The 72,089-nt window shown below is 34.9% G+C and overlaps 2 protein-coding genes across 5 annotated transcripts; both read left to right on the top strand.

Moving 5' to 3' along the window:
- Window positions 1–12,727: 12,727 nt before the first annotated feature.
- Window positions 12,728–56,459, top strand: LOC110664492 (probable magnesium transporter NIPA6). 4 transcript variants are annotated; one of them, XR_002496682.2, is made up of 11 exons: window positions 12,728–13,136; window positions 13,234–13,290; window positions 13,500–13,590; window positions 18,286–18,446; window positions 18,562–18,689; window positions 18,841–18,978; window positions 21,968–22,060; window positions 22,152–22,269; window positions 33,733–33,798; window positions 33,992–34,176; window positions 34,279–34,642. XR_002496682.2 is itself a non-coding variant. In XM_021824210.2 (10 exons), the coding sequence occupies exons 1-10, from the start codon at window positions 13,016–13,018 to the stop codon at window positions 34,012–34,014; spliced, it is 996 nt and encodes a 331-aa protein (XP_021679902.1). In that variant the 5' UTR covers window positions 12,728–13,015; the 3' UTR covers window positions 34,015–34,642. The 4 variants fall into 4 exon arrangements, 3 of the variants coding, with proteins under 3 accessions (XP_021679902.1, XP_021679903.1, XP_021679901.2); XM_021824210.2 differs by having other exon boundaries at window positions 33,992–34,642; XM_021824211.2 differs by lacking the exon at window positions 33,733–33,798 and having other exon boundaries at window positions 12,729–13,136; window positions 33,992–34,642.
- On the top strand, window positions 35,323–39,934 carry LOC131169874 (uncharacterized). Its single transcript, XM_058129262.1, has 3 exons — window positions 35,323–36,560; window positions 37,007–37,257; window positions 37,481–39,934. The coding sequence occupies exons 2-3, from the start codon at window positions 37,007–37,009 to the stop codon at window positions 37,779–37,781; spliced, it is 552 nt and encodes a 183-aa protein (XP_057985245.1). The 5' UTR covers window positions 35,323–36,560; the 3' UTR covers window positions 37,782–39,934.
- Window positions 56,460–72,089: the final 15,630 nt, after the last annotated feature.

Genomic DNA, 72,089 nt, shown 5'->3' with positions numbered 1-72,089 from the left:
TTTGAATTATGTTTTATTTCTATATTTATTTGTATATTATTTCCTTGTTATATTATTTGCACCACTAAGCTTTGTGCTTAGCGCGTCGCTTTTGCAACGCGTAGGTACTGAAGATTCGGATAGAGGGCCCAGTAGACCACAAATTGGGTAAGTAGTTCACGATGCATAGTGTCCGTGTCACCTCAGGACTCTGATTGCATTGGTAGGACACTAGGTCCCATTTTGTATTTTGAGATTTTTGTAAATTTGGTAATTAAACTCTTATTTTATCATATGTATTTGAACAAATGTAATATAATTTTGTATTAATGTAAGTACTTGTAATTTGTGATTATAAATCACATGTGAGAATTTATTTATGATTTGAGTCTAATGATGATGTGAAATGACAAATAGAGGAATCGTTAAGAAATTGCTGTGACTTGATGTGATACAAAATGTGAATTGTATATGAGTACCATGAGATGAATGATTGAGAAATAAATGAAATTGCTGAAATTTTTCTGAGACTTTGTTGATAATTGGAGTTGGGATTGATTGAATATGATCATAGGAAGTGTTTTTCACGAGTTAGAAGAAGCTTTTCTCCATTTTTAGCGGTACTCATGGGATTTTCTATAAAATTTTCGGAACCTCAAATAAATTACAATTTCAATAAATGAATTATATTTCACAAGCTATTTTCAAAACTATGATAAAAACGAATTAAGATAAAATAGAGTGCTCCGGCACACTGAGTGGCATAACTTGCTCGGCTACACTGTAGTCGGGTAAGAGGTGTCACAGAGTCTCTTTTTGGCCTTGACTCGATCCCTCGGATTTTTCCCGGTATTCTTTTCCACTGAAACACACAGTTTCACAGTGTTTCAGTATCATAACTCATTATAAATCCAAAAATAAATTCAAATTCACTTATACCTAGCTTTAATATGCTAAACTTGGCGTTCTTTAAATTTTATATTTCGGGGTTACTATTCACGATACTATTCAAGTCAATTTGTTGACTTTCTAAGGCTTAATAGGTATGAGAATTCCAACTTCACCCACATACCACATTTTGATTATTTAATTTATTGGTTTTGGTTGTTTTCTCAAAACTTAAGTCTTTTAGGCAAAATTTCAAATTTTCAGTTTTGGTGTCTAATGTTGCACTGTTCCATTGTTCATGTTGCTGTTAGAATTTGGCTAAGTTTTCTTCATAGAAATTGTTTCTTATTGTCTTAACTTTATTATACCTTTTGAATCACTTCATTTGGAGTTTTTTAGCTTAAGTTATAGCCATTTGAATCATGGCTGCCGGATTGGACTTAACCCAGATTTTCTGGGCAAATTCTAGTTCTGGCAGTTTTAGGTCACCAATTTTGGGTGGCTAAATGATTTTGTTAAGGGCATAATTTGGGTTTGTGTTCTTCATGAGAGTTTTAGATCTATATCTCAGCTTTTCACTGGTAAAATTTCAGGTCATTTAGACCTGCTTAGCCCCAGTTATGGCTAAATGAACAAACACTGTTCATTTGGTTATTTTTGGTACAGGTTAGATTGCCTAATCTGGATTTGATCAATTTGTTCACTAGGTTTTAGTCACTTTTTGAGCATGATTCCTAAATAAAAATGTGTCATTTTGTGTCTAATATCATTCCCAATTGGCCTCACACCAATTGGGCTTGTAAATTTTCAGTTTTTGTCCCTGAAAGGGACCTTGGTCATGCTACCTGCATACTGCCCACATCCAATCCGAATCTAAACCTAATTCTAACACTTCCAACATACCTCAATTGGTCACAAATGACCATTTCTCAACTCCAACAAGGTCAAACACATCATTTAACAAATTTTTACATTTTTGTCTTCCAAACCCTAGGTGCCAAAACCCTAACTACACTAATTGTTACATTTAATTAATTCTAAGTATACTAACATCACTCCATCACTCAAGTAAGCTTCCTAACATAATCAATTCAATCAAAACACAAGCATTTCCATCACAAACTCTAGCTGGCTGAATTTACTTATAGTCCTCCAATAATTATTTTCATTTCATTTTAAGTAAAAATATAAGTTAATTAGACTAAACATAAACACTAGGCTACAAATTCCAAGTTTAAATGACTAACCTCAATCTTTGATGTCCAATTCTTCAATTCTCTTCTTTTTTCTTTTTCTTTACTTCTTCAATCTTCTTCTCAAAGCCCAAACACAAGGTCTTATGAAGTGGTTATGGGAGAAATTAAGGTTTAGTAGAGGTTTAAAAGCTTGAAGCAAGCTTTAATGGAGTTTTGTGGAGAGGGAGAGTTGAGAGAGGGAGGACGGCAAGTTAGGGAAGATAAAGACTTTTTTGTTTTTTTTTTTTCTTTCTTTTCCTTTATGTTTTTAGTCTTATGGAAGACCATAAAATTAAATTAATTAAATTTATTAATTATATATTTATTGCATCATGCATGATGTCATGCATGATGTTATCACCTTTTACTTTTCCTTTTTTCTTTTTTTTTTAATTTATTTTTCCATTAGTTCTTTAATTTAATTCCCGATTTCAAAATTTTCTTTTCTCCTATTTTATTTGACAGTTAGGTTAGGAGTCAGCTCTAGGGGTCAATTGACTAAATTGCCCCTCGCCGGTTCAACCCGGTTTGCAATAATTTAATATTTCTTTCGGATCTCTGACCCAATTATTTGACTGGCTTAACAATTCTTTTTTATGATTTTCTCTTTTTCACTGTGTTCGCAATAGTCCTAAGGACCATAGTGTCACATTTTACGGTTTGAAATTTGAGTTTAAATCGACCTCGCAGTCGTTCCCAAGAAAGTCACCCATTGCTATGACTCTCGGCTTATTTAACTTCTTATGTTCTGTTTTTCTTATTTATACTTAACTAATTGACAATTATTAATTATTTATGTTTAGGGCTTCTCTAGCTGTCTTAGATGTGGTTCTAATCTCCTTAATTATCCGGATCGACACCAAACACTGGAATAGTGAAATATACCAGGCTACACAAATAGGGGTGTTACAGAACATGCAATGAAACTTAACAAAGTAGGCCAAGTTTTCTAAGAGTTGAATTAAGTTCTAAGAGGAACTAAGATTATAAGAATATTTACAAAATTCTCCAATGAGAGAAAGTTGTATTGTGATTTTCCAAATCTGTTCAAAATAAAGGAGGAATCTCCTTTTAAAGAAGATAGTTTAGCAAACATGGTATAGCAAGCATGGTAATGACCAATGTGTTTTCCTATGCTTGGATATTTATTACACTTTTCTTAAGTAAAAATAGAAAATAAGTTCAAAAATAAATAATATGGGTACAATCAGATATAATCAGATTGAAAAGGCCTTGATTGACATAATTTAGCTTTGAAAAGTGTACAAAATAGGTGTCAGGTTTGGGCTGCTAGTATATCCCAAAAATAGAGTTGATGCTTTTTCCTTATTTGGCATATGGATGGATAAAGTTTTCTCCAACAATTAGGCAACAATGGAACAACATTGGGGTAGATTAAGACACACATTTGGAGCAAGTAGAGTGTGAAATGATGTATGAATGGGCAGCCTAGACCTTGGTCCCAAGTAGTTGAACTGATTTCTTTCCATGGTGCACTAAAGGTTCGGCTAGCATATCAATGAAATTAGTGTTCTTCAGTGCTCCCTCTTCTGAACTGAATTCTTCTATCATGTTGAGCTTATTAATGTGTTTGGACATTATGCCTTGAAATTTCTTTACTATAGACCTTGTAATTAGACCTTGGTGCGGCAATGGTGCAACCGGCTCCTCATCAGATCCTTAATGTGACACCCCTTACCCGACTACAGTGTAGCCGAGCAAGTTATGCCACTCAGTGTGCCGGAGCACTCTATTTTATCTTAATTCATTTTTATCGTAGTTTTGAATATAACTTGGGAAATATAATTCATTTATTGAAATTGTAATTTATTTGAGGTTCCGAAAATTTTAAAGAAAATCCGTCGGAGTACCGGTTAAAAATGGAGAAAACAGTTCTTCGGAACCTGTGAAAAACACTTCTAATAATCATATTCATCCATTCACAAACTCCAATATCAAAATCTCAATATTTTTCAACCATTCGTTTCTCAATCATTCATCTCATTTATTAATCATGTACAAGTCATAAATAGACATTCACTCTTCCATTCACAAATACAATTTTCATTATTTACATGAATATCAAAATTCATTACAAAAGTTCAAATACATATGAGAAAATAGAAATTAGTTACAAAATATCAAAATGAAATCTAGTGTCCTACCAATGCACTGTGGAAGGTGAGGTGACACGGACACTATGCGTAATCGTGAACCGCCTTACCGAACTGTGGGTCTATCGGGCCCTCTGTCCAAATCTTCGCACTCACAGCGTTGCAAAGCGACGCGCTAAGCATAAAGCTTAGTGGTGCCAATAATACAAAAAAATATAATATGCAAATAAAAATAATAATTTCCTTGCTATTGTGTTCATGAGAAATGAGTAATTACTAACTTATTGTTTAGTCGAGAGCTAATCATGTTTTATGATATTAACTTCTTCATGCATTTCGTTATTTTTTTTTTTTCATGATCTTGAGCTTCTTTGTATTTTTGTAATCATTCCTGATACTTAATTTTCGTATTTTCTTTAATAATCAGTTCACAGTTATACTTTTTCATGCCCAGGTAACCTATACTGGACGACTGGACTGGATAACGGGTCGTTGGCACTGGACACCGCGGTGCCTCGAGCCGTCATACCATGGGACGCAGAATGTCAACCATGTATGCAGTCAGTATGGCTAAAAAGCCATGATATCACATAATCGGGCATAAAAACCATGAATACGGGCATAACAGCCATGAATATGGGCATAAAGCCATGAATACAGGCACAAAGCCTTTCACAGTACTGCTAACATAATACCCTATTGGCATGCCAAACTATCCAAAACAATCTAGTTAGGTATACTAGGGCATTTGATACTTTTAAATTCTTCAAATTTTGAATTTCAAATTTTGGTATCACTATTCACCTCATTGGTCAACAAAAATGTTGACTTTTGGATAGAAAATATGTACATTGACTTTGGCACTCCCAATATACCACATTTGGCATTAAAAACTTGTTGGCATTAAGCATTTATACCATTTCAAAGTTTAAACCAAGGGAAGCAGAATTTTCAGTTTTTGTAACTCAATTTTACTGTTCCATTGGACACTGTTGCAGTGGGAATTTGAAGAAATTGTAAACATGAAAGTTGTTCCTTATTTTGTCTAGTTGAATTTCCTTTTTTGAATTACTCCATTTGGAGTTTTGTAGCTCCAGATATGGTCCAAAAACCACAGCTGGCCGGATTTCCATTCTGCAGAAATTACCAAATCTACAGTAATATGAACAGTGACTGTGAGTGCATGTTTGAATAGGTTCTGGCCATAATTTGGGGTACGTTTCTTCATGAAAGTTGTTTGCCTATGTCTTAACTTGTTGCTGTAAAAATTTCAGGTCAATTGACCATATCTACAATAAGTTATGGCCAAATGAACAGTTACTGTTCATTTGGTCATTCTCGCAGTGCCGTTGCAGGTGTCCGGATTGGGGCCAATTTTTGGTCCTCTTGCTTTGGTCTTTTGGGCATGGTTTCTTCAGCAAAAATGTGCCATTATAAGCCTAGTTTGATGTCCAATTGGCCAAACACCAATTGGACCTACACAGCCAAAGTTATGGCTGTCTAAGTGGACTGAAATCTCAGTCACCTTGCTGCTGTCTTTAGGCAGCCTACACATTCACTTTGCCAAGCTATATTTCAGTCCAAATTGTGGTCAACATACCTAAAATGGTCACTAATTGACCAATAGAGTGTTCTTTAACAATTTCATAAGCCAAGTCAAGTTTTCTCTCCTAAACCCTAGCTCAAATTTATAGTTTTGTACAAACTACCCTAGTTAACTAACTAAATCAATATCCTTATGTTTATATACTTTAAACTTGGTTTGTAGTTCATTCCAAGTCAATCAAAAACACCCAATTCTATTCCTTCCCTAGGGCAACTGAAATCCATGGGGTGTATACACTTAAATTTTATTCATTCAAGTTACAAAATCTCACTTATTTCAAGTCACCATCATGGATTAAAAGAGGTTTATATACAAATATGCACTAACCTTGAATGAAGCCACTTCTAAGACTTCAAAACTTCACTTTCTTCCTTTCTTTTTGCTGTCCTAAGCTTGTTCTAGGTGTGAGAACCAAGTTTTATGAAGGCATATAAGGGTTTTATGGTGTAATTGGCTAGGTTTTGGAGCTTGGGTGAGTGCATCAATGGAGGTCTCTCTTTCTTTCTCTCTCTCTTTCTTTTGGTGCGGCTGTTATGGAAGAAGATGGCTGTTTGTTTTCTTTAATTCTTTAGCTTCAATTATCTCTTTTATTACTTAAGTAAAGGGTGGTTTAAATGTGATTGGTGGAGACTTTTTAAATGACATCATCATATGTCATAAATTGCTTTATTTTGATTTTTCTTTTCTTTTCATCACTACTCAATTTCAATTTAATTTTTAGTAATGTTTCTTCATATTTTATGTCATATTAATTATTTACTTAACTGGACAAGTCGGCCAAAAATCACCTCTGAAGGCGAAATGACCAAAATGCCCTCCGCTTGGCTTAACGGGTCAAAATTGTCTGTACCGATTGAAAAATTTTTCTAGGTATTTTCTTGGCATTCTAATGCCATGGGAACCTCAATAACCCTTCTCTGGAGTCCCAAAAATTATTTTTTAATTTTTCCCCCGGGTCTAGGGCTCCTCGTTGCGAGAACCGCAACTTTCCTCTGGTTACCCATCGCTTGGGCACCGGTTCATTTGACTTGGTTGTATTTTATTTCTAAAATTTTTACTAAATTTTTCTTATTAATATTTGAGTTAATTATGGTTCCTGACTTTAGTTTAAATATTTTTCTGGACGTTCTAGCTGTCCGGACCGACACCGTCAGGGCAGTAGAATGTACGGAGTTGCTCTGGGGAGGTGTTACAACTCTTCCTCTTATTTAAATTTCATCCTTGAAATTTACGACTTAAATGTCGGGGAGTTGCTACCTTCTTGTTTCTTCACTTTCTTGTATCGCCTCATCGATTATGCAGGTTTGGCTCTTCCCGAGCTTCCATAGCATATACTTGTGGTGCCACCACGGCCGGGCTTTTCAACCGTCTCGAAACAATCTTACGTAATGTCACCATTTACGCTCTATCCGATCTTTTACCCCTTTGAACTATAGGGGAAGGTCTATCAACTTGTACCGGAGCTATTGAACCACTCCTCTTAGGGCAATCTCTTATGAAATGATCCATAGCCCCACACTTGAAACACTCTCCAGTTAACAGTCGACACTCCCCTCTGTGTCTTCTACCACAATGCATACATTCAGGCATTGGAGTTGATCCCCTTGTTATTGTGCCCGGGGAACTAGCTATAGATATTCCAATCTGGCCTCTGTGGCCACGTGTGCGATCTTGTGAACTAGAACCCTTAAACTTCTTACTATCGGTTGGTATACTGTATCTGGTCCAAATTCCCTCTTCTGTTTGTCTTTCCTATTTTGTTCATTTATTCTCACTTTCTCCACTTTTAATGCAGCTTCCACTAACTTGGTAAATTCTGTGATTCCCAGGGCAGTGAGCTGGATCTTGATGTTGTCATTTAGTCCCTCTTCAAATCTCTTACATCTTTCAGCTTCATTAGGGACTATCTCCCTTCCATAGCGGCTTAATCGAACAAATTCCTTCTCATATTCGACCCATCGACACTGTCTCGCCTCGAGTTAATAAACTCTCTTCTTCTCTCTTCGGTATACAAGACTCACATATTTCTTCTTGAATTCGGAGAGAAAGAAGTCCCAAATTCTGACTTTTGGCTGCACTTCATGACACCGTGTCCCACCATTCGTAGGCATCATCTTGCAACAAAGATATGGCAGCTTCCAGGTTTTGCTCTGGAGTGCAGTGGAGTTGTTTTAGAACTCTGCCCGTTCTGTTCAACCAATTCTCTGCTCCAACAGAGTCATCTTCTCTCTTGCCATAGAAGTCCACAGCTCCAAACTTTCTTAGCCTTTCCAGGTGTGATTTCTGTTGTGGAGCTGGTGGTGGTGGTGGTGGTGCTGGCATTACTCCAGCCATTTGTCTAAAGAAATCGGCCATTTGCTGGAACATGGCACGTGGAGGCTGGCGAGGCTCTACTTGAGCTGGTGGAGTAGGTTCTCCCTACCCCAGTCTCACTGCACAGTGGAGCATGACTCTCCACTTCCTCCTCGACTGCTCTCTGTGATGAAGGGTCCATATCCTATTCAAAATAAGAAAGATAAACAGATCTGCATTAGTGTCACCTCGACTCTTACAAATGCAATGCATGGTATGGACTCAATCTAGGCCCAGAAACGCCTAAACCGTGCTCTGATACCACTAAATGTGACACCCCTTACCCGACTACGTGTAGTAGAGCAAGTTATGCCACTCGGTGTCTTTGGAGCACTCTATTTTATCTTAATTCATTTTTATCGTAGTTTTGAATATAACTTGTGAAATATAATTCATTTATTGAAATTGTAATTTATTTGAGGTTACGAAAATTTTAAATAAAATACGTCGGAGTACAGGCTAAAAATGGAGAAAACAGTTCTTCGGAACCTGTGAAAAACACTTCTAATAATCATATTCATCCATTCACAAACTCCAATATCAAAATCTCAATATTTTTCAACCATTCGTTTCTCAATCATTCATCTCATTTATTAATCATGTACAAGTCATAAATAGACATTCACTCTTCCATTCACAAATACAATTTTCATTATTTACATGAATATCAAAATTCATTACATAAGTTCAAATACATATGAGAAAATAGAAATTAGTTACAAAATATCAAAATGAAATCTAGTGTCCTACCAATGCCTTTGTGGAAGGTGAGGTGACACGGACACTATCTGTGAACTGCCTTACCGAATCTATGGTCTACTGGGCCCTCTGTCCAAATCTTCAGTACCTACGCGTTGCAAAAGCGACGCGATAAGCATAAAGCTTAGTGGTGCCAATAATACAAGAAAATATAATATGCAAATAAAAATAATAATTTCCTTGCTATTGTGTTCATGAGAAATGAGTAATTACTAACTTATTGTTTAGTCGAGAGCTAATCATGTTTTATGATATTAACTTCTTCATGCATTTCGTTAATTTTTTTTTTTTCATGATCTTGAGCTTCTTTGTATTTTTGTAATCATTCCTGATACTTAATTTTTGTATTTTCTTTAATAATCAGTTCACAGTTATACTTTTTCATGCCCAAGTAACCTATCTTTGGACGATCGATGGATAACGGTCGTTGGCTTTGGACCATGATGCCTCGGGCCGTCATACCATGGGACGCAGAACGTCAACCATGTATGCAGTCAGTATGGCTAAAAAGCCATGATATCACATAATCGGGCATAAAAGCCATGAATACGAGCATAACAGCCATGAATACGGGCATAAAGCCATGAATACAGGCACAAAGCCTTTCGCAGTACTGCTAACACAATACCCTATTGGCATGCCAAACTATCTAAACCAATCTAGTTAGGTATACTAGGGCATTTGATACTTTTAAATTCTTCAAATTTTGAATTTCAAATTTTGGTGTCACTATTCACCTCATTGGTCAACAAAAATGTTGACTTTTGGATAGAAAATATGTACATTGACTTTGGCACTCTCAATATACCACATTTTGCATTCAAAACTTGTTGGCATTAAGCATTTATACCATTTCAAAGTTTAAACCAAGGGAAGCAGAATTTTCAGTTTTTGTAACTCAATTTTACTGTTCCACTAGACACTGTTGCAGTGGGAATTTGAAGAAATGGTAAACATGAAAGTTGTTCCTTATTTTGTCTAGTTGAATTTCCTTTTTTGAATCACTCCATTTGGAGTTTTGTAGCTCCAAATATGGTTCAAAAACCACAGCTGGCCGGATTTCCATTCTGCAGAAATTACCATATCTACAGTAATATGAACAGTGACTGTGAGTGTATGTTTGAATAGGTTCTGGCCATAATTTGGGGTATGTTTCTTCATGAAAGTTGTTTGTCTATGTCTTAACTTGTTGCTGTAAAAATTTCAGGTCAATTGACCATATCTACAGTAAGTTATGGCCAACTGTTCATTTGGTCATTTCTGCAGGTGCTGTTGCAGGGTGTCCGGATTGGGGCCAACTTTTGGTCCTCTTGCTTTGGTCTTTTGGGCATGGTTTCTTCAGCAAAAATGTGCCATTATAAGCCTAGTTTGATGTCCAATTGGCCAAACACCAATTGGACTTACACAGCCAAAGTTATGGCTGTCTAAGTGGACTGAAATCTCAGTCACCTTGCTACTGTCTTTAGGCAGCCTACACATTCACTTTGCCAAGCTATATTTCAGTCCAAATTGTGGTCAACTTACCTAAAATGGTCACTAATTGACCATTATAGTGTTCTTTAACAATTTCATAAGCCAAGTCAAGTTTTCTCTCCTAAACCCTAGCTCAAATTTATAGTTTTGTACAAACTACCCTAGTTAACTAACTAAATCAATATCCTTATGTTTATATACTTTAAACTTGATTTGTAGTTCATTCCAAGTCAATCAAAAACACCCAATTCTATTCCTTCCCTAGGGCAGCCGAAATCCATGGGGTGCATACACTCAAATTTTATTCATTCAAGTTACAAAATCTCACTTATTTCAAGTCACCATCATGGATTAAAAGAGGTTTATATACAAATATGCACTAACCTTGAATGAAGCCACTTCTAAGACTTCAAAACTTCACTTTCTTCCTTTCTTTTTGCTGTCCTAAGCTTGCTCTAGGTGTGAGGACCAAGTTTTATGAAGGCATATAAGGGTTTTATGGTGTAATTGGCTAGGTTTTGGAGCTTGGGTGAGTGCATCAATGGAGGTCTCTCTTTCTTTCTCTCTCTCTTTCTTTTGGTGCGGCTGTTATGGAAGAAGATGGCTGTTTGTTTTCTTTAATTCTTTAGCTTCAATTATCTCTTTTATTACTTAAGTAAAGGGTGGTTTAAATGTGATTGGTGGAGACTTTTTAAATGACATCATCATATGTCATAAATTGCTTTATTTTGATTTTTCTTTTCTTTTCATCACTACTCAATTTCAATTTAATTTTTAGTAATGTTTCTTCATATTTTATGTCATATTAATTATTTACTTAACTGGACAAGTCGGCCAAAAATCACCTTTGAAGGCGAAATGACCAAAATGCCCTCCGTTTGGCTTAACGGGTCAAAATTGTCTGTACCGATTGAAAAATTTTTCTAGGTATTTTCTTGGCATTCTAATGCCATGGGAACCTCAATAACCCTTCTCTGGAGTCCCAAAAATTATTTTTTTAATTTTTCCCCCGGGTCTAGGGCTCCTCGTTGCGAGAACCGCAACTTTCCTCTAGTTACCCATCGCTTGGGCACCGGCTCATTTGACTTGGTTGTATTTTATTTCTAAAATTTTTACTAAATTTTTCTTATTAATATTTGAGTTAATTATGGTTCCTGACTTTAGTTTAAATATTTTTCCGGACGTTCTAGGTATCGGACCGACCACCGATCAAGACGATGGGAATGTACGGAGTTGCTACCGGGAGGGTGTTACACTTAACCTGTGATTTATGTGACATATCACGTAGTCAATTATAAAATTGATCAATGTAAAATTAATTATATAAGTCTTCACCTCTGATCTATGTTATATGTTACATTGTCAATTATTAAATTGATCAATATAAAGTTAACTATATAAGCATTCACCTCTATTCTATGTTACATGCCACATAGTTAATTATTAAATTGATCATGTACAATTAACTATATAAGACTTCACCTATAATTTATATTACATGCCACATAGTCAATTATTAAATTAATTAACGTACAATTAACCATATGAGCCTTCACCTCTGATCTATGTGACATAACACATAATTAGTTATTTAATTGATTAATGTAAAATTAACTATGTGAGCCTTAACTTGTGATTTATGTGACATGTCATATAGTAAATTATAAAATTGATCAATGTAAAATTAAATATGTAAGTCTTCACCTCTTATATACTTTACATGCCACTTAGTTAATTATTAAATTAATTAATGTATAATTAACTATGTGAACCTTCACATATGATCTATGTTGTATGTCACATAGCTAATTATAAATTGATCAAGGTATAATTAACTCTATTTAATATATCTATGATTATATTTATGTAATATAAATTAATAAAAAAATTAATTAATATTATAACTCATAAATTATACTTATTAGCCTTAATTTATAATATATAGTAAAAAAATCACAATTTTTATCATCATCATGTATACTATTTGATAGTTTCAATAAAAAATATAATTTTTTTGAAAATAAAAATATAATTTATTATTATTTACTTAAAAAAAGAAAATATAGATAGGGAGAAATTATTGAAAGAAGGAAAAATAAAAGATAGGGGAAAATTTTATCTCTAAAAGTATTAAGGGTAAATAAAATATTTTATATTACTGTAAATTTTTCATTTTATATTAAATATGAACCAACTTGTTGCTTTAATCATAGTGCTACAAAAATATTAAATTATAAGTAAAACGTGATATGCATATTTTAAACAAAAATTAGTAATTGGCTAAATGTGATAACAATGATGATAATAAAATAAAGACAGCAGAGCAGCAGAGAACAGCGTGGAAGAGGAATGGCAGGTGGGAAATTACGCTCTCATGAGGAGCTTCTTTCTTTCTCCTCCACAGTTGTACTTTGTCCATCTTAAAATAGCTAATTAAGACTCAGAGAGAGAACACATACGCTTGTACAACAGAAGTCGTCTAGGGTTCTTTAGATCAAAATCCCTTAAAAATCCCCAATTCACCACATTCACACAATCCTATAAATCAACGGCATTGTTACCATTCTTATTGTCGATCGATTCATTTCTAAGTTCAATCTAATGTGTAGATGTACTCGAGCAATTTGAAAGGGTTTATACTGGCTGTGGTTTCCAGTGCCTTTATAGGCTCCAGCTTCATCATCAAGAAGAAAGGTCTCAGGAAGGCCGGCGTCAACGGCCCTCGTGCTAGTAATCTTTCCTATATCTCTTGTTTTTTTCCAAAATTTTTTTGCTTTTTTTTTTAAAAAATTAAATTAAAATTAATTTTTTTCTTCTACTTGAAAAGGCGTTGGAGGATATGGTTATCTGTTGGAGCCACTCTGGTGGGTGGGCATGGTTACCAGTAAGCTAAGCTTAATTCTTCTTCTTTTGTTACAATCACTTTATGTTAATTTTCTTTGCTAAGGAGTTATTTTTAGCTAATGTTTAGAAGCTATAACCCAGTTTAGATCTATTTAATTGAATTGAATTGAATTGAATTATATCTCTAACTTTCTGTTTAGCTGTATTCTGTATCCGCAAGATTTGACCTTTACTTGGCAAAACTGGCAGTGATTGTTGGAGAGATTTCCAATTTTGTAGCCTACATTTATGCTCCTGCCGTTCTTGTGACGCCTCTTGGTGCTTTGAGTATCATTGTTAGGTAAAGTTTTTTAATTTTCGTATTTTTCAAATGTTCAAGAGCATTGCCACTGCTGTTTTTTTTGACAATTATAAGTGTCTTACTGATACCTCCATGAGTATTTGACTACCAAACCATTTTGTTTAATGCTGTCACAATCTGCTTGTGTCGCATGTACATAGAGGCAGAGCTGATATAGATTAAAATACTTATTCTGCTGCTAAGTACTCATGGATTTATGCCAAGATACTGATACTGAAGTGGGGAGCGCCATATATTACCTTATTGATGGAGTCAATGTGATGGAAATGTTAGACAATCAACCTTTTCCCTCATCCTTACTGGTAGACAGTCTGATTATCTTCTTAAGGGTAACCACCCTTGGAATAGGGTAGCTACCTAATGCCAACCTCAAGCTCAAATCACCATCATTCTTGCAATTAAATAATGGTGATTACACCATTGCCTTATCACCCTCATGTTACAACACTCACCATTTGCACTAATTCTAACAAGAATCTAATGCTTTAAAGGGTGGTTCAAGCTTTTTCTCTAGGTCCTGGAAAGATGATTTCATCTTGGCATTACCTTGCAAGCACTTGGTCCAAGGTGCTAGAGCCTTGAGATGCTCTCACCCATTCACTTGATGGTATATGTTTAATTTACTTTCTTCTCACATTTAAATTCGCTTCTAAATCATTGGCATGGGCAGAGCATGTGGCAAAGTATGAGTGAACAATTGTAAAATGTAAAAGTACGGCACCTAGCGCCATTCTTAGCATTTCTTATGGCAAATGCATCCAACATTCAAATACAAGTACAAAAAGGAAACTGTAGAGGTCGTGAAGAGCAAGAAGAAAATTTAACACATCTTTGAATTTTTAATGCTAGAAGCACAAGTAGAGTAGCCATACAATTGTGTTTAGTTCGTTAGTTGCAATATTGATATAGCCTAACATTCTGTTGCATATTGATATAGCCTAACATTCTGTTGCATATTGATATAGCCTAACATTTCTGTGGTTTTTTTCACCTTTGTATAAAAATTGACCAAAATACCTTTATTTGAAAATAAAATTTATTTAATTTAATCCCACTGCTTATATGAACAAAAAATGAATAAATTAAAGATGTCACTTGTCTAGTAGTCAAATTTAAGGCAGTAAAATTATACTGAAAATCTGATTGTCATATCACAACCCAAAGGATTGTCAAGATTCAGGAAATTTTTTTTAGAAGGCTAAAAATGAAGTACTTTTCAATTTAGATTTTGCAAAGGAAAGCCGAGGAACACTTGAATGTAGCCCTTTAAACTAGATTTTAGCTTTGGCTGGCATAATGAAGTTGGATTTTGAAGTAGTAAGATTTTATTTTACATAAATCAATGAGTGAAAAAAAAATAGAACTTATGCATTTCTCTTGGAAATCTTTTGGAGGGCCTTTATGTACTGACCTTAATGATAATGGCCCTTACCATTGCCGCCATTTCATCTACCTTTATGTACTGACCTTAATGATAATGGCCTCACCATTGCCGCCGTTGCATCTGCAAAGTTGGAAACCTAGTTAAATAATGAAGGCGACAACAATTTGAAAGGCTAAAAGCCTAAAACCCATTAAGAGTCATTATGTTATTTAATTGCTGTTCTGTGATTCCATGACCCCAACCACTAAAAGTGTGCGCATGAATTAGAAAATTGATGAAATAAGGAAAAACTAGATTCTTACATTGTCAGGGGTTGTGCAAGCATAGCTTTTGCCATAGTTATTAAAGGCGTGCCTTTGAGGCGCAAGGCAATCCAGGTGAGGGGGGTCCATAAGGCAGGCGACCTGTTTAAGGCGCACTTAGGCAAGTGCACCAAGGCGCTAGGGCAGCCAAGAGAGGCCAACCCATTCATGGTAGACGGCAGTGAAAGAAAGAAGAATAAGAAAAGAAGAAGAAGATGAAGAAGAACCAAGAAGCCATCGTAGATGGCCATAAGGGAAAAAAAGAAGAAAAGGAAAAGAAGAAAAACCTCTGCTACTGCATGTGATAATAAAGAATAAAAAATACTGTGTAATGTGGTGTGTTGTGGCTGTGTAATAACTAATAATCCTAATATCATTCAAATGGGCTATAGGTTATTGGGCCTAGACTTAGTTTAGACAGACTAATAACCCTAATATTATTTCAAATTTGCATAGACTTAGTTTCTTGCTTCTTTTTTTTTTCTTTTTTCTTTTTTTTTCTTAATGTTTTTTGTATAAGTTAAAAAATAAATGTAAGTTATTTTTATATTATTTGTAATGTAAGTTATTTTTATATTTTTTTGTGATAAGTTTATAAAATTCAAGTTAAAGATAAATGTAAGTTATTTTTATATTATTCGTGAAAAGTTTATAAAATTCAAGTTAAAAATAAATGTAAGTTATTTTTCTATTATTTGTGATAAGTTTATAAAATTCAAGTTAAAAATCATGTAAGTTATTTTTATATTATCTGTGGTAAGTTTATAAAATTCAAGTTAAAAATAAATTTAAGTTATTTTTATATTATTTGTGATAAGTTTATAAAATTCAAGTTAAAAATAAATGTAAGTTATTTTTATATTATTTGTAATAAGTTTATAAATTCAATTTAAATTATTTTAAATTACATTTAATAATGTATTATTAAATTAATATGTAGTGAAAACTAAAATTATATTGCAATAAAAAATTAAAATTATTATTTAATATTATATTTGTTGAAAAATAAAACTAATATAATGCATTTTAACGATAATTTTCACTCATATATATAAATTTAATTAACAGTGGTGATGGTGCAATGAAGTAAAAATAAGTAATGAAATAAATATCATATTACATATATTTTTATGTGTAATTAATATTATATTTATTAAATTTATGGTGTTTATATAATTTATTTTTGTTGAGATTATAAATCCCACATCGGGAAAATATAAACATGAAAGAGTAAATATAAGTAGTTAGATTGCAACATTGACTTGAATAGTCATTTTGATGTGTAAAGTAATTTAATTACTTATATAATTCCGAATTAAAATGAATTAAATTGTAATTTGACCGGTGCTCTCTCCAAATTTAATATGGTATCAGAGTTTGGATTGGCTTATGGGTTTCAGCCACCTATAAGGCTATATAATTGAGTCCGTATTGGGTTAAAAATACAAATTAATTGGCATTAATTCTGTTAGTGGGAGGAAGAAGAAGGGCAAAACTTTGGAGAAACCCACAATTAGCAAAAGGCATGACATTGATGATTTTGCTAGCGATGATGATGTTGATTTTGACATAGGGAAGAAGAACAAGAACAGAACTTTGGAGAAACCCATGAAAAGCGGAAGTGACAGTGATGATTCTACTACTGATGATGATATTGATTATGACAATGAGAAGTTGAACAAGAATGTAACTTCAAAGAAGTACAAGAGAATTAGAAGGCATGGCATCAGAGCCCGGACTGGGATGTGAGTTTCAGCTGCCCATAAGGCTGTATAATTGAGCCCTTATTGAGTTAAAAATACAAATTAATTATCGACTGATAACCCTGTTGTTGCACTTGAGGGGAGAGTGTTGAGATTGTAAATCCCACATTGGGAAAATATAAACATAAAAGGGTAAATATAAGTAGTTAGATTGCGACATTGGCTTGACTAATTATTTTGATGTGTAAAACAATCTTATTACTTATGTAAATTCAAATTAAATTGAATTAAATTGTTATTTGACGGGCACTCTCTTCAAATTTAATAATTTTTATGAATTTTTTTTTTAATTTTTGTGCCATGTCTTACTCAGGCACGTGCTTTGCGCCTAGGCTTTAGACCTTTGTCACCTTGGTGCACCTTGAACCTTCAATAACTATGGCTGTTGACATACCTTTACTATTTTTTTAGCCATTCCTTGAATGATCTGACACGTTCAGCAGCTGCGCAAGCTTAATTGTCACTTTACCTTTTACCTATTCATTGTTGTCTTGTCACTGAGAAGCTCCACCATTGCAGATCTGGGATCTGATTCATTCCTCTCTTCTAATTTGTCACATCCAAAGGCCAGTAGCTTCCAAATAACACAGACTATTTTCCTTTTTTGTTTTTAATAATGACTTTATTGCTTTGGAATATAACTTAATGTATGTGAGACTTGCCAGTAACGATGGAGAAGGTGAAAGTTGTAATAAGTTTATCTTGAATGATTGTGTGTTTTGATGGCAGACTTGGCAATTTGATGGACGATAAAGTTGCATTGTTTGTTCTCACGTGTTCTGTTGCTTGGATTGAACTTTGTAGTAGATTTGTGATGAAGCTTCTTGGGTTGTGGGATGGAGAGGTGGTGCAGCTCTGACTTACAGAAAAGAGTGGGAAGAGAAAAATATTTATAATGTATTTATAATTTTTTTATAATTAATATTTTAACTGGCTTGGTTATGGGATATATATAGAAGAGCAGAATAAGTATTTTATTTCAAAATAACTCCATATTTGCAGCACATAAGCAGAAATGAATGGCATTACATGAATCAATACTGAAGTGCTAACACGGATTTATATGGTACAAGAAAGTCTATTACTGTCCTATAAGTGTTGGTGTGCTAACCACGGGCCATGATTTTGGGCTTTTCCAGTAATTTTTTATTTGTTTTGAACTACCAACCATTGACAACTGCTTAGTGTAGTGTTTCTTACAAAGTGTGCATGAAAAATTGTGTAGTGCTGTATTAGCCCATTTCTTGTTGAAGGAGAAACTGCAAAAGATGGGAATGTTGGGTTGTCTTCTATGCATAGTGGGTTCCACGGTGATTGTATTACATGCACCTGAAGAACAGTCCATTAATTCGGTTGAAGAAATCTGGGAATTAGCTATCCAACCAGGTATTCTACTGGTACTTGAGAAGAAGAAAGATTAAAAAAAAGAAAAAGGGAAACTTGTTGAATTGTATCTTTTTTCTTTTGGCATCTAATCAGTTTGATGCTCTTTCTTGTCCAGCATTTCTTTTGTATACAGCCTCTGTTGTAGCTGTAGCATTTGTATTGATCTTGTATTGTGCTCCCCGCTATGGCCAGACCAACATCATCATCTATATAGGAATATGCTCCATAATTGGATCATTGACGGTGAGCTATTTGTAAATCTGTAGCTATTTACATAATAAGCTAAAATGAATCTGTTGTTTTCCGTTTTAGCAAATGTGATTTTAACAGTATAATCCTGATTGGACATTTGTTTTTTATTTTTATAAAAGGAACAAAATTTTTCCATTTGCAGGTTATGAGCATAAAAGCTATTGGTATTGCAATAGAACTAACATTGGAGGGCATAAACCAGGCGAAATATTTCCAGACATGGGTTTTTGCAATGGTTGCAATTACCTGTATCATCACTCAATTAAATTATCTAAACATGGTTGGTATCATAATAAGCTGTTCTCTCTCATAGTGATTTTTTTATGGTTACATTTCAAATAAACTATTTTGAAGTTTTTGGTGGTACTTGTACTGCATGCTTTTTTTTTTTACACAAATTTTTATCGCAATTATAAACGTTTATTATGTATCATTTATTTATTTATTTATTTATTTTTTACACTTGAACTGCTTTTAATTTAATTAATAGCTCTAGATTGTTTTAACTTGAACCTGTCAATTCCCTAAATCTCTGGTGGACTGCTTTTTTTTATTTTTTTATTTTTTTTATTTTAATATTCTGGCAATGTGCATGTGGGTTTGCTTTTTTTAACTGCTGTGCAATAGTACATAATATTCCATCTCTTTTCAAAAACATGGGGTTTTGCAATGGTTGCAATTTCCTTTATCATCAATACAATAACAACAACTAATCCTTTATCTCAAACTAGTTGGGGTTAACTACATGGATTCTTTTCAACTCTATTAGACACCAGTTTTGTCTCAATATCTAAAACTTGTAAATCCTGTAATACCACTTCCCTCCGTGTCATCTTAAAGCTTCCTCTTTCCCTCCTCACTCTTTCTCCTACTAACTTATCGCAATTTCCTCTATCATCACTCAATCTATCAATTCCTTTAATCTCTGGTGGTTTCAATATTCTTGCAATGTGCATGTGGTTTGCTCTTTTCAACTGCACTTTGTTGCACTATCGCTGCTTTGTATTAATGAAGAGAAAAGAATTACTTTGGTTTCTTGTTAGTAACTTATTAGAGTTAATAATAATATTTGAGAATCAATATTCATTCTTCTGTCATATGTATTCTAAATACCTTCAATGTTCATTGCATAATGATGTAAATAAATGAACTTTTAACTATATATATTATCAACTGTTTAATTCATTCTTGCTAATAAGGCTCAGTCACCCTTTTCTTTAGTCAAGCCAATAAAAAGAGTATGATTAAATGAACACAAAGGGGAAAAGAGAGGGGGGGTGGGGGGGGGGGTTGACAATCATAGTTAGTAAAGGCGCGTGTCAGGCACGCCTCAGGCTCAAAGCTCAATAGGCTTCAACCCTAGTGCCTTATGCACCTAGGCGTACGCCTTTGTTTTAGGCAGAAGGCTCTAGAAAGGCATCTCTTCTTTATTTTCACCTTTAGTGAGCACTTCCATTGGCAAAAAGAGCACTACTACTTAAACTTGATAGTCGATCTATAAGAATCTTATATTGACACTAGGATGTTTTTGGAATTAGTATCGCTGGTGATAATTAGTCATTAAAATTTCATCAAACTAACACACCCAAGATCGCAAACTTCCCATATTTCCATTTTCAATAGTATCACTCTATTATTCTCTCTCTCTCTCTCTCTCTCTCTCTCTCTCTCTCTCTCTTTTAAATGTTACATCTACATCTATTTCAAGATATATAAACTCAACTCAACTCAACTCAACTTAATTAAGCCTTTATCCTAAAATTTTATTTGGGATCAACTATATGGATTCTCTTTCTTCACTCTAAACGATTTTGGGTTAAATCCTCGGAAATGTGTATTGCTTTTAGGTCATGTTGTACTACTCTCCTCCAAGTCAGTATAGGTCTATCCCTTCTTTTCTTTTTATTTTTTAACCCAATGTGCTCTACTTGTCTAACTGGAGCCTCCGTATGTCTACGCTTCACATGATCAAACCACCTCAATCTCCCTCTTCTCAACTTCTCTTCAATTGGCACCACTCCTACTTTTTCTCGAATACTCTCATTACGGACTTTATCTAGTCTAGTATGGCCACTCATCCACCTTAATATTCTTATCTTCGCAACTCTCATCTTAGACATACACGGTTTTTTCATTCCCCAATACTCATTACCATATAACATAGCCGGTCGTATAACTGTACAGTAAAATTTTCCTTTCAACTTATTGGAAATCTTGCGGTCACATAAAACTTTCGTGAAATGTCTTCACTTTAACCATCCAGCTTTAATTCTATGACTAACATCCTCCTCACATTCCCCATCTACTTGAAGGATCGAGTCAAGATATTTAAAGTGATTGTTTTGGGGTAATACCACTCCATCCAAACAAACTCCTTATCTATCACCACTTCGGCTTTAACTGAACTTGTAATGCATGTATTTTGCTTCGTTCTACTTAATTTAAAGCCCTTTGACTCTAGATTACTTCTCCAAATCTCTAGTTTTCTATTGACTCCTTCTCTCGTCTCATCTATCAGAACTATATCAGTTGCAAACATCATGCATCAAGGAATACTCTCTTGTATATGTTTCATCAATTCATTTAGAACTAATCTCTAGTCGATTTTCCATTCGGGCTAGATTGACAAGCAGAGTAACAACCCATAAGGAACTCGGCAGAATCTGATGCCTGCACCTTGCTTTAGTCTTGCAGGCCGTCGATTGACACATTCCTGTTGATGGATTGCTCATCCAACCATTCACGAGTCCAAACCTGCTAGGTCAGGTCTGACCCGCTCAAAGTCCAATTAAGCTCACACTGTTGTTTTGTGCCTGCATGCACTAGATTCTGCTTCTGCCATGTCATTAGCCACTTCAACCGCTACACCACCAGCTATTGTACTGCCATGTCAGTGCCACTCTGCTACATTAGCAATTTTGCAAAATCCTTCCTCCCTAATTTCAGCTCGCTGATTCCATTTTTTACATCCATTTTGGACAAAAACAATTATTGGAGGCACAGTAAAAATTTCAACTTTCAAATTGTGTTTACAGTGAGATAAACTTCTTTTAATAAGTTAATTAATGTTATCGAAAAGCTGATGGTTATTTGGAGACGACTATTCTATCCTTTCTTTATTGGTGTAGTTCAATAGCGACATGCATGTCAGATTTATTGTGCCTCGCATGCAGTTTGAACACTTCCCCACCCAATATGTAGTTTTATGATGCACTGAATACGGAAATTCCAATGTGAGCTATTACCTAATGATGTTGGCATGGTTGCAGGCATTGGATACTTTCAACACAGCAATTGTTTCTCCAATATATTATGCCATGTTCACATCTTTTACAATACTTGCTAGCGCTATAATGTTCAAGGTATGCACAGTGCTCAAGAGAACACATAGAGAGAGAGAGAGAGAAAGCGAGTCTGCAGGGCATAAAATATTTGCATGCATGTTTTCTGTAGGATTATTCTGGCCAAAGTGCAAGCAGTATAGCATCTGAGCTTTGTGGGTTTATCACTGTATTATCCGGGACTGCTGTGTTACATAGTACGAGAGACCCTGATCCACCTTTTGTAACAGGTACATCTCATGCATACAAGTTTGCAAACGTGATGTTGAAATTATCACTTGAAAATATGTCTGCTCAAATGCTACACATAATAAATGAGTTCATCATGTTCATTTAAAGTGTAAAATATGATACATACACAATTTCTTTGAATGCTCATTATCAACAACTATATGAAAAAAAAAATCAAATATCATGATCTTTTTTTTAGAGAGACGAAACTATTCAAGGAAATTGGTTTTTAGTCATAACTTTGGATATGGCCAAAATTGGTTGAAAATTTTAAGAGATGACTGTTCTGCAAAATTGAAATTTATGGTTGAATTATTCAAACTCATGTTTGTCTTCATTGTGGAGTTGTTGCTATTGCTACCTGTTAATATTGGGTTGTCTCATATGATGAACTTTAATATGATATTTATTTTGCATAATTTTGTTTTAGATTGGCTGGGAATATATTATGGGTGTAAAACTTGTAACTAAACATTGTGAGCCTTGTAGTTTAGTTCTGTCAAATTCAAAGTTGATATTAGCATTTAAATTAATCTGATTGAGAGATTCACTTGAGGTTAGCTTCAAAATTATATGCAAGTTGCAAATTTTGAAATGCAAGGAAATAATCAATAGAGAAATCTGTGCTGGTTTGTTAATGTAAGCTGAACTTATTGGTATCTTTGGGATTTCCCCCCAAGATGATACATGGGGTTTGATTCAGAATCTAATAAATCCTAAACTATCTATACAATTGGGTAAAATGAAGTAAATACATTTTTGGTCCAGTTTCTCAAATGCTAAAGAATGGGTCAATGACTTGAGCATGCATTCCTTTGAAAGAATGTTTATGATATTCTTGAAGATGAAGATGTGATAATCTTATTCTATGCTGAATTCTTAAGCCTTATCTTGTGCGTGATCATGGACAACTTTCACCTAATTTTAGCATGAGTACCTGTCATGTATGTTGGGCAAAAGATTCAGCTGGTTGAGGCAAACAATATTAGGGAAGAGGGATACAAGACAAGCTGATAATCATGAATAATCTCAAAGGAAATTTTGCCAGTTGAATGATATATAGGATTTTTTCATTGTGGGAAATATTAAATACCAATTAATTGGACACAAAATCAAATTACCTAAACTTGATTAATGACTTTGTATGTTCCAGGCATGTTTGTGGATGGAAGAAATTTTCTAACTAGTAAATTGACTAGTGTTAATTCAATTTTTAGTTTGTGCTGCCTTTTCATTCGAGTTAAGTCGGTTTTTATTCAAGATATTTATTTACGAGCTAAAATTTTTGTTCTCAATCATAATTCAACTTGTGTTTGTTATGTGTTCAAAATTATTTACTTTACCATTTATGATATGTTGTTGGGCTTTAAGCCTATAAGTAGATTTGTGATCTTTTCGACAGTGAACAGATAGAATAATATTACACCCTTCGCCATTTTCTCCATCTCTTTTTGCCTCTTTGTTCTTCTCTTTCCAGTATTTGTGCCTACTATTGCGCATCAAATTTTAATGATTCCCATTTCCTATTCTCAAACTCTAATTCACCACTTTATATGATCACGTAGAACTCCTTCACCCTTCACTCGTAGAACTAAGATTAGCCTTTGGGTGATCTTTTTGCTATTGAGACAAAATCATTTTTACAATTTAGAGAACATGGATTTCAATTAGAAAAAAAGGGAAATGTATTCTTTCATTTGCCAAGAAATCTCTCCCCCTATTTTATAAGAAGAGATTTTATTGAGAAAGATTGAAAGTGTACTCACCCATGGAGGAGGGGGGATCCTTCTAAAAAACTAAGAAAATAGCATGAAAAATTAAGTAAAAAGTAATATCCTCCAATCTAGTGGGATTATTCTAAAAGAAACCCCCTTAAAAGCTTTAGCAGTGTATGCCTGCACAAAAGCACAAAAACATCACCTTGTCTCCCTACAAGTTAAAAGACAAGCTTTGATTTTTGAAGATGCATGTGTTTCTTTCCATCAAATACTCCATAATTAAACAATAACAAAAAAGAAAAGAAAAACTTTGGCATCTTTCTTGCAATCAAAACCTCTAAGGACTTTGGACATATCTAGTGCTCTTCAAAATTGCTAAAAAGATGATTTTTGAAGTAATGGATGAGAGCAAAAGAAGAGAAGAAAGATTGAGGTAATATATGTGAGTGTGTGTGTGGGTTTTTTTTTTTTTTTTTTTTTTTTTTTTTTGTGAAAAAGAATCTTGATAATTCCTCAAGCTATTAGGGGTACATATGCTATAACAGATTTACTGAAAAGGAAGAATACACATTCACATGCACTATTATAGCACACAATCATTGCAGACTAATCTAAGGCATAATTACAATCTAAGGCACAATTATAGCAACTATCTTAACACTCTTACCTCAAGATAGGGGCTGAAGCATAGATATCATAAGCTCCTAGCTTGTTATAAATGTAATGGATACGAGGCCCTCTGAGAGATTAATTAAGGGTGTCTACTAATTGGTCATTTGAAGTGATAAAACTAGTGGCAATATACCCTGACTCAATTTTTTGCTTAATAAAGTGACAAGCTACTTTACATGTTTTACTTTTCCATGAAAAATTGGATTTGAGGCAATATACAGTGCTGCTTGATTGTCCAAAATAAATTTCATTTGTTTTACATATCCACATCTCAACTCTTGAAGAATTTTAACCAAACAAGTTCCCATGTTGCTAATGCCTTTAGGACACAATACCTTGAAATAGATCATTTGTCTGAATCTGTCTAGTTTGCATCAGAACATCCAACAATCTATTTGTCCCTTGTCTTCACATAACATTCTTTGCCTTGGCTGGAGCTCTCTTGATATATCTTTGCCTTGACTGGAGCTCCCTTAATATATTTAAGGATGCAAATTACTACATTCCAATGACTATCATATGGAGCTTGAAGAAACTAACCACACTAACAACAAAGCAAATATTTGGTCATGTGCTTGTGAGGTAATTGAGCTTACCAACGATTTCTTCAATGTTTACCAGGATTCTAGTGGCTCTCCATGTCCAAAAATAAGTTCAATATTGGGATATATGGGGTTGTCCATGTGTGTACAATCTAGCATGCTAGTCTCTTCCAATATATATCCAATGCATATTTCCTTTGTGAAATAGCAATGTCAATATTAAATTGTGCTACATCAATACTCAAAAAATACTTTAGCTTTGTTAAATCCTTGGTCAAAGTGATTAAGGAAATGCTATTTAAGTAATTCCCTTATGATCATCATCTGTTATAATAATCATAGTTATTAGGCGCATCAAGGCGCTAAGAGTCTTGAGTGAGGTGAGGCTTAAAAATTAAAAAAAAATCATAAAAAATAAAATAAATGAAACAACTTCAAATAACATAAAGTTAAACATAATAATAACTAGCATTCAAGTGAAAATTAAGTTTGCAATCTAATTAAAATTAAAATAAACTACTCGGTCAGAGTTTAAGACACTAATATATATATGTTGAAACTTGAGTACTTGACTAGTTAATGCAGATTAGGAAGATAATATCCCTAATACAATTTAGGAATTATATTCCATGTAAAATTAGAAAATTTAATAGTGTTATTCTTTAGGAAGTTTATTTTTATTAGGTCTATTATTTAGGAATTTTATTATTTCCTGGTTTATTATGGTTTAATTTAGTATTCATAATTAGAATTGAATTAGGGTTCTAAAATTTTAATGTGATTGGGATTCTTAATTCTATAAATAAAACCTAGGGTTTTTATTATTATTAGACAAGTTTTGTTATGACAATTTTTATGAGATCAATAATGTTTTGAGAATTAGTTTTCTCTTAAAGGATTGGTTATTGATTTCTCCTTCTTGGTTCTTTCCCTTTGTTCTACTTCAAGTTTGGTATCAGAGCCCAACTTCATTTTAAAGCTTCCGCAAACATTCAAATCTTCTACTGTCACCTTCTTTATCTCGAAATTCCTTAGTTACTGTTAAAAAAAAAAAAATTACAAAACCAGAAATAGTCTCCAAAAGAAACCAAGTAGTACCGATCAGCCTTCTCCTTCACCAGCCACCTTCTAGGAATCAGAACAGCCCCACACAACTGCCAGAATACTTGCTGGCCTGTGGTGAATCTAGAGTTGCCCTTCTGTTGCTAGAAAATAGTGAGAACTCCATATTTGCTCGGTTTGGATTTCGACCCTAATATCAACCAGCTGGAATTTTGGTCACCTTTTTGTTTCTTTCCCTTTGTTCTTCATCAATTTTGGTATCATAGTCTAACTTCATTTTAAAGCTTCCGCGAACATTTAATTCTTCTATTGTCACCTTCTTTATCTCGAAATTCCTTAGTTACTGTTTAAAAAAAAAATACAAAACCAGAAACAGTCTCCGAAAGAAACCAAGTAGTACCGATCAACCTTCTCCTTCAGCGGCCACCGTCCAGCAATCAGAACAGCCCCACGCCACTGCCAGAATACTCGCCAGTCTGTGGCGAGCCCAGAGTTGCCCTTCCGGTTGCTAGAAATTAGCCAAAACTCTAGATTTGATCGGGTCGGATTTCAACCCAAATATCCTGTTAGAATTTCAAATTTTCCGGCCATCTGACCCTCCCCAGCCCTTTTCTAGTGGTCAATCTGCCCATCTTTGTTGTCAGAACTGCTGTTTGACTTCGCAGCTGCAAAAATCCATTGGGTTAGGTCAAGGAATCTGTTGGAATCTATTTTTTCAATGAAAATGACTCCTAAATTGCTGAAATTTTAGTTTTCTTCAGTGAGGTATGCTTCTTTAATTTGAAATCATGTGGATTGAAAGATTACAAGATGATATTGATGATTCTAAGGTACAAGATGAATTATGGGATGCAATTCAAAGAATACAAGATGAAATTGCTAATTATTATGAACAATTTGATGAAGTTTGTTATTGGATTAATTTGTATGGAGGTCCTCAATATGCTTCTTGTGGTTTATTTGATGAGTATTGAATTCAACTAATCTTACAATATAAGGGAGAAAGCACTTGAAGAATGTAAGATTGAGTATCATGATCAACAAGTTAAGGATAAAGAATTGGAAGAATTTGAAGCATAGAAAGAAGCACATCTGTTCCGATTGAGAGAACAGTTGGATACAGTAACAAGTATTGAAAATATAAAGGCAAAAGGTCTTGAAAAAGCAAGCCAACAAGAAGTAAAACTTGAATTTGAAAAGCAACTTGAGGTTGAAGATGAAATTGAAAAGGAGCAACTTGAAGAACCTAAGATCGAAGAATCTGAAGATTTGAGTCTTGAACATACACTTGTTGAAGAGCTTATACTAGAGCAAAAAGTTGATGAAAATGCAAAAGCAAAACTTGAGGAGGATAAATTGCAGAACAAAGAAGATCATTTTATGGAAACTTCAATAGAGATTGAAGAAAATCAAGTTATTCCTATTGATTTGAAGAGCTTTTCAACTGCTAATCTATTTGATTTTGTTTGTCTAGATCCTTTTAGAGATGCAAAAGAAAGCATTAAGTGCTTGATTTCAAGCTTCTTGCTACCACACAAGAATTAAAGAGTTGATTGTTCTTCTAATGTAGTTTCTGATTCTCTCATACTTCAAGACTCAAGGACGAGTTTTTCCCAATCAGGGGAGAATAATGCAGAATAGGAAGATATCCCTAATATAATTTTGGAATTATATTCCATGCAAAACTAGGAAATTTATCAATTTCATTATTTAGGAATTTTATTTTAATTAGATCTATTACTTAGGAATTTTAATATTTTTTAGTTTATTATAGTTTAATTTAGTATTTCTAATTAGAATTAAATTAGGGTTCTAAAATCTTAATGTGATTGAGATTTCTAATTCTATAAATACGAATTGAGCAAGTTTTATTGTGACAATTTCTATGAGATCAATAATATTTTGAGAATTTGTTCTCTCTTCAAGGATTGGTCCTTGATTTCTCATTCTTCTTGGTTCTTTCCCTTTGTTTTACATCATTAGTCTTTTAATGTCTCAAAGTGAAAGTCAAGACACTAATATATATGTATATATATTGAAACTTGACTCTCATTTTAATTTCTCGAAACGGAAGTCAAGTAACTATTATTAAAAATCAAAATGAATGTCTCAAGATGAAAGTCAAGTAGTCAAGTAACTATTCTTCAATCCACATCTATTGTAACATCATAATCTTCTGAGCCTTCTTCTTTATCTTCATCCTTTGAATACTTATTTTCAAAATTCATGTCTTCATCTTCATCACCTTCCTCTTCCTAATCAATTAAAGAACTTTCAATTCTCAACTTAGTTGATGGTGCATTTCCTCTTTGCTTTGGCATAGATCTTGAAGCAGGTGTAGATGCCACATTTACCCTTTTCTTTGATCTAGTGTTGTAGTCATCCTCTTCAACTCAAATAGCTTCAGCAACCACATCCCATGTCAAATTATCATCTTCAAACACAAGTTCATCTTTATCCAACTTTTCTTGCATTTGACCTATCAACCATTCATTACAATCATCTATGTCTTTCAATGAGATAGGGTCGATGCGGTCATGTGCATCATATCGATGCTTTAATGATCATTTATACTTCACAATCACCAAATCATTCAAGCGTTGTTGAGCTAACCTATTTCTTTTTTTATTATAAATCTACAAAATATTATAATTTTAATAAGTATAGTTTATCATTTACAAAAAAACAAATTAAAGATATGCTAAATGGATGTTCCCTTACAAGCTCAAAGATGCTAAAATTGCGCTCACAACTAGATGTACTACAAGTGAGGCTAAACACTTTTATAGCAAAATGACTCAAATTTGGAGTTGAAGCTCCATAAGTCATCCACCATTCGGCTATTGATAAAATAAAACATATTAATTATTATTAAAAAAATGCAACATGAGATTAAATGTTTATTATTAAAATTATGTTATCTGGAGATATTGCATTCTGATTCCTAACTGCCATGGGTATCCCAAATATGCTTTCACCATTTTGATACAAGGATAATTGTTTCCCAATTTTGTCTTGCTCATCTTGGGAAGGAACCAACCTTTGTATAACTTCTAATAAACCAATCATCACCTCTGATTAATTCCATTATTTGAATAAAAAAATTCAGGATTTAAAAAATATGCAGATGCATGCAAAGGTCGATGGAGTTGGGGTTGCCATCATTTATTGTATTTGTCTTCATTGTCACCAAATGACTTCACAATTGCTTTTTTAACTTTATCCATAGCCTCATGAATATATTCCATTGTAGGTATTTTCTCACCATCAACTAATCTAAGCACATGTACTAATGGACCAAATATCTTTAAAATATAAACCATATTTGTCTAAAAAGTAGGCATCATGACGATGCTAGTCACTTTCTTACCAGCCGATTCTTTTGCCCACTTACTTTTAGTCCATTCCTTTGAAGTGAACATCTTCCTCAAATTAGTGTTTTGCTTATGCATCCGTTGATGGGTACGAAAAGTAGTCGCAAATATTGTGACAACAGGTGTAATTAGTTCTCATTCACCAGTGAAGTGCGACAACAGATTCACCACACTCGGACGAACATAAATGTACCCATTCAAAGTCACTGCCCTTTTAATTGTGTTATGAATGTTGGCCATTTTCCCAATATCTTTTAGAATCAAATCTAGACAATGGGCAGCACAAAGAGTTCAGTATAAATGAAGGCACTTAGTTTCTAATAACTTTCCTAAAAAACAATACAAAATGCTGCCATGTAAATTTTAATATATTCTTCACTTAAAAATAGAAATTTATCTAATAAAAATGGCTATTTAAAATTACCTGCAAGTGCACAATTGCTAGCATTATCTGTCTCAACTTGAACCACATTAACCTCTCCAACACGCTCTACTATTCTATCAAGAAGGTTAAACATTTTATTACCAGCTTTTGCATACTCTGAAGCATCCACAGATTCAATGAAAATGGTTCCCTTTGGAGAATTCACCAAGAAATTAATCAAAATCCTTTGCTTCTCATCAGTCCAACCATTTGCCATTATAGAACAACCATACTTCGCCCATTCTTCTGCATAGGATTTCAATGAATTCTTAACATCAGTAACTTCTTTATTCAATAAGGAAACCCGCAATTCATGATAACCAGGTTCCTTCAAACCAATCCTCAATTGTTCAGCAGTCTCCAACATCACATGAAAAGTAGGATAATTAGTGGCATTGAAAGGAATTGACACATCATACATCCACCGAGCAATATCCCTGCATGCTTTTTTCCCGCAATTCCTTTTTACATGCCTCATTAATGGTGGTTTGCCTCATCTTTGCATTTCTCCTATTATCTTTTGCTGCCCTTTCTGTATTTTTAGCAAAATACACATCAATAGGCCCCTTCGTCCTAGGCTTCTTTCTCATATTTGAGCCTCATATGCTTCCACCAATTTCATCTTCATCATAATCATGACCAAGCCTTTCAACATCTTAAAAATCTGGTAAAGAACTTTTATCAGTCTTTTGCTGCAGCCTTTTGTTTCATATGTTCTTGCATTTCTGCACGTACATGAGCTGGACATTTCCTATACATGGTGACATTTCGACATCCCTCAACTAAGTGCTGCTTAGCTCAGTATATTCCTCCCTTTGTAACTTAATTCACAAAATTTACAAACTAGATCATTTGTTTGTAGTGGCTTCAACATACACGTATATATTTCCATGTGGGATCTTTTTTAGGATTTTCATCTTTAGAGCCACCAGTAGCAGCATCACAATATACTTGGGCATCCATCTCTATCAATGGCTCTAGGATAGGCATGCAATTAATTACTAAATTACAATATTCATAGACTAAAAAGAACAAAAAAATAATAAACACATCACTAAAACAATAAAAAAATGGCAAGAACAAATAATAATAAACACATCCAAATATTTTCTTTTAGCAAATAAGTTTTCTAATAGCAATTTGCCAACATATTCAACTAATTAAGCATTAACAATTTAACATAATATCTTAATACCTTTAAGAACTAGGAAACAACAAAATTTAGTCAAGACTCAAGATTCAAGGGAGAAGATTTAGAGAGAATTAGAGAAGAGAGAAATGTAATTCTTTGTATTGATTCTTGAAATGCCTTACAAGATAGCTTCTGCTGAGATTTATGGCTCTCAGTAACTATCCTAATAGAGTCAGCTACAGTTGTAACAGAGTTAACTACTACTGATAGCATCTTTCAATTACTCAACTACCACAGAACACCCTAACTATTTTATTCCTTCCACATGCAATTACAGCCCTCATTCTCCTTACCAGTATTCATTACATTTCCCACTCCTTGAAATCATTCTTGTCCTTAAGAATGAACAAGGAGAGCTGCAACTGTAACTATAACACTGAAAGGAAAGACCAAAATCATGAATTGGGAGATGAACACATGCCCATATATATATATATATATATATATATATATGTATATATATAGGATTACACCAGCTAAACTCACCATTTTGGCTCCTAACATTTTGTCACTTGCTTACAGTACCCACATTTTTTGTAACTGCATCATTTTGGTTTTCAAGAACATCCCCAAGAATTTCTACAGCAAGAATTTCAGGTTTAGTTTCTGCATTCCCCATTGTAAACTCTAGTTTTCTATCATCACCATTCTCATCCTTCTCCTAGTAGTCCTCACTTGCACTACTAGACAAATCAAAAATAAGATCCTGTTACTCCATCTCAATACACTTGTCTTTCTTATTGAAAGTTTCATTAGGGGCATCTTGTTCTTCACTTGACTTTTCAAGAAGTTGATCATTGACTGCAACATTCTTCTTTACTACTTGAAATGACTTCTCAAATTTCTCTAATTTTTCCCATCAATTCTTCTAATTTTTGTACCATCAATTCTTCCTGCCTTTTTAATCCTTTGTCGACAATTCCCATAATTCTATTAAGTAACGTTTGTGCCTAAGGTTGAGCTTCCATGATCATCTAGTGAGAAACAGGGTAGGGTGTTGGAAATTTTGTTTCTTAGAGAAGAAAAATGTGGGAATCCCTGATTTGTTATTGTAACATATTATTAGGATCTTGTTTGATTATTTTTCATATTGTACTGTTATTTTCTGTTTTAGTTTCCTTGTTAGGATAATTCACTTGTACATAAACAGGAGCATGTATAAAGAATTTCATATATGAAAAATATAGAGATTTTTCTCAAATACATTGTTTCATAATGATATCAGAGCATTCGATTCATTAGGACAGTTTTTAGTATTATTGATCACTACTGTTTATGTGTGCTGTTCACGTGCACTGCTCATCAGTACCGTTCACGTGCACTACTCATGGGTACTGTTCAGGGTACTTTTCATCGGCATTGTTCACAGCACATGGACCTCCGATTTTTTCAACTATTCCTCATGTGTTATGCTTCTACTCAGCTCGTCCTTGATCTGACTACAAACGAATATGTTTGAAACAGTGGATTACTCTGAAAGAACAAATAATATTGACATTTTTTTTTAATAAAGAATTTCAAGCCCTAAGGCTTTTGTTGTCTTGTCTTGAATCTCAATCTTCAATAATTGGCTCTTCCAATTTTGTCAAATCAGGAAAAGAAAAAGTATGTGTAGCGGACGGTTCGTTAACTATAATTTCTAGTATTCATTTCAATTCTTCATGTTTCTAGCTTTCTTATTAATCTCTTATCTGTCAGTTTCGTTACCCAAGCCCTTAATTGCAAAATTGAAAATTTTTTTTACTCATTGCCTATTTCAAGATTTGAAAACAGGGAAAATTATTGGCGGTGGTAGATTATAGATGATCTATATTTTCTAGATGACGGTTCTAGTTACTCAAATCCCAAAGCAAATCAGGCTTTGTTAGGATAGTCTACAAGTGCTAATGAGAAGATTGTCTAGTAGCATAGGAGATTATGACATTTATATTTTTCTACTTTAAAAAGATTATATTCTAATTTGTTTAAAATTTGCAACTCATAATTACTAGTTTATGATGCTTGTGAATTTGTTAGACACATAAGACAATCTTATCCTTCAACAGATAATAGAAGTTTGATTGCTTTTATAACTATTTATTCTGATGTATGGGGACCTACCTAAATTACTTCTTTGCCTGGATATAGTTGATTTGTCACTTTTATTGACTGTTGCACTAGGCTGACATGGGCTTATTTGATGAGAGCAAAAAGTGAAGTGTTTTCTTACTTCCAACAGTCTACAAAATGATTTGCACACAGTAATGGCACAAAATATGTTAATGGTGTTTTTTGTGCTTCTTTGGATTTAAATGTATAATGTATCAAACTAGTTGTGTCAAGGCTAGTGAACAAAATTGGATGTCTGAAAGAAAAAAAAAAAAGACATTTATTAGAGGTTACTCGATTTCTTATGTTTATTATGAATCTATCTACACCTTAATTTGAGAACCTACACGTGTCGGAATTTGAGAACCTACATGTGTCGGAATAAGACAGATACAACCATTGAGCTTAATACACCAGATCAACTAGCATCCTTGGAATCAATTCCTGAAGAATGTGGTGAGTCTCCTTTATTTCTTGATGATCCTAATTCTATTTTTGAGTCGAATTCTACTATTGATGATCTTGATGTTCCTATTGCTCTCAGAAAAGGAGTTAGGACTTGTACTAAGCATCCTATTTCTAATTTTATTTCTTGTCTCCTTCCTATAGAGCCTTTGTTTTGTCTATTTCTTCTATTTCTATGCCACAGGGTTGGAAGGAAACATGTCTTGATCCAAAATGGGAAGCGACTATGGTAGAGGAGATAAGAGCTTTGACAAAAAATGAGACATGGGATATTGTTTCTCTTCCATCTGGGAAGAAACTAGTGGGATGCAAGTGGGTGTTCACAGTTAAACGTAATGTAGATAGTTCTATTGAAAGGTATAAGGTCAGGTTAGTAGCTAAAGGCTTCACTTAGACATAGGAAGTGGATTATTATGAGACTTTCCCTTATTACAAAAATGAATACCATTAGAATCTTGTTGTCATGTGCAGCAAATCTTTAGTGGGACTTACAGTAATTTGACGTAAAGAATGCTTTTTTGCATGGAGACTTAGAGGAGGAAGTGTACATGGAGATTCCTCTTGGATTTGATGATGATAAAATCAAAGAAAAAGTTTGTAGATTGAAAAAGGCATTATATGGTCAGAAGCAGTCACCTAGAGCATGGTTTGATAGATTCAGTAAGATCATGATATCTTTCTGGGTATTATCAAAGCAATGCAGATCATACTCTAGTTATGAAACACCGTAGAGGTGATATCACATTGCTTATTGTTTATGTTGATGATATAATTGTAACAGGAGATGATAAAGAGAAATGTTATGGAAAGTCAATCACTATATTATTTCTTTGTATATTCTGTATTCTGTATTCCTATTTAGGATTTCTTATTTAGGATTTCTTCCTAATTAGTAGAATACAATTATAGGAATCAATTGTATATATATACCCATGTACAGATTAATTGAAATTAAGGAGAATCATCTCTTTCTACATGGTATCAGAGCAGGTCATCTATCTAGGTTGACTATTTGTTCTCAACACCCAGCTCAGGAGAGACCTTGGCCGTCGACTGGCCGTTTCGACTTCGATCAACATCGCCGGTGTCGCCTCAACCCCCTCGTTCCACCATTGTGTGCTGTTGCCAGATCCAGTACATCATTAAAGGACTTCTGACGTTTGGCTCTCAGATCCTATTTAGGTATTTGCTTGTTTTGTGATTTTGGGTTATTTTGCTATTGTAAGCACTTTGGATTAGCGTTTCTGTTAGTTTTCTTTGTCTCAACAAATGGCAGACAATAAGAATTATTTCTGATGTGATTCCGGTGATAACTAAGATCACGGAACACAAACTTAATGGTTCGAATTACCTGGAGTGGTGGAGTAAGACTGTTAGGGTCTATTTGCGTAGCATTGATGAGGATGATCACGGTACTAAAGATCCACCTACTGATGATACACGACAAACTTGGCTAAGGGAGGATGCTTGGTTATTTTTGCAGTTTCAGAACTCGATTCATAGTGAGGTAATTAGATTAATTAATTACTGTGAATTTGTTAAGGAATTGATGGATTACTTAGATTTTCTGTATTCTGGTAAAGGGAACATCTCCCTTATTTATGATGTTTGTAAGGCATTCTACCGTGCTGAGAAAGAGTACAAGTCTCACGGCTTATTTTATGGATTTTAAACGGGTATATGAGGAACTTAATGTATTGTTGCCTTTTAGTCTTGATGTGAAAGTTCAGCAGGCCCAATGGGAGCAACCGGCTATTATGAGTTTTTTTACAGGCCTTCCTTCAGAGTATGAGATTGCTAAATCTCAGATTCTCTCCAATTCTGAGATTTCCTCTTTGCATGAAACATTCACACGGGTCCTTCGTACAGAGAGTACCAAATCTTCACAGCCTGCCAGTGGTGCTCTTATTAGCCGTAATCCAAATGGACAACAGGGTAATAGAAGAGGAAGTAGAGAAAGAATTACAGGCAACATAAGTAATTAGCGTAATGGAGAGGCTAGTTCTAATCAGGACTCAAGAGGAGTCATTTGTTATTATTGCCAGGAGCCTGGCCATACAAAATATAATTGTCTGCAACTTCAGAGGAAAAATCAGCGATCACAGATGGCAAATATGGCAACAGAGGATTCTACAGTATCTTCCTCTAAGAAAACTGTTTTGGTATCTGCAGAGGATTTTGTACAGTTTTCCCAGTATCAGGCATCTCTAAAGCCTACCAGTTCCCTTATTACTGCGATCGCTGAGTCAGGTAAATCCACTACATGCCTTGTGTCTTCTTCATCCAAATGGGTTATTGATTCTGGTGCGATAGATCACATGACAGGTAATTCTAGTATTCTATCTGCTTTTCAGTCTAATCTCATTTCCTCTACTGGTACTTTAACTGATGGTTCTACTTGTGTCATGGGTTTTGGAACTGCGAACCCGACTTCGTCAATTTCTTTGTCATTTGTTTTGTGTCTACCAAAATTCTATTTTAATTTACTTTTGTTAGTAAACTTACTCGTACCTTAAATTGTTCTGTTTCCTTTTTTCCTGACCAGTGTTTGTTTCAGGATCTTACAACGAAGCAGATTATTGGTAGAGGACGTGAGTCGGGTGGTCTCTATATTCTGGAAAATCATGTACAGTAGTCGCTTGTTTGCTCCAATACCTTAACACCTCTTGAAGCTCATTGTAGATTGGGCCATCCTTCTTTGTCTACCATGAAGAAGCTGTGTCCTCAGTTTCAGTCTTTATCAATACTAGAATGTGAGTCGTGTCAGTTTGCAAAACATCATCGTTTGCCTTCTGTGTCTAGAGTCAATAAACAGGTTTCATCCCTTTTTGAGTTAGTTTATTATGATATTTGGGGTTCTTGTTCTGTTACTTTTAAATTGGATTTCGTTATTTTGTTACTTTTGTTGATGATTACTCTCGTGTTAGCTGGTTATATTTAATGAAGAATCGTTCTGAGTTGTTTTCTATCTCTTGTGCCTTTTGTAATGAAATCAAAATTCAATTTAATACTTCTGTGCGCATATTAAGAAGTGACAATGTCAAAGAATACTTTTCAGCACAATTTCAGTCTTATATGACACAAAATGACATTCTTCATCAGTCTTCTTGTGTGAATATCCCATCCCAAAATGGCATGGTTAAAAGAAAAAATTGGCATCTCCTTGAGGTAACTCGTGCTTTTTTTTTTTTTTTTTCAGATGAAAGTTCCTAAACACTTTTGGGCGGATGCAGTTTCTACGGCGTGTTTTTTGATCAATTGTATGCCGTCTTCTATCCTTAAGGGGGATATTCCTTATACTGTTTTGTTTCCTACAAAATCTTTGTTCCCTGTTGAACCCCGTATTTTTTGTTGTACCTGTTTTGTGCGTGATGTTCGTCCACAGGTTACTAAATTGGATCCAAAGTCTCTCAAATGTGTCTTCCTTGGATACTCCCAGCTCCAAAAAGGGTACCGCTGTTTCTCTCTTACTCTTAATCGTTATCTTGTTTCTGTAGATGTCACATTTTTTGAGTCCACTTTATTTTTTTTCTCAATCATCTGTGTATGAGAGTCAGGGGAAGGAGGATGATCTCTTAATATATACTGTCTAACCAATGTCTAGTCCTCTCCCAAAGCCTTTTCCTTCTATCTTTAGACCTACTCGACCTCCCGTTGTTCATGTTTATTTCAGGAGATTGGAGATTCCTGACTCAGATCCTATACCAGCTACTTCGTTGGGAGATCCTGTATCTCATGCTGATCATGATTCTGATCTAGACTTACCCATTGGTCTTCGTAAAGGTAAACGTTCATGTATTTACCCTATCTCTTCTTTTGTTTCTTATAATCAATTGTCTTCTTGTTCTCGGTGTTTTGTTACTTCTTTAGACTCTGTTCCTATCCCTAATACTGTTGGTAAGACACTGTCTCATCCTGGCTGGTGTGCTGCTATGAAAGAGGAAATGGAGGCTTTAGATGCTCATGGTACATGAGAACTGTTGCTTTTGCCCACTGGTAAGAAAGCTATTGGTTGTAAATGGGTATTTACAGTAAAGGTAAATCCTGATGGTTCTATGGCTATGTTAAAAGCACGCATTGTAGCAAAAGGATATGCTTAGACATATGGGGTTGATTACTCTGACACTTTTTCTCTTGTAGCTAAACTCACTTCTGTTCGCTTGTTTATCTCTTTAGCAGCTACATATGATTGGCCCCTGCACCAATTGGATATTAAGAATACTTTCCTTCATGGTGATCTTCAGGAGGAGGTGTATATAGAGCAACCACCTGGGTTTGCTGCTCCGGAGGAGTTGGGTAAAGTTTGTAAGCTTCGGAAGTCTCTTTATGGCTTGAAACAAAGTCCTAAGGCCTGGTTTGGGAGATTCAGTGAAGCAGTACAGGAATTTGGTATGCAAAAGAGTAAATGTGATCACTCAGTATTTTATAGGCAATCTGAGGCTGGTCTAATTCTCCTGGTAGTCTATGTGGATGATATTGTCATCACTGGGAGTGACTCTGCAGGTATTTCATCTCTTAAAACCTTCCTCCAAAATCAGTTTCAGACCAAAGACTTGGGATTGTTAAAGTATTTCTTGGGTATTGAAGTTATGAGATGAAAGAAGAGTATTTTCTTGTCTCAAAGAAAATATATCCTCGATCTATTGACAGAGATAGGAAAATTAGGTGCTAAGCCTTGTAGTGCACCAATGACTCCAAATTTACAACTGTTAGTAGGGGATAGTGAGTTGTTTGAAAATCCATAGAGATACAGGAGATTGATAGGAAAATTGAACTACCTTACAGTCATTCGTCCTGACATTGCTTATGCTGTTAGTGTGGTAAGTCAGTTTATGTCTTCCCCAACTGTTGCTCATTGGGAAGCCTTGAGACAAATCTCGTGTTATCTAAAGGGCGCTCCAGGAAGAGGTTTGTTATATGGTAATAATGGGCATTTGAATGTTAAATGTTTTTCAGATGCCGACTGGGCTGGATCTAAGATTGACAGGAGGTCAACTACTGGATATTGTGTTTTTGTTGGAGGAAATTTGGTGTCTTGGAGAAGCAAGAAGCAGAGTGTAGTTTCTCGATCTAGTGCTGAATCCGAATACAGAGTCATGACACAATCAGTATGTGAGGTAATGTGGATACTTCAATTACTAGATGAGACATGTTTTAAGACCTCCTGCCTGTGAAATTGTGGTGTGATAATTAAGCTGCTCTTCATATTGCTTCTAATCCGGTGTTTCATGAGCTAACCAAACATATTGAGATTGATTGTCACTTTGTTCGTGAAAAGATTCAACAACAGATCATCTTAACAGGACACATCAAAACTGGAGAGCAGTTAGGAGATATTTTCACAAAAGTTCTGAATGGAGCTAGGATTGACTACATTTGTAACAAGTTGGGCATGATTAACATCTATGCTCCAACTTGAGGGGAGTGTTATGGAAAGTCAATCACTATATTATTTCTTTGGATATTCTGTATTCTGTATTTCTATTTAGGATTTCTTATTTAGGATTTCTTCCTAATTAATAGAACACAATTATAGGAATCAATTGTATATATATACCCATGTACAGATTAATTAAAATTAAGGAGAATCGTCTCTTTCTACAAGAAAATTGCCCATTTGAAGAAACTATTAGCTTAGGAGTTTGAGATTAAAGATTTGGGTAAATTAAGATATTTTCTTGTAATGTTGGGTTATAAACCTGCCAAATCACCTATTTAAATTAATCATAGATTACAAGGAGTTGGGGAATCAATTGACTTAGGGAGATATCAAAGGTTGGTAGGGAGATTGATTTATTTCTCACTTATTAGACCTGACATAGCTTATGCGGTGAGTCTAGTAAGCCAGCATATGCATGATCCTAGAGAACCTCACTCATAAGTTGTTTTCCATATTTTGAGATATTTGAAATTTGCACCAGAAAAATGACTTCTTGTTTCAAGGCATGGCCATCTCTAGATAAAAGTCTTTACAGATGCAGATTGTGCTGAATCTCTTGATGATAGGAGGTATACAATAGGTTATTGTACCTTTGGCAATGGTAACTTAGTCACTTGGAGAAGTAATGGAAGCAAAGGAAACTTGATATTCTAGGCTTGAGAGATGATAGAGTCCTTATGAGTTATGTTCTATGCCAATCACCTTCCCCGTACTGCAATCATATACAAGAACAAAGTCAACTATGAATATGACAAAATAATTAAGGTTTTTGGTTAGTATGCTAATAGAGATTAAATTATATGGACACTAGGAGCAAATAATGTTGATGTTAACAATAGAGAGAAGAGGATGTGCCTCCCTTACTCTTTTAATCTCAGTCTTTGATCAATTGACTAAAGGGACATTAGAGAGAGAGTAGTAGGAACAAGAGTAGAAAGAAAAAGGTGTTTATTACCAGAGAAGTGATAAGAAGCACCAGAATTAAGAATCCACTGTCCAATGGACGAAGATTGTGTCAGGTCGAGAGATTACTAGATTGGAAAGTAGAGGATGACTATTGTTTGGTAGCATGATGTTGTTCACAGTTAGCTCCAGTCATTGTGATGGAACAAGGTAATTGATACTGAGATCGACACAAAATTGTATTAAGAAGATTGTATTATCAGCTTTTTTTTTTTTTAAATAAGTATAAACAATAACAAGCCCAATGGATGGCAGCAGCAAATAAAAGCTCGAGCAGAATGATTAAGGATTTGAGAGGTCCTTTTCTGAAAATCTCAGCTACAAGGCAAAAGTGACTGAAGCATAGAAGTTGCTGTCAATCCAAAAAGGTTTTTGTGAGAGAAGAGGAATCGTGATAGAGTTGGGAACATATAAAAGACAATTTGACAGATTGTAAATGGAGGAATGAATTTGGTTTGTATGGATTATAGCAGAATGCCCTGTTTCTATAAATCTTTAACATATATCTTTAACATATGAGGTGGTTTGGTCATGTGAAGCGTAGACATACGGAGGCTCCAGTTAGACAAGTAGAGCACATTAGGCTAGAGGATAGAAAAAAAAAGGGGTAGACCTAAATTGACTTGGAGGAGAGTAGTACAGCATGACTTAGAAGCATTACACATTTCTGAGGATTTAACTCAAAATCGTTTAGAGTGGAAAAAGCGAATCCATATAGCCGACCCCAAATTTTTGGGATAAAGGCTTAGTTGAGTTGAGTTGAGTTGTATATATCTTTTCTTCTAGTAAGTACTTCTCAAGACAAAATAACAATGAGAAAACAAGAAGAGCAAAATAACCAGGGAAAATAGGAAATGGATAGGATTTGTAGGAATAGAACTTGAACTGAATTGAAATATTGGAATGATTCAACTACAAGTCACTTTCTCAGTCAACAATGAAATATTAAAAAAATACCCTCTAAAAGAAGTCCAGGAAGATACTCCTGTGCAAGAGACCTTGCCCTAGCTCATATCTGATTCTTAGTCATTTTCTCCACACCCCATTCTTTCTCCTGCTACTCCCTTTTATTCTGGAATTTGAGCTGTCCTTTTCTGTTAGCATCTCCAGGTGTCACTCCCTTCTTAATCGCCTAACAAATTAACCTCTTTTCCAGCTGCATAATTCCATATGCTTTCATTCCTTCTTCTTTGGTTCTTCCATGTTCTGGATCCTTCTCCCTAACCTTTCTTCTTTCACATGTTGTACCCTAAATCTCATTTGTTGGGCCTTTAGCTGGGTTCCTATCATTGCCAACCCCTTGAAAATTAACCATGTCCTGAAGGCTGTATTGTGGAAACTGATTTTGTATATCAACAAGATGCATCCATGTTGCTTCCTCAGTAGGTCTACCTTTCCATTTAAGTAAAATATGTTTCCTTAGTTGAATTATGCCTTCTGATTCCACCATATCTACATCAATGGTCAACTATTTTGGCAATTCAGAAGTAGGATTATATTGAGCTCTATCTATCCACGTTACTTTAACAGCAAAATGAGCTTTCTATCCACGTTACTTTAACAGCAAAATGAGCTTTCCATGGAACCAAAAACTGCAGAACTTACTCTCCTTGCATTGTATGGACCGTGTTTAGAGATTAGGAATGACAGACTTTTCCCTGAATTTTCCTCAATCCATCTTCACAATAAAATTTGTATTTTGGAACAGTAAGAATGTTCTCTCTTGTTTGATTGAAACTCACTGATATTCTCTGCCCATTCATTAACGGTTCTTCCAAAACTTCTAACCAAGGTTTTCTCAAAATTAAATCAGCATCCGACACTTGGAACAGTGACAATCTATTTCCTCTTGCATGATATTCAAACCCCTCTGCAGGTGGAAATATTGGAGAGAATATACTTTGAGAAAATTTTTATTACATTTTGAAAGTATCACCACAGGCCTTTTGCCAGCAGGTATGTTGTCGCTCAACAGCTAACAAATTCTAGAACACGCCAATTATCTCACTTCTCATAACAATTTTCTGACCGTGAATAACAATAGTGAATGACTGCTTGAAACCATCAGATTTTTCCTAGGCATGCCAGTAAAAAATCGAATCAACCCAAACTGATAATAACTCAGATAATCTAAACTGTAGAATTATGTTACTTCCAGTGATAAAGTTTATGATGGATAGCAGCACTCTCAATGAATCATTTATGTGTGTAGGAGTCGTTGAAATCCTACCTTCTTGGTCCACTAGATGTATTCTTGTGAACATTGTTGACACAAGTCTCTGAGTTGATTGCATCATATTTCACCCTTCCACATTAAGAAAATTTTGGCATCCCAATTTACTAGCTTCAAAATGTATTAGTTGCCCTAATACTGTTGGAGGAAGATGGTTACGTTAGGTTTTATCTAGAGACTTAGGACGTATGTCTTTAGAAAGTTGTGGGCTGAATATTATTTGGGGAGTTTTGATCAAATGACCCAACCATTTCAGATGACTTATTGAGCCTACTCAAAGTATCGCTCTGCCTACTCAATCCATCCTTGTGGGTTGTCTCTAGTAAATATGGGCATTTCAATTTTACTTGCGTCCTTCTAAAACAAAGCTCCCGCACCCATGTGAGCAGTCGTTGACTCACCACTGAGCGAGTGTTCACAGAGATATTTGAGTGCTCCGCTGTTCCTAGCTGTTGCCTCCTTCCATAACAACTCAGTGAGTAAATTTTCTATTCTATTAAGTTTTTGTTCTAGCTCACTATTGTAGATAGCTAGATTCTTTTGAAAATCTGCTTAGTTCCTCTCTATCTTCTCCATGGAATTTTAACTGTGAGTTGTTGGATTCGACAGGTCGGACCAATTGATAGAGTTAGGAACAAAGAAATTACAATTTTGATAGATTGTAAATAGAGGAATGAATTTGGTTTGTTTGGATAAAAGCAGAATGCCTTGTTTCTATAAATCTTTAACAGATATCTTTTCTTTTAGTAAATACTTCTCAAGACAAAATAACAATGAGAAAACAAGAACAAAGTAACTAGGGAAAATAGGAAATGGATTGGATTTATAGAAACTGAACTTGAACTGAATTGAAATATTCGAACAATTTAACTGCAAGTCACTTTCTCAATCAACAATGGTTCTTACTTGGACTCACTAACATAGAAACGAAATATAAAGAAATACCCTCTGAAAGAGGTCCAAGAAGATACTCCTGTGCAAGAGACCTTGCCCCGTCTCATATTCGATTCTTTGTAATTTTTTCCACACCCTATTCTTTCTTCTGCTACTCCTTTTTTTTTTTCTTGGAATTTGAGTTGCCCTTTTCTGTTAGCGTCTCCAGGTGTCACTCCATCCTTAATTACCTCTTTGCCAGCTGCATAATTCCATATGCTTCCATTCCTTCTTTTTTGATTTTTCTATGTTCTAGATCCTCCTTTTAATTTTTTTTTTCTCATGCTTGACAAAGGCAACTTATTCAGAATGAAGAGCAACTCTGACTGGTAATAGTTATAATAACCAAGTTGCATAACATTCCTAAACAATAAAAACTTCCCAAATAGCCTGGGGCACTGTTATGAATTTTATCTTGATAGAGTCCTGTATGTTATGAATATTATCTCGATAAAAGTCCTATATAGTACGGTTATCTCATAAGGATTCCTATTAATATAGGTTTCCTAATTAGTGTAGAATTCATAATTTATGTAGGACAATTTTATATATAAATACCTATATATATACTCAATTAAAATCAATGAGAAAGATAGCTTCAATTACATGGTATCAGAGCCTTATTTGTTTTTAGGTTTTCTGCTTCTTTTTTTTTTTTTTTTCCGTTTGAGAAGCTCATGCCGCACTAGATCACCAACGTAGGGTGACGCTTTTATCTCACTACCCACTCAGGAAGGAGGACAGGCCGCCAACGACCCTCCCCACAAAGTTCAATGACCGGAATTGAAGCGCTTGAGCAGCACACGCCAAACTTGTTTTTCACCACTATCCCACGTGCTGACGCATGGAAGCGCGTCCGCCGACGTTTGCCCCTCCAGCCTCTTCTCCCGGCATTGCCCTGACATCCTCGGTTCAGCTAAGGAGATTGTTGTTTGGTTTGGGGTATTCTTCAAGGTGTTCTGGAGTTTTGAATCATTGCTTCTTCGGATGGTTATCAAATTCAGGTTCTGTTTCTGTAACTTTCTGGGTATTTATCGAGTTGATTTGCCTTGCTAAAGTTTGGGTAGTGATTTTGAGTTCTAGAGATTGTGTATATTTGATTTTGTGAATTTATTGAAATGGCGGACAATAAAGCTATTGTTTTTGATGTGGTTCCAATGACGACAAAAAGCACTGAATATAAACTTAATAGTTCAAATTATCTGGAGTGGAGTAAGATTGTTAGGGTCTATTTATGAAGTATTGATAAGGTTGATCACCTGATTAATAATCCACCCACTGATGATACAAGGCAAGCCTGGCTTAGGGAAGATGCTCGGTTGTTTTTGCAACTTCTGAATTCAATTCATAGTGAGGTAATCAGTTTAATTAATCACTGTAAATTTGTTAAGGAATTGATGGATTATTTAGATTTTCTGTATTCTGCTAAAGAAAATATTTCTCATATTTATGATGCGGCAAAGCATTCTATCGTGTTGAGAAACATGATAAGACTCTTACAGCTTATTTTATGGAGTTTAAGAGGGTATATGAAGAGATTAATGTTTTGTTGCCATTTAACCTTGATGTGAAAGTCCAGCAAGCTCAACGATAACAGATGACTGTTATGAGTTTTCTTGCAGGTCTTCCTTCAAATATGAGACTGCTAAATCTCAAATTTTATCTAGCTTTGAAATTTCCTCTCTGCATGATACATTCACATGTATCCTTCGTACAGAAAGAATCCAACCTCCCCAAGTCACTAGTGGTGCTCTTGTTAGTAGAAATACAAATGGACAACCAAGAAATAGAGGAGGAAATTCGAGCAATAGAAGCAATCAGTGTAATGGGGAAACCAATTCTAATCTAGATACACAGGGAGTCATTTGTTATTACTGTCATGAGCCTGGTCATGCAAATGGGTATATACAGTAAAGGTAAATCCTGATGGTTCTGTGGCTAAGTTAAAAGCACGCCTTGTAGCAAAAGGATATGCTCAGACATATGGGGTTGATTATTCTGATACTTTTTCTCCTGTAGCTAAACTTACTTCTATTCGCTTGTTTATCTCTTTAGCAGCTAAATATGATTGGCCCCTGCATCAATTGGATATCAAGAATGCTTTCCTTCATGGTGATCTTCAGGAGGAGGTGTATATGGAGCAACCACTTGGGTTTGTTGCTCATGGGGAGTTGGGTAAAGTTTGTAGGCTTCGAAAGTCTCTTTATGGCTTGAAACAAAGTCCCAGGGCATGGTTTGGGAGATTCAGTGAAGTAGTATAGGAATTTGGTATACAAAAGAGTAAGTGTGATCACTCAGTATTTTATAGGCAATCTGAGGCTGGTCTAATTCTCTTGGTAGTCTATGTGGATGACATTGTCATCACTGGGAGTGACTCTGCAGGTATTTCATCTCTTAAAACCTTCCTCAAAACTCAGTTTCAGACCAAAGACTTGGGATTGTTAAAGTATTTCTTGGGTATCGAAGTTATGAGAAGTAAGAAGGGTATTTTCTTGTCTCAAAGAAAATATGTCCTCGATCTATTGACAGAGACAGGAAAATTAGGTGCTAAGCCCTGTAGCGCACCAATGACTCCAACTTTACAATTGTTAGCAGGGGATAGTGAGTTGTTTGAAAATCCAGAGAGATACAGGAGATTGGTAGGAAAATTGAACTACCTTACAGTCACTCGTCCTGACATTGCTTATGCCGTTAGTGTGGTAAGTCAGTTTATGTCTTCCCCAATTGTTGCTCATTGGGAAGCCTTGGAACAAATCTTGTGTTATCTGAAGGGTGCTCCAGGAAGAGGTTTGCTATATGGTAATCATGGGCATTTGAATGTTGAATGTTTTTCAGATGCCGACTGGGCTGGATCTAAGGTTGACAGGAGGTCAACTACTGGATATTGCATTTTTATTGGAGGAAATTTGGTGTCTTTGAGAAGCAAGAAGCAGAGTGTAGTTTCTCGATCTAGTGCTGAATCCGAATACAGAGCCATGGCACAATCAGTATGTGAAGTAATGTGGATACTTCAATTACTAGATGAGACAGGTTTTAAGACTTCCTTGCCTGCGAAATTGTGGTGTGATAATCAAGCTGCTCTTCATATTGCTTCTAATCCGGTGTTTCATGAGCGGACCAAACATATTGAGATTGATTGTCACTTTATTCGTGAAAAGATTCAACAACAGATCATCTCAACAGGACACATCAAAACTGGAGAGCAGTTAGGAGATATTTTCACAAAAGCTCTGAATGGAGCTAGGATTGACTACATTTGTAACAAGTTGGGCATGATTAACATCTATGCTCCAACTTGAGGGGGAGTGTTATGGAAAGTCGATCACTATGTTATGGAAAGTCAATCACTATATTATTTCTCTGTATATTTTGTATTCTGTATTTCTATTTAGGATTTCTTATTTATGATTTCTTCCTAATTAGTAGAACACAATTATAGGAATCAATTGTATATATATACCCATGTACAGATTAATTGAAATCAATGAGAATTATCTCTTTCTACAGTGCCTTTTGTGCTAAGATTCAAAATCAATTTAATACGTTTGTGCATATATTGAGAAGTGATAATGCTAAGGAATATCTTTCTGGCAATTTTCAAATCTATATTCACAAAAAATCTTGTGTTGATACTCCATCCCATAATGGGATTACTGAGAGGAAAAATAGACATCTCCTTGAAGTAGCACGGGCACTTCTTTTTCAAATGAAGGTTTCTAAACAGTTTTGGGCTGATGTAGCTTCTACAGCTTGTTTCCTGATTAATTGTATGCCATCATCTATCCTTAACGGTGACATTCCTTATACCATTTTGTTTCCTTCTAAATCTTTGTTTCCTATTGAATCTCGTATCTTTGGTAGTACTTATTTTGTGCGAGACGTTCGTCCACAAGTTACTAAACTTGATCCTAAGTCTGTTACGTGCCTCTTTCTTGGATATTCTCGACTTCAAAAAGGGTACAGATATTTTTCTCCAACCCTTAATCGTTATATTGTGTCTGCTGATGTTACCTTTTTTGAATTTGTTCCATTCTTTTCTCCCTCACCTAGTTATGAGAGTTCGGGGGAGGAAGATGATCTCTTAGTCTATTTTGTCCATCCAGTGTCAAGTCCTCAACCAGGTCCTTAGAATTCTCCTACACCAGCACCGACTCAACCCCCTCGCCCACCTGTTGTTCATGTTTATTCTAGGGGATTGGAGACTCTTGACTCAGATCCTGTATCAGCTTCTTCGTCAGAAGATCCAGTTCCATCCACTGCTCCTCAATCTGACTTAGATCTTCCCATTGCTCTTTGCAAAGGTAAACGTTAATGTAATTATCCTATCTCTTCCTTTGTATATTATGATCACCTGTCTCCATCATCTCATTGTTTTATTAGTTCTCTAGATACTATTTCTATTCCTAAAACTGTTGCTGAGGCATTGTCCCAACCTGGCTGGCGTGTTGCAATGGAAGAGGAAATGGTGGCTTTAGATACTAATGGTACTTGGGAATTGGTACATCTGCCCCCGAATAAGAAAGCTATTGGATGTAAATGGGTTCTTGCAGTCAAAGTGAATCCCGATGGTACTGTGGCTCGTCACAAGCTCGCCTTGTTGCTAAAGGATATGCTCAGACTTATGGCACTAATCTCTGACACTTTCTCTCCTGTTGCTAAACTAGCTTCTGTTCGCTTGTTTGTTTCTTTGGCAGCTAGATATGATTGGCCTTTACATCAGTTAGATATAAAAAATGTTTCCTTCATGTTGACCTCCAGGAGAAAGTTTATATGGAGCAACCACCAGGTTTGTTGCTCAGGGGGAGTTAGGCAAAGTTTGCAAGCTCCGAAAATCCCTTTATGGCTTGAAACAGAGTCCTTGAGCTTGGTTTGGCAGATTCAGTGAGGTAGTTCAGCAGTTTGGCATGAAGAAGAGCAAGTCCGATTATTCGATGTTTTATAGACACTCTAAAGCTAGACTAATCTTACTTATAGTATATGTTGATGATATTGTTATTACTGGAAATGATTCTGTAGGCATTTCATCACTTAAGTCATTCCTTCATACTCAGTTTCAAACAAAAGATTTGAGTTTGTTGAAATATTTCTTAGGCATTGAAGTTTCAAGGTGTAAGAAAGACATCTTTTTATCTCAGAGGAAGTATATCCTTGATTTATTGGCGGAAACAAGAAAAATAGGTGCCAAACCATGCAGTGCACCAATGACTCAAAATCTTCAGCTCACAGCAAGATATGGTGAATTATTTGAGGACCTTGAGATGTATAGGAGATTGGTTGGCAAGCTTAATTATCTCACAGTGACTCATCCGGATATTGCATATTAAGTTAGTGTTGTAAGTCAATTTATGTCCTCTTCTACTATTAACCATTGGGAAGCTTTGGGACAAATTTTATGTTAATTGAAGGGTGCTCCAGGTCGTGGTCTCTTATATAGCAATCATGGACACTTAAATATTGAGTGTTTTTCATATGCAGATTGGGCAGGTTCAAAGATTGATAGGAGATCCATTACAGGATATTGTATCTTTGTTGGAGGAAACTTAGTATCTTGGAGAAGTAAGAAACTGACTGTAGTTTCTTGTTCGAGTGCTGAATCAGAATATCGAGCTATGGCCCAAGCTGTGTGTGAAGTAATATGGACACGTCAGTTATTGGAAGAAGTGGGTTTTGATACCTCATTTTCTGCCAAACTATGGTGTGACAATCAAACTGCTCTCCATATCGCCTCAAATCCAATGTTTCATGAGTGTACTAAGCATATTGAAATTGATTGTCACTTCCTTCGAGAAAAGATTCAACAGAAGATCATCTCAATATGGTATGTCAAAACCAAGAAGCAGTTAGGAGATGTCTTCACAGGGGCTTTGAATAGGGCTCGGGTTGACTACATTTGTAACAAGTTAGGCATGATTAATATCTATGCTCCAACTTGAGGAGAAGTGTTATAGGATGTCAATCCTATAATTGTGTAAATAATATTCTTTCTTAATTAGTTAGCATAATTAGTAGGATATCACCCCAATTAGAATACTTAATTATAGGATTCAGAATACTTAATTATAAGATCCTTTGCATATAAATACTTTGTATCTCATTCAACAAAATACACAGAAAATATTCACTTAATTACCCTTGATAACTTCTAAGAGGCTCTTAAAGTTTAGTGTGTGAAGGGGCATTTGATTAACAATATATGCTGTAGTAAGAACGTCTCCCAATATAATGTGGGAAGGTTCATTGTAAGCATGATTAATTGAGCCACTTCTAGTAAATGCCTATTTTTCTTTTCAGATACTTTATTTTGTGCACTTGTATTCATACAACTAGTTTGATGTAGGATTCCATGAGACTCTAAATAAGACTGAAAGACCTTGTTCATACGCTTTGTCCCATTGTCGGTTCTTAAAATTTTGACCTGTGCATTAAACCGGTGCAAATCATTTTATGAAATTGCTGAAAAAGAAAAAAAAAAAACTTTATGTTTAAATCTCATCAAATAAATCTAAGTCAACCTAGTGTAACGGTCAATAAAAGTGACAAACTATCTATTACTATATAAAGAGGTTGTTTGAGTAGGACCCCATATATCAGAATGGATAGTCATAAAAGGAACCAAAACTTTATTATTTATTGAAGGATAAGAATTCCTTTTGTGTTTGGCTAGTTTACATGCATCGCAAACTAACACTGATTTGCATTGTCTAAACAAAATGGGATATAACATTTCTAAGGCTGAAAAAGAAGAATGTTCTAATCACTTATGCCATTGAATGATCTCCTGATAAGCTCTTATTGAATTTCCTACCAAAGCTTTGGGGTTTGAGAAACCATTACTGTTAGGATAAATTTTGACAACTGTCCCTGAACTTATCTAGTTGTAACATTACAATCCCTCAACTTAAAAATGTAACATAGAACCCCATCAACTTTCAAATTTTGCATAGTAAAATCCCTCTAACCTCAAATTACCGGTTTTTCAGTTAGACGCTGACCTGGACAGTTTCTAACTGAAAAATTAGTAATTGAAAGTTAGAGGGATTTTACTATGCAAAATTTGAAAGTTTATGAGATTTTATATTACATTTTAAAGTTGAAGGACTATAGTGTTATAACTATATAAGTTCAGGGACAGTTGTTGAAATTTATCCATTACTGTCATCTTGCAAATACAAGCCATCTTGTAATCTACCAGTGCTAATCATTCTCCCTGTTTTTAGTTCCTAAAACCCACAATGGATAGGAAAAAATTTAACTTTGCAATTAAGGGGTTTAGTAATGGAGCTAACAGATAAGAGGCTAATAGGAAAACTGGGCACATGCAAAATTGAAGCAAGATTTATTGTAGGAGTGCATTCAATAGAATCTATTCCAGAGATATTAGCTAAGGATTCGTCTTCTATGCCGACTTTTTCTTTTCTTTAACATGGGAAATATGTTATAAATTTTTCTGAAGAGTCTGTTATATGCTTGTTTACTCTAGAATCTATAACCCTAGGAGAAATTCAAGATTAGCAAGAAAAGTATTATCTAATTTAACAAAATTAGAAGAGGCAACTTTGGCCGTTTGAGATTCTAGCTATGATAGCAAACGCCTCAGTAGCAATGGTCCTCTCATCTTGTTTCATGTTATGAACCTTGTTCCGTGTCTCATAGATCTGTGCATCATTGCCCGTTTGAGAATAAGTTTGAGATACAACATTTCAAATAGCAGCAGTGTTATCCAGAAGCAAACATCCATGAGCTATTTGTGGTTGCATTGAGTTGATTAGCCAAGACATCACTAGGGAATTCTCTGATTCCCATTAGCTATAAGTAGAACCACTCGCTTTTGGTTTGGTTGTCTCTAGTGATATATCCATGTAGCTCTTTAGCCTCAATAAACAATGAACAAGATCTCAACCATGCAAGATAATTACTACCATCAAGCTTTACGAGGCTACTTTGTAACGAAGGGTTATCACTCATAGTGCTCATCTTTGTTTTAGTAAATTATTTTTTTTTCCATCAGCCATATTAAAGAATTAGGCCACAAAAAAGAGGAAACACAGCAATAAAAATGTCAAAGTAGCAACAGTAGAGAGGAAAAAGTAAACCCAAGAATCAGAAGTGCAAATCAAGGTGGCAAACCAGTTGGGCAGAGGTGCAAAGACCTAGGTAGATTGTCGGAGAAAAAATTGGTCGGAAAAAACCCCGAAAATGGCAACACGCGTCGGTGCGTGGGATCAGTGGTGGTGCGTGTGACCATGTGACATTAGACGGCAAAGATTTCCTACAACAGGCCAATCGGCGAACGTTCTTTCCTCTGACAGGAGTGTTGTAGTACAACTCCTTAGTGGTTGGTGCTTATAATCTTACCCTAGCAACCCTAACACTGTTTGTAGGAAAGTCATGCCAAAAATTAATGGCAGAGCTCTAATACCATGTTGAGAAGGAAAAGAGTTTTTTTTTTTTTAATTTTTTTTTATTTTAGTGTGTATTTGCCTTTTACACTCTTCCTATTTATATACAATAGTCTTGAATACAAAGGGGAAGATACCTACAAGAAGGAAAGAAGAAATACAATACAATATAATCCCTTTAATTTAGGGATTTACAATTTACAATTCCTTTAATTTAGGGATTTACAATCTAGCAGGATTCCAACATGATTTGACAGGGAAATAAGGCTCATATTCTTTAAAGGTACCATTTATACCGACAATATATTTCCTTGTAGGAGGATGATAGTATTTATAGCCCTTTTTAGTACCAGAATGACCTACAAACACACATTTAAGAGTTCTAGGTTCTAACTTCCCAATATTTGTTTTGTGGACAAAACACACACAGTATAAGAATTATGGCTTTGTAAAACCTTTAAAGGGCTCTTAAAGTTTAATGTTCTTAGAGGCATTCTATTGAAATGTTACTGCAAGAACTGCATACCCCCAATAAGGTGTAGGTAGATTCATAACAAATATAAGAGATCGAGCCACCTCTAATAAATTTCATTTTTTTTTTCTCAGATACCCCATTTTGTTTACTAGTTTGACACAACTAGTTTGATGCATTGTACCATTTGAATCCAAATAAGCATGAAAAATACCATTAACATATTCTGTGCCATTATCAGTTCTTAAAATTTTAACCTTAGCATCAAACTGTGTGTAAATCATTTTTTGAAACTGTTGAAAGCAAGAAAACGCTTCACTTTTTTCTCTTATGAAAAAAACCCATGTCAGCTTAGTGCAATAGTCAATAAAAGTGACAAACTATCTATATCTAGGCAAAGAAGTAGTTTGGGCAGGTCCTCATACGTTAGAATAAATAGTCATAAAAGGGACTAGACTTCTATTATTTGTTGAAGGATAAGATTGTCTTGTGTGTTTAGCAAATTCACAAGCATCACAAACTAGTAATTCTGAGTTGCAACTTCTAAATAAATTAGGATGTAACCATTTTAAAGCAAGAAAAGATGGATGTCTTAATCTCCTATGCCACTTGATAATCTCCTCATTAGCACTCATAGTCTTTCATAACAAAGCGTGGTTTGCTTTGAGATTTGAGGAATTACAATCGTTATCTAGAAAATACAGACCATCTCGCAATCTACCACTGCCAATCATTTTCTCTATTTTCAAATCCTGAAAAATGCAATGTGTAGTAAAAAAAAAAAAAAATTCAATTTTGCAATTAAGAGCTTGAGTAACGGAACTGACAAATAAAAGATTAATAGGAAAGCTGGAAACATGAAGAATTGAAGTGAGATTTATATTGGGAGTGCATATAACAGAATCTGTACCAGAAATTGTTGTTAAGAAACCGTCCGCTATATGGACTTTTTCTTTTCTTGCGCAGGGAGAATAGGTACATAATTTATTTGAAGAGTCTGTCATATGTTTGTTTGCTTCAGAATCTATAATCCAACAAGATTTGTCAAGATTGGCAAGAAAAGTATTACCTAATTTGGCAAAATTGGAAGAGCCAATTGTGGAAGATTGAGATTCAAGCTGAGATAACAAACACCTTAGGGATTGAACTTTTTTATTGGAAAAAATATCAATATCATTTGTTTTTCCAGAGTAATCCACTGTTTCAGACATATTCGCTTGTGGTCAGATTAAGAAAAACGGCTGGGCAGAAGTGCAATACACTAGAAACAGTTGTAAAAGTTGGAAGTCCGCATGTTATGAATAGTGCCAATGAATAGTACTCTCAAACAGTGTGCGTGAATAGTACCCATGAACAGTGTGCGTGAACAGTATGCATAAACAGTACCGATCAACAGTACTACAGCCTGTCCTAATGAATTGAAAGCTCTGATACGATAATAAAACTAATGTATTTGAGAGAAATTTCTATATTTTTCATATGTTTTAATAACATTGTACATATGCTTATTCATATAGAAGATTCCTACATTTACAAAGAAACCTAATTTAATGGAATCTAATATAAATAGGAAACATTATATACATAAGAAGAAAGAAATAATAATCCCTTTAATGTAGGGATTGAGATTCCAGCAGAAAGTAAGATTTATAGTGCGAGTACATTCAACAAAATCTGTTTCAGAGATATTGGCTAAGGATCCATTCGCTATGCTGACTTTTTCTTTTGTTGAACATGGGGAATAGGTTGTGAACTTATTTAAAGAGCCTGTTATGTGCTTGTTTGCTCCAAAATCTTAAACCCAAAGAGATTTTCAAGATTGGTAAGGAAAACATTATCTGATTTAACAATATTAGAATAAACAACTGTGACAGTTTGAGATTCCAGTTGTGACAGCAAACGCCTTAGAGACTGTACTGAGCATCATTGTCCGTTGAGATTTCAGATAGTAGCAACATTATCCAAAAGCAAATATCTATGGGCTATTTGTGGTTGCATTGAATTAATTAGTCAGGACATTATATGGGTATTCTCTGACTCCCACTGGCTATGAGTAGAACTACTAGTTTCTTGTTTGGTTTTGTCTCCAATGATATATCCCGGTAGCCCTCTAGCTTGAATAAACAGTGAACAAGATCTCGATCATGCAAGATGATTAGTACCATCAAACTTTAAAGGGCTAATTTGTAATGAAAGGTTTTCACTCATAGGGCTTATCTTGGTTTCAATAAATTCTTTTTTTCCATCAGCCATATTAAAGAATCAACCCAAGAAAAGGCAGAAAGAAAAAAAAAAGGCCATAGTAGCAGTAGAGAGGAAAAATAAACCCAATAATCAAAAGTGCAGACCAAGGTGGAAAACTAGCTAGGCAGAGGCACAAAACCATGGGGAGATTGTCGGAGAAGAAAATGGCCAGAAAAAACTCCTAGAAACGGCAACATGCGCCAGCGCATGGGATCGATGGTAGAACTTGTGGCAGAGTGTGACCACAAGCTACGTAGGACGACGATGATTTTCCGGGCACAGGCCGATCGGCAGATGCTCTTTCATCTGGTAGGGGTGGTGTAATACAACTTCTTAGTGGTTGATGCCTAGAAGCTTGGCCTAGCAACCTTAATGCTGTTTGCAGAAAACTCACGCCAAGAATTAATGGCAAAGCTTTGATACCATGATGAAATTATTTTAGAAGAGAAACTCTATATTTCTGTTGTGTAGCTTTATACACTTCTCCCTATTACAATAGTTCTAGATACACTAGAAAACCAAGATGCACTAGGACACTAACAAAAAAGGAAGATAATTACAAATAGAATACAAATCCTAATGGATTCCAACATATTGCAAAACCCAAAAAGAAGAAAATTGGCCAATTGCATAGTAGTTTAATATAGTAATTTAATTTTTCTTTTCTTTTGATCCATATTTCCTGATCTATTCTCACTTATTTTGAAACCTACTTCTATATGTGACAGTATCCATATGGGCCAATAAGCTTGGCATCTCTATTGTTATGTATATAATGTGTGCATGTCTCACTAAAGACTTTCAGTTCTCCTGATGCTAATATTTGGAAATTTTTATAAATGTTTGGTATTCTTTTGTCATTTATAGTGGGATTTGAATTTGTTGTGAGTGTAAAGTTAATATTAAATTCATTAGCCATTTTTATTTACTTATTTATTTATAATTATTTTTTTAGTGCGTAACCTCTCTCAGCTCAGGCGCTCTAGGACCCCTTTGCTAAATCAAAATTATAATGAGTTAGAGATCAAAATTCTTCATTAGTTATCTGTTGGAGACTTGTTGTATTTTAGAACATTGTGATTTGCAGCATAGACTGGGATTATAACTGAAAACAGAAGGACAATAAATATATGATGAGTTTCAGAATTCGACTTCAGTCAAAATGTGTTCAAATGGGTACCTAGGAAGAGTTTCAAATTCTTTTGGTTTTGGGAATATTTTCTTCATCTCGCAATAAACAGTGTGAGTTACTATATAATATTCTCTGATATTTCTCATATAATACGTTAAAAAAAAGCCTATTATCTTCATTTATTATTATTATTATTATTATTTTGGCTTGGGTTGGGTTGGGGAGGCACAATATCCCTTCTCAGCTTTCTTTGACTTGGTTGTATGGGCTTTAACCTTAATCTGAAAATAGAGACAGAAGCCCAATAAGGCTTGCATTTATCTGATAATTCCAAACATGCAGATCTTTATACTCCATTGTCTCCAAAAGTATCATGGTACATCCAAGGCAATGGGGAACTTTGGAAGCAGAAAGACGAAGATGGGCAAACCCCCAATTTTGTTACAGTTCTGCGGCAAGACTACTTCAAGTAAATAGAAAGTACGCTTTGGGAACAAAAGGTTTGAAAATATCAACATGTCTGGAGCTTCAAAATCCTATGGGGTTGTGCAGGCGAAAAGTATCTGGTAATATTTTTTTAGGATAAATTCTTTGTATTTCTTTGACCTATTAAGAGGTCGAAAAATATTTGTTTCCATTTTGTGCTGCAATCCCGAGTGACTATTTTTTCTTTTTTTTTTTTTGACATTTTCCTTCTTTTCAATTTGTAGCTATATCATATTTTATTGTAAAAATGAAGTCTCTGGTGTGTAATCTTCAAAGTGAGCTGACCCCTGTAGTATGGTCCTTTCAATTTTTTTTAGGGTTATTATTTCATATGAAAAATTATTGTTATATTTGCCTCGTGTTCTGCTGAAATTTATTTGTCCTTGCTTTCAATAATCGGATTCATAGCCTTTTATAAGATAAAGACATTCTAATCCTAATAAAATCTGTATTATCATTTACTCTTTTGTAATTGATGCCAATTAGTAAAGACCAAAGGGTCAGAAGAGTGAAGAACCACAATGGAGTAAATTACATCGGTTATTGAATTTATTATTTAATTTTGTTTTGCAAATAAAAATTAATTTTCTTATAAAAAATTATTATTTAAATTACTTTTTAATTCCAGAGAAGTCATCAATTAAAATTTGGTGAGAGACCACCAGAATGGGCACGCTAAATATCCCCATGAGAATGTCATTGATAAAATCTATCTTAATCATGAACTTGAGGTAAGGCTTCACCGAGCTTCTTCGCCTTCAAGGATGGAAGGTAGCACAGCTCCTCTTCTAGTGGATGAGGTAGGTGCCCTTGTCTTTCCTAATGCCTCCAACTCCCCTTCCTTCTTATCCTTCCTCTTCTTAGACCGGTTAGATTTGGTCTTAGAAGGGTGGAGCACAAGAAAATGGACTTTATCTTTCCTAAGTTTTCCTTCATCAGTTGTTGGCATATTTAACAGTTCAGTCAATCTAGTTTTCCTTCACTGTTCATTATGAACAGTGAAAAGCTTAAAGGTTGGGGCTGTTGTTTGCAGCACAATTGATTTTTAATTTTTAAAGCTCAAATTAATTATGGGTGCATGGATTAAACATTAAATTGTTCATATCATACGAGGTCCAACCCATGGTTCAAGTCAAAAGGGAGGGGAGCAAGTGGATTTGTTCCTAGATTAAAAAGAAAGTGGAGTGGAGAGCAAGTGGTTTTGCTCCTAGATTAAATAGTTATTGGAAATAAGGGGCTGTTACACAAACAAGGAGCACTAAGAGATTTTTCCTAAGTGGTTGCACTGCCTTAAGGAGCAAGTTTGTTGCACCATAGAGAGCAAGTATAGGAAATCATCACATGATTTTCGCGGCAAAACAAATTGGAAGCTGCATCTTTAAGATGTAGCGGATGCAATTTACTTGATCACTAAGTTTTTCAAGATATATCCTTGGCCACAGGCAAGCAATGTCTATAAATAGTGAGAGCAAGCTTCATTCAACATAAATACAAACATCACATCAACACAACATAAGACCTTCACAGTCTTTATCTGTAGTCATCATGTAGCCACTTACCTTTAATTTAGCCTTGTGCTTTTACATTTAGCCATCAGTTTTTAGTTTTACATCTATTGCAACTTTCAATTTCAATATTACATTCTTTCAATTCTAAAGTTCAGTTTTAATTTCAATCCCGCTTTTTACATTTTAGCAATCAGTTTTCAATTTCAATTTACAATTTCTTGCAAATATTTCAATTCCAGTAATCAAGTTTTTTAATTTTCAATGTCAGTTTACAATTTCCTACACATATTTCAATCCTAGCAATTAGGTCTTTAGTTACATTTCTCTACACAGATTTTACTTTTCAAAAGCAATATTTTACATTTTTAGCAATGAATAGTCTTTAATTTTCATGTACAACCTTTATTTTTCATGAACCAATGGTCTTTTAATTTCAAGTTATCTTTCAATTTATAGCTCAGTTTGACACTACTTTCTAATCATATTTTCAATTCTTGCTCTGTTTACAATTTAATTCATCACTGTTTTCAATTTTCATTCAAGCTTCTAGTACATATTTTCTTAGCAGTCTTTAGCAATTTCATTTTCAATCACTCTTTTGCTCATAATTCTCTTTCCTAGCCTACAATTTTCTTAAATTCCCATGTTGATACAATAGAGATGAAGTGCATTCTAATGGAGTTAAGGAATTCAAGGGAAAATTAAGTCATTTATTTTCTACCTTATAATCATTCAGATTGGAAGTTAGACTAGCATATTCGCACTATGAGATTGGGATTTTTGTATCCCTAGCACAGTCACAATCCTACGCATGCACGAGAAAAAGGCCGTACAACTTTTGACATGATTAAATTGATTAAAAAAATGGAAACAGCTGTAAGATTAATTCAACACTTAAGTCATGATCACTTACAAAACCTAATCGGCATAATTTTTTAATATAGTTGATCACCTTCAAAACGTGAATGTTTGCTGAAGATCCATTTGTTGTCTTACAACAAACAATTCCCTTGATGTCTCATATCTTTCATTCTTGCTTTGTGCATCAGACAACTCTTTAATATGCATAATTATGGTGTGAGAATCCATGTTCTCATATTGTCTTTGAAGTTGTAGAAACATGCTAGCCAATATCACACATTTAGCTTGCTCATCATCATTTGTATGACGAATATAGGCATCCATTACTTTCTCAGGGGCATCATGAGCAAGAATATAGGGTTTGGCATGCCTAAGGACATAGAATCTCTTTTCTTGCTTGAAAATTATTCTTAAGTTTCTATACTAGTCCAAGAAATTTGGTCCAACTAATGTATTAGCATCCAATATGCCTACCCAGCCAACTTATTAGCATTCAATATGCTTTGCAGAGAATGGTTGTTACTCATGGTGAAATTAGTGATCTACAAATGCAAGGATAAATAATATTAGGTTCTTGTATACATTTTAATTAACCAAATTAAGATAGGGTCTTTAGTCTCCATTTGGTCTCCCGCTATTTTATTCGAATTAATAGCCCTCCTTATTAATTTGGAAAATTTAACACATTAATTTTCTTAGCGGGCTAAATTCCATTTACTTTTATTTGACCTTGAGCACATTAAACAAGCCAAACTAAAGTCGATAACTATTTATCAATCACATCACTGTATGACTCCTAGATTAGTTATTGAATATTTGTCTAAACATATTTTTATGTTTCTTGTAACTTTGCTTTAGAGTTTACACGATCATGAATGTGCTCATCCAAATCATAAAGGTTAGTTAAGTAAGACCGATTGTTCAGAAATATCAAATTAAAGATTATAAGGTGATTTAATGTATTTATAACTAAAATTATTAAGAAAAGCTAGAGAAATGAAAGATAAAATTAGATTGCATATATATATATATGTAACACCCCTATATGCATAGTCCTGTGCAAATCACTGTTTCGGTGACCGGTGTCGGTCCGGACAATTAAGAGGATTAGAATCTTATTTAAGTTACCTAGAAAAGCCCTGAATAGAAATTAATAGTGATTATCAGAAGTTTAAATAAAGATAAGAAAAATAGAACATAAAAGGTTAAATGAGTAGCGGGTCACAGCAATGGGTGACCGCACCAGGAAGTGACTACAAGATCAGTCAAAACCCTAAATTCGCATGGGGCATTGTGACACTGCATGCCTAAGAAAAATTACAAAGCTAAGGAAAATGTGAAAATCATAGGAAAAGGTAGAGAACCAAATCAAATAATTAGATCAGGGTTCCGAAAGAAACACAATATTATTGGCAAACCAGATCAGACCGGTGAGGGGCAAATTGGTCAATTCACCTCTAGAGGTGACTCATGACCTAACTGTCCAATAAAATCTGAGAAATAAAAATTTTAAAATATAGAATTAAATTTAAGAAGTATGGAGAAAAAGAATGGAAAAGAAAAAGAAAAGAAAATAGAATTATTACATCATGGTGCCATCACCTACATGACCTTCAAGTTCAAAGGAAATTCTTAGCACTAACCTTGGTTTACAAGTCTCAATCACTCTTAATCAAACTTCAATCACCAACAACTTTGATTCTCCTTTTTGGTCTCCCCAAACTAAAATTCGTTCTTCCCAAATCTTGCAAATTTCTTTGACTTCTTGCTTGGTCTCTTCAAATTAGGATTTAATTCAAGGTTTTCTCTAAATTTTCTATGAAAATTATGGGGAAATTCCTGGATTGGAAGCTTGGAATGAAGCTTTCATGGAGGAATTGAGAGAGTGTGGTGGACGGTAAAGATGGGAATGGGAAGAAGATGATATTTGTCTCTTATAATTGATATTTATATTAATTTAATTATATAATGGCAAAGTTATAAATAAGGGGAATGGCAAATATGTAATTATTATGAAATTCCTAATCATTACCATTGACTTTTAATTTAATCACACTTAATTATCCTAATCTTAATTAGTTAGATTAATCCCACTTCATTAACTTAATAAATATTATTTTTGGTCAATATTGGACCTCTAATTTTAATTGATCAAATTTTACTCTTACCGGGTTTCTGTTCATCTTTTCCATAATACTCGATAAGTCTCTAACTTCGCTTTTCACTTTAGTTTTTACTCTGCTTATTTGAACTTATTTCTTTTCATTTCTTTGATTTATTAATTCATAGTAAATACTCCAATTAAGCCTTAATTAAGAATTTTAGAGGGTCCTACAGGAATTAAAGTAACAATATGACTCATAGTTACTTCCCAGTGGAGTTACTCATCGCTGGGACTTGTGCTCATTTAACTGATTATTACTCCAATTCTTTTATTTTTCTTTAACCTTGTCACACCCTACCCCTCTGTAAGGCATAACATGATCCCGTAGTATACCTAATGAATTACCAACTCCGTCTACTGATAACCCATTAAATACACTACAAGGGATTTTAAAAACTTTTCTTACTTCTTTTACAGTGGTGGGCACTATTTACAGGTGTTAAAAACCTTTTTGAACTGAAGTGATAGAACTAACACATTTGAATTATTTGGAATTTCTGTAAAAATTTTTTGCAGAGTGCCATCTATATTTGGATAAAACAGTTCTTCAGAAAAACCTGTAAAAAGCACTTCAAAATATATTTCCAAATCTCAACTCCAACATGTTTCTCAACACAATTCCACAATAATTTTTCAAAGACTGAGATACAAGAAATATAATACAATTTTCACAAGTCCAAATAACTCATAATTTATTTTACAACTTTAATGTACAATTTTAATTTACAACTGCTCAAAACTAAGAACACTATATACATACAATGAACATATATTACAATATAAAATGCAGAATATGGTATACTCAATATACCCGATGATTTCTCGCTGAATGTACTAGCAAATTTAGTCTGCTACCTGTCGATCTGTATACTGCGACAAAGAATGAAAAGCTATCGCTGAGTAAAATTTACTCAGTGGTGCACAATAACAATTTGAAATGCGATATATAAATCTTTTATTGACAGTTTACAAATCAAATGATTCACAATTCCATTTCACAATTTACAAAATTCACCTAACACAAATTTGATCAAGTAATTGAATAATACCGTTTTGCAAATCAATAACACAATTCGATCAAATAACTGAATAATACCGTTTTGCAAATCAATAACACAATTCGATCAAATAACTGAATAATACAATGTTGCCAATCGATAACATAATTTAGGCCATGACACAATTTTTCCACACATGCCGTGTTGTACACCACGACAAGACACACTCACCCCAATAATCGAAATCAATGAGGGAGGAAGCTAGCTGAATAATGAGTACTCATCCACACTCACCTTAGACTGGCAAGTCAAAGAGGGAGGAACATAATCACACTCACCCCAGACTGATAAGTCAAAGAGGGAGGAATATATCAACAGTGTCATGCCAAATGTGAATCAAAACAATTTCAAATCACAATATTTCATACAAACCACAAATCACATTTTATCTCAAAATTTCCATTTGCAAAGTTGGCAATACAATAAGTTCCAAATAATATTCCCAAAAACAAAGCAATAAAAAATTATTCATAACTCATTTCTCCAAATAAATTTGCTAGTAAAAGCAGTGAATATAAAAGTATTGTGCACGGACACAATTTAAAACAATAACATATAAAATAATAATAATTTATTTCAATTGAAAAATTCAAAAGAAATAGCTATTGTGCACAAACACAATTTGAAATAATAACATAGAAATAATCATAATTTATTTCAATTGAAAAATTCAAAAGAAATACTTATTATGCACAAACCTCTAATAACTGTCTCTTGGCTCTGACTCAGTGTTTCCTTCCCCTCCCTGAGTCTTTGCTAACTGAGAAACACAATTTGAAGTATTTCAGTACTCATTTAAACTGTCTCTAACGATAATGCTTGACAATTAATTCACTGAATTCATTTATTCGCTTAGTCAACCTACTATGTCGACCCTTGGTACATTCTAGGTAATTTAGGTTTCAATGTCATTAATATGTCACATTCGATAGTCTTTTTTACCAAATTCATTTCCGTGTATACTGCATTTTCTTGCGATTTGCTGGATTCCGGGATACTAGTTTGACCTAGCCGGACGACCTAGTTCCCTCGGTTTTCGGGTTTCGATCAAAACTACAAACTTGTAGATCTATGTCTTATTGCACGCGGGGCAAAATTTCAGGTCATTCTAAGTTATGTAGACCAAGTTATGGTCATTTTACTATTGCTGGTCAAATTGCACCAAAATTGGTCACTTTAGGTCACTTTAGGTCATTTTAGGTTCGGCCAGTTTTTGGACCCGAACTTGTGCAAGCTGTTTGACTTACTTATGGTCATTTCTGGGCTTTGGTGTCTTCATAAGACTTGTAGATATGGGTCTTAAATATTCATGGTTAAAATTTCAGGTCAATTGGACCTGTTTTGAGTAAGTTATGGCCTAAACACTAACTGCTGCCCAAATGGTCAATTTTCAGGCCTCATTTGCACTTAATCCGGATTTGGTCATTTTTCAAGCTACCTTGCAAGCAGAATTTTGGCAAGCTTCCTTCATGAAAGTTGGCACATTTTGTGCCTAGTTTCACCTCCAATTGGTCTCATACCAATTGGAGCCACACACTTAAAGTTATAGGCCTAAAACTCAAACTGCCTTATTACAATTCTTGCATACATATCAAACATCACTTTTAACACTCACCAAACTTAACATTCAAACTAATTCTGGTTGTACCATGACCTAAACATAATTCACAACACATTATAGGTCATTCTGGCAGCTTACAATTACATTCAATGTGCACCAACAAGTGCAGAATTTGCCCAACTAAATTTACAACAATTTAACTCCATAACCAAGCTCATTCACATGTCCAACCTTCACACCACTATACATACATTCAAACTGCCATAACAACCAACACATTTTAACATCATTATTCCATAAACCAAGCATGAATTCCAGCATTCTTCAAGGGTTAGCAAACTGCCACAATGGTACACTTACATTCCATTACTTTCCAAGCTTTAAATTTCATTTTACATTTACATATACTAAGTATACATCACCTAAACAATTTCCTACACAATATACATTTAATCAATCATTTAATTCACCATTTACAAGGACAAATAACCTGCCTTCAAGGTATTTCCATGGCTGCCAAAATTACACATTCCCATTCAACATCAAACCTCAAAAATTTCTTCATAATTCAAACACCCATAACATGCTTACAAACTTTAACAAAGCAATATTCAAAAACTCAAACTTACCTATGGATGAGACTTCTTAAATCTTCAGCAAAACTTCTTTTTCTTGCTTCCTACATGCTGCCCATGATGTGTAGAACAAGTTTAATGAAGAACAATTGGAGAAATTGTGGCTTGATCATTAGGAGTGGAGCTTGCATGCAAGGTGTGGCCATAGTGGACAATGGAGAGAAAATTCAATTCGGCAAAGTGAGGATTTGAGAGGAAGAAGAAGACATTAGTGGAGTAATCTGCCCACTTAGTGAATTTTTAATTCCCATAGTGCTCCACTCATGCTAGGATAATCATTTAATAAGTTTTAAGTGATAATTACTCCATTTACACTCCATTTTTGTTATTTACATTAGGTACCGCTAAATTAATTTTTTCATTATATTTTCCAAGTGTAATATTATTTATTTTTAATGGAAATTTAGGTCAAAAGACAACTCGGGGTGTCAAATGACCACAATGCCCCTGTTCGGGTTGCATTCCCGATTTTTCGGTAACATCGGGTTTTGTCCGTTTTTTGATTTCTCACTTTTCTTTGTACTAATTATTTAATTTTTCTTTAATATTTCTTATGATATTTATACTTCAATAGGTGTCTCTTTAAGTCTTAAAAATATTTTCCAGGGTTCCCCGCGGTCCAGGACTAGTCAACGGTCCACGCCGTGACTTCCCGATGCGGTCACCCATCGCTAGGGTTCTCGGCTCGCTTAACTTAGTTGCATTTCTTTACTATTATTTTTCCTTTATTTTTCTTGTATTTTCTTTTCTTATATTTCATTATTTAATGTTTCCTCACTCATATCGAAGTGTAGTTCTAGGCATTCTAGCTGTCCGGACAACTCTGGTCACCGGAACAGTAGAACGCACTACCGAACTTAGGGGTGTTACAAACCTTACTTGATCTTTATTACTTTAAATTATGACTTCTTACTTAATTTTAAGGGTAGTTTTAGGCATCCCAACCGTCTAGACAGATGTTAGTCACTGAAACAATAGAATGTACGAAGTTACCTACAGTGGGGTTTTACAATTCTTCCCCTCTTAAAATAAATTTCGTCCTCGAAATTTACCTAGTTCAAATACTTGTGGATGTTGTTGTCTCAAGATCTCTTCACTTTCCCACGTCGCATCCTCCTCTTTGTGGTTCCTCCAGAGTACTTTCACCATTGGAATTTTTTTATTTGTTAGTTCGTTGATTTCTCGTGCTAAAATCATTACTGGTTCCTCTTCATATGTCAAATCAGGTTGTACATCAATGGTCTCTGCTGATAAGACATGTGAAGGGTTTGATTTGTATCTTCTTAGCATCAAAATATGAAACACATTGTGAATTTTGTCCAGCTCTGGTGGTAATGCTAGCTTATAGGTTACCAGACCCATACGTTCAAGGATTTCGTATTGACTGATAAACCTAGGGCTCAATTTACCCTTCTTCTCAAATCTAAGGACTTTCTTCCATGGTGATACCTTCAAGAAGACTTTATCGCTGACCTCGTACTCAATATCTTTCCTTTTCAAATCTGCATAAGACTTCTGTCTATATGAGGTGGCTTTCATACTATCCTTGATGAGCTTTACTTTTTCCTCAGTTTCTCTCACCAAGTTTGGGCCTATCAATTTATCCTCATCAAGTTCAATCCAACACAGAGGCATTTTATATTTTTTTCCATACAGAGCCTCATATGGTGCCATCTTTATACTTGATTGATAATTATTGTTGTAGGCAAATTCCATCAATGGAAGATATCTATCCTAACTTCCTTTAAAATCAATAACACAACTTCTCAACATATCCTCTAGCACCTGTATCACTCCTTCGGATTGTCCATTTATTTGAGGGTGGAAAGCAGTACTGAAATGCAACTGAGTGCCTAAAGCTTCTTGCAGCTTCTTCCAGAATCGCGAGGTAAACCATGGATCTCTGTCAGAAATGATTGATGTGGGCACTCCATGTAACCGAACTATCTCATTTATGTATATCTCAACCAATCTCTCCATTGAGTAGTCGGTCTTAACAGGTAGAAAATGGACAGATTTAGTCAATCTATCAACTATCACCCATACGACATCATGCTTCTTCTGTGTAAGAGGGAGACCCATAACAAAATCCATGGTGATGCGATCCCATTTCTACTATGGTATCGATATTAGTTGCAGCAATCCTTATAGGACTTGATGCTCTGCCTTTACTTGCTGACATATTAAGCATTTAGCCACATAATCTGCAATATCTTTCTTCATATCAGGCCACCAGTAATGAATTTTCAATTCCCGATACATCTTTGTGCTCTTTGGATGCATGGAAATGAAATTGCTGTGTGTTTCCTTAAGAATGCTCTTTTTAATTTCCTCATTATCGGGTACACATATTCTTCCTTCATAATACAAATACCCTTCTCCCTTGATCTCATATTCATTCTCCTTCCCCTTTTGTATTTGCCTTACAATGGTTGTTAGCTTTTCATCTCGTTTCTGGGCCTCTTGCACTTGCCGTAGCAAACTAGGCTTCGCTTGCAACTCAGCTATAATAGCTCCATCTTATGCCAAAGTCAAACAAGCATTTAAAGATCTTAAGGTTGTTATGGACTTCCCGCCTAGAGCATCTGCCACTACATTTTCCTTTCCAGGGTGGTAATTAATAATATAATCATAATGCTTTAGGAACTCTATCCACCTCTTCTTTCTTAGATTAAGCTCTTTTTGAGTTGGCAAGTATTTGAGACTCATGTGATCTATGTAGATATAACACTTCTCACCATACAAGTAATGCCTCCATATTTTCAATGAAAACACAATCGCTGCCAGTTCTAAATCATGTGTGGGGTATTTCTTCTCATGTGGCTTAAGTTGCCTAGAAACATAAGTAACTAACTTCCCTTCCTGCATCAATACACACCCTAATCCATTTTGAGAGGCATCACTATATATCACAAAGTCTTTCCCCGATAATGGCTGGGTAGGGATAGGTGCCTCTGTAAGCATCGCTTTTAGCCATTCAAAACTTGCTTAACATTTATCATCCCACTCGAATTTAACATTCTTGTGCAACAATTTAGTCAATGGCGATGCTATGAGAGAGAATCCCTTCACAAATCTCCTGTAATAGCTAGCCAACCTCAAGAAACTTCTAATTTTTGTCACATTCTTCGGTGGTTTCTAATCCATTATAGCTTGTATCTTTTTGGGATCCACCCTAATCCCATCAGCTAACACAATATGGCCCAGAAAAGAAATCTTATATAGCCAAAATTCACATTTAGACAACTTAGCATATAGCTGCTTCTCCCTCAAGGTCTGCAGTATAATCTTTAAATGCTCTTCATGTTCTTCTTGGTCTCTAGAATACACCAGTATATCATCAATAAAGTGCACCATGAACCGATCTAAATAAGGATGGAAGATATGGTTCATCAGGTCCATGAATGCTGCTGGTGCATTGGTTAGCCCAAATGGCATAACCAAAAACTCATAATGTCCATATCGGGTTTTGAATGCAGTTTTTGGCACATCAGACTCCTTTACCCTCAGCTGATGATATCCCGATCTAAGATCTATCTTGCAAAAAACACCCGCTCCCTTCAGCTAATCAAATAAGTCATTAATTCTGGGTAAAGGATATATATTCTTCACAGTCACCTTATTTAACTGTATGTAATCTACACACAATCTAAGTGTCCCATCTTTCTTCTTTACAAATAATACTAGTGCTCTCCAGGGTGACACACTAGAGCATATAAACCCTTTATCCAGCAACTCCTGCAACTAGATTTTTAATTCCTTCAATTATGTGGGTGCCATCCTATAAGGAGCAATGGACACTGGTGCAGTACTAGGCATAACCTCTATAACAAATTCCACTTCCCTCTCTAGTGGCAAACCAGGCAACTCTTTAGGAAAGACATCTGGAAAATCACATACAACGGGTATGTCATGAAGGTCAGGCTTAGCCTTCCTAGTATTAACCACATGTGCTAAGTAAGCTTCACAACCCTTCCTTATCAATCTTCTTATAGTAGTGGTTGATATGATATTAGACACATAATCCATCCTTTCTCCCACAATATTGATCTCCTCATTATTAGGAGTCTGCAATGTGATTCTCTTTAAATGACAATCCACCATAACTTGGTGGTGTGACAGCTAGTCCATCCTTAAAATCACATCAAACTCATGAAAAGGCAGCTAAATAAGGTCTGCCAAAAACTCATACTCCTGAATCCTCAGGGGATAACCCCTATAGACCTTGTTCACCATCACACTATGGCCTAAAGGGTTAGTAACTAGGATGTCCTACTTAATAGGTTCAACCTTTAAACCCTTTTCTACTGGAATGGTAGTGCAAATGTAAGGATGAGTTGAGCCTGGGCCTATCAATGCATGCATTACTGAGTCAAAGAGAGAAAATGTACCAACTATGGCATCAGGTGCATCCTACTCTTTTTTGGCCCAAAAGGCGTATGCATGTTCTGGCACTCGTGTATCTGGCCTTCAACTATCTCAGATGCAAGCCTCACAGTGCCTCCTACTATCTCAGATCTCTCAGGCTTTTTACCCCTTTGTGAGGAGTTGACCTCTCTATCTGTGCTGGTGGAATAGTCCTCCTAGGACAATCCCTTTGGAGACAGTCATTGGGCCCACACCTATAGCAAGCTCCAGTCAATCCCTAGCATTCACCTCTATGCCTCCTCCCATAATGTGTGCATGTTGCTGGGGCGGGACCTCTCACTGCTGGTCCTGGTGTGCTGGCCACTGATACTGCCAGCTGACCTCTCCTAAATTTTGACCTAGACCCCTGTCCTTGCCTCTGAGTCAGTGCCTGACTAGACTGCCCTCTGTGCCTTTTACTAGCTGTGAATGTGGAGCTAGACTGGCCAAAGCCTCTCTTCTGGTGTTCACCCCTCCTAATTTGCTCATTAGCTCGAACTCTTTCCACATTCATAGCTGCTTCCACAAGCTGGGTGAAATCAGTATGCTGTAGTGTTGTGATATGAAGTCTGATACTGTCATTGAGGCCTTCCTCAAACCTCCTGCATCTCTCTGCCTCTGTGGGAATAATCTCTCTGGCATACTTACTCAGCCGAAGAAATTCTCTCTCATATTCAGCTACTGTCAGCTGTCACCCGATTAAATAGCTAGGTTAACACATTAAACCCTTGCCACATGTCACCCTTTGATTAGCTCTAAGTTTAAGTGACCCAATCACATTGTGCCAAGTGTCAAACCTATATTTAATCTTGATTTTAATCATCTTACATGATTAAAAAAAAAACATTTGGCAAGCTTATGTGTAATCCCATGTGTCACCATCTCATGGTGCCACGTGTCACACTGCAAAATGACTAAAATGCCCCAGTGTCTTAATTTTGAGTTCTCAACCCAAAATAATTATTTTTCTTCTTCTAATTAATTTATATCAAATATAAATTAATTAATTAATCTCTATTAATTAATTTCTCATCAATTAAATTCATATTTAAACACTTTAAATATAAATTTAACTTATATTATACATCCAATAATCTAGATTTGGTTTCAAGTCATGCTAGGGACTTTGCAAACTAATTGCAAACCAAATCTATTTAATTAATCAATTAAACTCTTTAATTAATTAATTAAGTCATATTTAATTAGGTGATAACTTGTGTATGTGTGTGACTTACTAGGCTCATCACTAATTGGCAATGAGACATGATATCAACTCTTAATATCATCAGAACTCTTTCTTACCATAAATGATTTCTCTAAATCATTTTATGCACCTCATAAACCATGGTTAACACCTAGCATAGCATGCCATGGCCACCCAATTAGTAATAAGGTTTACCTTAAATGAACCTATAATCATATGTTACCATGCACTAGAATCTCTCTGTTACAAAATCCCAACTCAAGCCGAGTCATGGTTTATGTCAAACTCCATTTGCTATGAATATTATGTTCTCTTTTAATTCCAGTTCTTGATTAAAAGATTTTCTCATCGTAAACTCTTTCGAATAAATCTATCTGTCTGGCCAGAACTTGAAACATCAAGAACAATTAAATGAACATAGGATTTTATCTCTATTTACTTAGAGGAACAGATTCCATCTTGATCAACACCTACCTCCATATATAACTAGTAGGAGCCAACACATACCCATATACCCATACACAGTACAAGTATGAAAGCAGTATCAAACTCAAACTACCTATATAAAAGATAATCTGGCTATCTCAGTCTAAAGATTATATGCACTGATATGATTTATGACAAAATATTGACAAGAGTAAACTCCATGTGCTTGTCATAAGTGTCACTGGTTCGGCCTACTTATCATTTATAAGTGCCTATCATATTTGTTATATGGCATGAGACTCACCATTCCATCTTATTTATATCTCATATAAATAACTTGGGAACAAATATGAATACAATCTTTCTGGATAAGTCATGTCCTTATTATGAAGTATCCTCGATTGTGAACCTATTTATGATACTTTGTGCTAGAAATATTGCCACTCATATTCTTAACAACTTAAGAATAATATTTCTAACAAAATATCAATAGACCTTTTCTATTACACATAAATATATTATGTAAACGGAAAAGTGGAAATGCCTTTTATTAATAAAAATATGTACAAGATACATACTAAATGATATGCTCTAGGGCATACTACTAACAATCTCCCACTAGCACTAGAGCCATTCATTACAATATCTTAGACCTATCTTCTCAAGATGTCGGTCTAACTGAGTCTGTGACATAGGCTTAGTGAATGGATCAGCTGGATTTTTTCAGCTGATGTTATTTTTTCTGCATGGCTATATCGCCTTGCCCAACTATATCTCTGATAATGTGGTAGTGCCTTTCTATGTGTTTGGATTTTGGGTGAGACCTTAGTTCCTTAGCCTGTATGACTGCTCCATTGTTGTCACAGTGTAGTGGAACTGCTGACTCAATGGAAGGAACTACTGTAAGTTCTGTCATGAACTTCTTTATCCAAACAGCTTCCTTTGCAGCATCTGATGCAGCAATATACTCAGCTTCTGTAGTGGAATCTGCAGTCGTGCTCTGTTTGGAACTCTTCCAACTGACTGCACCTCCATTACAAATGAACACATATCCAGAGGTAGACTTTCTATCATCGATATCTGATTGGAAATCAGAATCAGTATAACCATCTAGTTGCAAGTCTCCACCTCCATAAATCAAGAATAAATCCTTAGTTCTTCTCAAGTACTTAAGGATATTCTTGACAGCTATCCAGTGTTCCAAACCTGGATTGGATTGATACCTACTAGTCAAACTAACAGCATATGCGATATCCGGCCTAGTACACAACATTGCATACATTAAACTTCCAATAGCCGAAGCATATGGAATCCTGGCCATCTTATCTCTTTCTTCAGGTGTCTTTGGAGACATCTCTTTAGAAAGATGGATACCATGTCTCACTGGTAACAATCCTCTCTTGGAATCAAGCATGTTAAACCTCTTTAACACCTTTTCAAAGTATAGACTTTGGGATAAACCAATTATTCTTTTCGCTCTATCTCTATAGATGCGAATCCCAAGAATATAGGTTGCCTTCCCTAAGTCTTTCATGGAGAATGTATTTGACAACCATACCTTTATAGTCGTCAACATACCTGTGTCATTACCCATCAACAGTATGTCATCCATATATTAGACAAGGAAAGTGATAGCACTGTCACTAACCTTCTTATATACACATGGCTCATCCTCATTTTTTATAAAACCAAAGGACTTAATGGCTTCATCAAAACGGATGTTCCAACTCCTCGAAGCTTGTTTCAACCCATAAATGGATCGCTTTAGCTTGCATACCTTGGAACCATCTTGGGATTCAAATCCCTTAGGTTGTTCCATGAAAATGTTTTCTTCAATGTATCTATTGAGAAAAGCTGTTTTGACATCCATCTGCCAAATCTCATAATCATAGTACGCAGCTATTGCTAATAAAATCCTAATTGATTTAAGCATGGCAACAAAGTAGAAAGTCTCCTCATAGTCGATTCCTTGCCTTTGGCGAAACCCTTTCGCTACTAGCCTTGCCTTATAGGTCTCTACCTTTCCATCAGAACCAATTTTCTTCTTGAAAACCCATTTGTTCCCTATAGGTATAATACCTTCAGGTGGGTCAACAAGATCCCAAACTTGATTTTTATACATGGAATCAATCTCGGATTTCATAGCATTAATCCAT

Source organism: Hevea brasiliensis, chromosome 10, assembly GCF_030052815.1.
Source record: "Hevea brasiliensis isolate MT/VB/25A 57/8 chromosome 10, ASM3005281v1, whole genome shotgun sequence".
In the NCBI taxonomy this organism is placed as follows: Eukaryota; Viridiplantae; Streptophyta; class Magnoliopsida; order Malpighiales; family Euphorbiaceae; genus Hevea; species Hevea brasiliensis.
This window is presented reverse-complemented; position numbering and strand designations above follow the sequence as displayed.

Excerpts from the sequence above, each read along its gene's own strand:
- LOC110664492 (XM_021824209.2), top strand. The coding sequence starts at position 13,016 with ATGTACTCGAGCAATTTGAAAGGGTTTATACTGGCTGTGGTTTCCAGT. Across the intron at positions 18,447-18,561 it reads GGAATTAGCTATCCAACCAG|CATTTCTTTTGTATACAGCC; the intron begins GTATTCTACTGG and ends TTTCTTGTCCAG. Across the intron at positions 22,061-22,151 it reads CTAGCGCTATAATGTTCAAG|GATTATTCTGGCCAAAGTGC; the intron begins GTATGCACAGTG and ends TGTTTTCTGTAG.
- LOC131169874 (XM_058129262.1), top strand. The coding sequence starts at position 37,007 with ATGAAAGTTCCTAAACACTTTTGGGCGGATGCAGTTTCTACGGCGTGT. Across the intron at positions 37,258-37,480 it reads TACTCCCAGCTCCAAAAAGG|GAGATTGGAGATTCCTGACT; the intron begins GTACCGCTGTTT and ends TGTTTATTTCAG.